Here is a 72,089-nt window from a genome sequence, read left to right on the forward strand (position 1 = left end):
GAACCTGGCATGGTGAAGACAAGGTAGGAAGATCATCAGGGGCTTAGTGTTAGGTTTATTTAAGGGGGGTTTGGGTTAGATTAGGGGTATGTGGGTGGTGGGTTGTAATGTTGGGGGGGGGGTATTGTATGTTTTTTTTTACAGGCAAAAGAGCTGAAATTCTTGGGGCATGCCCCGCAAAGGGCCCTGTTCAGGGCTGGTAAGGTAAAAGAGCTTGTAATTTTTGTATTTTAGAATAGGGTAGGGAATTTATTATTTTGGGGGTCTTTGTTATTTTATTAGGGGGCTTAGAGTAGGTGTAATTAGTTTAAAATTGTTGTAATATTTTTCTTATGTTTGTAAATATTTTTTTATTTTCTGTAACTTAGTTCTTTTTTATTTTTTGTACTTTAGATAGTTTATTTAATTGTATTTATTTGTAGCAATTGTGTTTAATTAATTTATTGATAGTGTAGTGTTAGGTTAATTGTAGGTAATTGTAGGTAGTTTATTTAATTATTTTATTGATAGTGTAGTGTTAGGTGTATTTGTAACTTAGGTTAGGATTTATTTTACAGGTAAATTTGTAATTATTTTAACTAGGTAACTATTAAATAGTTCTTAACTATTTAATAGCTATTGTACCTGGTTAAAATAAATACAAAGTTACCTGTAAAATAAATATTAATCCTAAAATAGCTATAATATAAATGTAATTTATATTGTAGCTATATTAGGATTTATTTTACAGGTAAGTATTTAGCTTTAAATAGGAATCATTTATTTAATAAGAGTTAATTTATTTCGTTAGATAAAAATTATATTTAACTTAGGGGGGTGTTAGTGTTAGGGTTAGACTTAGCTTTAGGGGTTAATACATTTATTAGAATAGCGGTGAGCTCCGGTCGGCAGATTAGGGGTTAATAATTGAAGGTAGGTGTCGGCGATGTTAGGGAGGGCAGATTAGGGGTTAATACTATTTATGATAGGGTTAGTGAGGCGGATTAGGGGTTAATAACTTTATTATAGTAGCGCTCAGGTCCGGTCGGCAGATTAGGGGTTAATAAGTGTAGGTAGGTGTCGGCGACGTTGTGGGGGGCAGATTAGGGGTTAATAAATATAACATAGGGGTCGGCGATGTTAGGGCAGCAGATTAGGGGTACATAGGGATAACGTAGGTGGCGGCGGTTTACGGAGCGGCAGATTAGGGGTTAAAAGTGTAATGCAGGGGTCAGCGATAGCGGGGGCGGCAGATTAGGGGTTAATAAGTGTAAGGCTAGGGGTGTTTAGACTCGGGGTACATGTTAGAGTGTTAGGTGCAGACGTAGGAAGTGTTTCCCCATAGGAAACAATGGGGCTGCGTTAGGAGCTGAACGCTGCTTTTTTGCAGGTGTTAGGTTTTTTTTCAGCTCAAACAGTCCCATTGTTTCCTATGGGAGAATCGTGCACGAGCACGTTTTTGAGGCCGGCCGCGTCCGTAAGCAACTCTGGTATCGAGAGTTGTATTTGCGGTAAAAATGCTCTACGCTCCTTTTTTGGAGCCTAACGCAGCATTTGTTTGAACTCTCGATACCAGAGTTAAATTTATGGTGCGGCCAGAAAAAAGCCCGCGGAGCGTTAACAGCCCTTTTACCGCCAAACTCCAAATCTAGCCGGTAGAGATTAATGAGACCTTTCCGGAAGTCACCAATCTACCATTTAACCTTTAAATTATTGTTTATTCAGTTCAGGGCCCTTCCTTTCAGCCACTGCATGCTGTTGTCATCATTAAGTTGGCATCTTCCTTTACAAAAATATAATCATAACTCTATATTTTGTTTTCTAAATCTCCTTTTTTTTTACAAAACTGTAGTTTACCTAATTACTTGTCAGGTCAATGTAAACAAGTGCTGAGTGTCTGTTTGGGTGTTTGTGTCTGAGTGTGTTTGTTTGCGTGTCTGCTAGAGTGTCTATATGTGAATCCTTATGTGTGAGTGTGTTTCAGTGTATGAGTGTCTCTGTGTGTTTGTATTTTACTACCTTTACAACATTGAACAGTTTAAATTGACACTTAAGAATAAAGTGCATATACGTTTTAGTCACTTGGTCAAAAATTGCACATGTCATCAGAGGGGGGGGGGGCCTGGTCAATGGTTAAGTCAGGGGCCCCAAAATTTATTGTGGCAGCACTGCAAACATGCCCATTATTTCCACCATGATCATAATCAAATTACATTTAGATTGTTTCACACATAGAAAACATAGCTCTTTCTGATTTCCAAACACACATATGGGGCTCCATTTATCATGTGCTGGTCAGATGAGGTTTCCTATCATGAACCTCCTCCCTCCAGACTTGCATGGCTTTCAATCATCCCAATCGGATCTGATCAGGATGTTTGAAAACTGCCACACTTTAGGTGACAGAGTGGTTAAGTGGCAGCGGTCTTAGGGTCACTGGTCCAAACCTGAAATACTGGGGCACCAAAGCTGTATTTTCAGTTTAATAAATGAAGTCATTGAACTGTAACCCCATGAACCTTTTTCAATTTTATTCCTTGGACTTTTTCAACCCCATAATGATGAACTAATGACAAGAGGTTTGTGTAGCCATAAATCACCTGTAGAGCATTACTTCTCCTGAACCTACCTAGGTATGATTTCCAACAAAGGATATCGAGAGAGCAGAGTAAATATGATATTTGAAGTAAATTGAAATTAAAACTACATGCTAAATCTGACCCATGAAAATATATTTTCAACTTTTATGTAGAATCTGAGTAAATACATGTGAGTTTTCCTGTTGATAAAATATGGAATATTAATGATTCATGTCTTCAAGTATTTATCAATGTAATCCCTGGAAATTGATGAATTAGTAGCATTTAACATTGATTGTTTTGTACTATAGCTAAGGGCTATGAATGGATTACTATGTATGAATTGTATTTAAAGTATTGATTACATATAAATTGCTCTTTTTACATTTATATAATAGGCTGCACTTAAATCAGTATTTATTAATAGGACTATTAAATATAGGCATGAATTTAACTCTTGTGAAACAGAATCAGTAAGACTAGAGGAGTTTCTTTTCTAACAACATATTTTGGATCTTTATGATGTATATTAGTTAAGTAATAGTGAATGGATTTAAGACCAATGCAAGGACTTACAGGAATCCTGTTGCTGCTTCTAGAATATGCTAAATCATGATGGAAAAGAGATTTTGATATGAAATATCATTGTTTTGTTAAAATTCTTTCTTTCATCAGATGGTGAGAGTCCACAAGCTATCACGTGTGTAAATATTTCCCTCCTGTCCTGTCCACTAGAAGGAGAATAAAGACCCCAAAAAACAGAGCTTTAACTCCCTCCCACTTCCCATAATCCTCAATCATTTTATTTTACCTCCTTGATGAGGAGTTAGATTAAAGGGAAGTGCAAGATCTAATACAATTCTCCATGCAATTACCTGTCATTTAAACAATTAATCATGCTTGCACTGCCTAGGATAGGCTCATCTACTGGAAGCAAGTTGCTGCAGCTGAGGTAAGCACAGTGGATGGAGATTATGAGAGGTGTAGGTACCTGCACCTTCATAGCTCACCCGCTATTAGTATGAACATGTTCACATGCTTCACATAGTCTGGGGACATATATATATATATATATATATATATATATACCCTACACCAGGGGTGGGCAGACTTTTGTAAGTCAAGGGCTACCTCTAATTTTATTCCAAGTGATGTGGTCACCTAACTAAAAAAAAAAAACACCAGTCGCTGGCTGAAAATTTTTATTTTTGCAACAAATAGAACCTGCTGGCTGGAAATTGTATTTTTGCCACAAATAGGACCTGCTGGCTGAAAATGTTATTTTTGCCTCAAATAATACAGCTCTAAAAATCAGCCGTGCTCTCTTTAATAATAAATACAGCCGCGCTCTTTACTTACTGTGAGAGCTCTCTCTTTACGTCACGCTGGGACCATCAAGCAACCTTATCTGTGTACTGCACCTGCATATGGATAAGTGGTCTCACAATCAAGACGGCTCGAGTCTAGGGCTAGAGGAGTAGTCAAGCCTGGAACACATGGGAAACCCAGAACTCAGGTACAACGATGACAATGAACTATTCTCAGCTAGTGATGTCGCAAACCTAAAATTTTCGGTTCGCGAACGGCGGACTCAAACTTCCGGTATTGTTCTCGAACCCGCAAACCGCCATTGAATTCAATAGGCAGGCGAATTTTAAAACCTACAAGGACTCTTTCTGGCCACAATAGTGATGGAAAAATTGTTTCAAGGGTACTAACACCTGGACTGTGGCATGCTGGAGGGGGATCCCTGGCAAAACTCCCATGGAAAATTACATAGTTTATGTAGAGTCTGCTTTTAACCCATAATGGGCCTAAATCAACTAACATTCCCAAATTGTTTGCAATAACGTGCTTTAAAACATCAGTTATGATGTCGTATCTATCAGGTAGTGTAAGGGTTACGGCCGCATCACAGTGCCAGAGCAAACTCCAAGTGTTACGCCTTCAATCAACCGCAAACAGTCCACTTGCACAACCACGTGATAGATAGATAGATTTGATAGATAGATACATAGATAACATAGCTCAATCGATGCAATATACATATGATCGATACACTGTACATAGCTCAATAGATGCAATATACATTCGATCGATACAAATTACATCGATCAATAGATGCAATATACATTTGATAGATACGAATGTTATCGAATCAAAGATGCAATATACATTTTATAGATACGAATGACATCAACCAAAATATATAATATACATTTTATAGATACGAATTACATCGATCAATAGATGCAATCTACATTTGATCGATACATTTGATAGTTCCATCGATTAGATATATAAATAAATGGATTTGAAATATATATAATTTCCCTGACAGAGTATAAAAATAAGACATGTGGTCTGTGACCCATGGTGTGTTAAGTAGTACTATTATTAGCAGTTTACTACTACCTGTTACTTCACCTATCGGGGGAGGTCTATATGGCCTGCATTTTTGGAACAGGGAGATGGAAGAAGATGATTGGTCTGTCCTCCTACTTCAAATTTGTCCTAAACACAAGTGGCTGTCACAAAACAGTCCGACCATGAGATAGATAGATAGATTTGATAGATAGATATACATAGATTGATAGTTAGATAGAATCGATAGAAGAGAAATAGATAGATTTGTTAGATATATAATTACCCTGATAAAGTCTAATAATTTAACATGCGGTCTTGGACCCAACTAGGTTGTGTTAAGTAGTACTATTCTTCGCACTTTCAGCGCTGAAACTCCCCCTATTGGTGGAGGTCTATATGGCGGTTATGATTACCCTGGCAAGACGGCCTTGCACAAAAGGCTGGCAGGCAGGAGGTAAATGCAATTCAAGGACACTAGGAGACTGAATACTGACAGTCAAAACAGTGATGATTGACAATTTTTGCAATACTGTTAAAAGAAATATGATTGCTGGCAATAATTGGCTAGGTGGGCCTGGCACACAGCAGGCTGCAAGGCAGGAGGAAAGTGCAATTCAATGGCACGAGCAAACTGAGGATTCAGAACAACTATTACCAAAAATTTTAATTTTTAAAGGGACACTGAACCCAAATTTTGTCTTTTGTAATTCAGAAAGAGCATGCAATTTTAAGCAACTTTCTAATTTACTCCTATTTTCAATTTTTCTTTGTTCTCTTGCTATCATTATTTGAAAAAGAAGGCATCTAAGCTTTTTTGGTTTCAGTACTCTGGACAGCACTTTTTTTATTGGTGGATGAATTTATCCACCAATCAGCAAGGACAACCCAGGTTGTTCACCAAAAATGGGCCGGCATCTAAACTTACATTCTTGCATTTCAAATAAAGATACCAAGAGAATGAAGAAAATTTGATAATAGGAGTAAATTAGTAAATTGCTTAAAATTTCATGCTCAATCTGAATCACGAAAGAAAATTTAATTATTAAGAATACTGTGACAACAAATATGATTGGTGTAAATATTTTGAAAGTAGGCCTGGCACACAGGCTTGGAAGGCAGTAGAAAAGTGCAATTCAATGGCACGAGCAAACTGAGGATTAAGATCAACAATCAAATTTTTTTTAATTTTAATTAGTAACTATACTGTCTGTGACAACAATTATGATTGGTGTAAATAGTTGGCTAGACGGCCTGTCACAAAAGGCTGGCAGGCAGGAGGTAAATGCAATTCAATGGCACTAGGAGACTGAATATTTGCAGTCAAAAAAATTATGATTTTTATTTTTTTATATACTGTTACAAGAATTATGATTGGTGCCACTAATTGGCTAGTTGGGCCTGGCACACAGGCTGGCAGATATGAGTCATGGATGGTAGGTAGGGCAGCAATTTAACACAGTAGGCTGTGTAAGTGACAAAAACACAGGCCTGATAGAAAATTAAGTTAGATTACACTAGCAAAATATTTTAAAATGTTAGATTTTAATATTAAAATTATGTTAAGAAGTGCAATGCACATATGAGTGGTCGCACTGGCTGGCTGCTACGTAGGGCAGCAATTAACAACAGTTTGCTGTATAAGTCAGATAGACAGTTAGACACAGGCCTGATAGAAAATAAAATTAGATTACACTAGCATAATGATTTAAAGACTTTTTTTGGCAATTTAAAGAAAAAGGTTAAGCACATACATATGAGTCGTGGCTGATAGCCTTGGAATGGCAGCTATTAAAAACAGTAGGCTCTGTAAGTCAGATACACACACGCCTGATAGAAAATACTATTAGATTACACTAGAAAAATGATTTATTTTTTTATTTTTTGGGGGGTGAAATTAAAAAAAGGTTAAACACAAATGAGTCGTGGCTCATAGACTAGGGAGGGCAGCAAGTAAACACAGTAGGCTCTGTATGTCAGCAAAACACACAGGCCTGATAGAAAATTATATTAGATTACACTATCAAACAAATTTAAACTTTTTTTTTTATATTTAAATTAAGGTGAAGAAGATATGAGTGCTGTGTGGCTGCCTGGCACAGACCAATTACCCAAAAGACTGAAAAAAATGAGGTATATTAATGCTGAGTGAGCCTGACAGACACAGGCCTGATAGTAAATGTAATTAGATTACACTAGCAAAATATATATATATTTTTTTTTAAATTTAAAATAATGCTATAAACGGATATTAACACTGGTGGCGGGCACAGAGCAATGAACCAGAGTATATGCTGTGTGACACAGGCCTGATAGAAAATGAAAAAAAATTACACTAGCAAAATAATTAAAATTTTTGGTTATTTAAATTTAAACTAATGGTGTTAGGGAGATATCAGTGGTGTCAGTAGTCACAGCATATGCTGTGAGCCTTAAACACACAGCCTGAAAGCCAGGCAAATGCTAATAAAAAAAAAAGAAAAAAAGAAAAAAAACGGCACGAAACATAGCCCTAAAAAGGGCTTTTTGGGGTGCTGTGCTTGCAGCAGAGATGAGGGGAGTCCTTCTGGATTGTAGTGGACACTAAATACACTAGCCTAGCTATGTTTTTCCTATTAATGTTAGGAGCAAAAACACAACACGTCCTCTCATTAAGAAAGCAAGGTCATTATGAGTCTAAAATGGCGGATTCCGAGTAGCTGGGAGGGTCTATGAGGGAGTGTCTGATGTTGATTGGCTCTAATGTGTCAGACGGCTGTGACATAAAGGGTCAAGGTTTCCTCACTGATGACACATAGGGGCGGATCGAACATCACCATGTGTTCACCCACAAACGCGAACAAGCTATGTTCGCTGTGAACCGTTCGCGGGCGAACAGTTCGGGACATCACTATTCTCAGCCAATCATAGACAGACTCATTCTACAAAGTAATTTTATTGGCTGGATGCCATGTCAGGTTGATTAGGAGGCAGATCCTGTTGGCTGCTCTCCATCTGTCCGCTGCTAGCTGAAGACTACTGCAAATAGTTGAGACATTGATAGTGGCAGGACCTGCAGGCTCTGTACCACCTTACACAGCAACCAGAGACTGGTATAGCAGCAACAGCACTGACCTGCACAATTTGGTGACAACAAATTCTGGGGACAGAAAGCTGCAGAAACTAGCACAAAGTACAGCTAATATTAGTGTGTCAGAGAAAGTATCAGAGAGCAGCATCAAAGCCTGGTACAGAGTAAGAAAAAGAACCTGAGGGGGAGTAACAGACCCTGGGAAAAAACAACAACACCAGACCATTCACCCAGCAGAGCCTTGTGACAAGTAACGGAGGACAGAACTAGAAAGTGGCAGCAGAATATCAGACAGAGCAAGACCTGGAACTGCCAAACCCAGGGAAACCGAGCAGCATCTCAGCCTAGATGTGTGAGAAATGTTTCTCTTATTATGCATATTTTGGAAATCTTCCAGGCTGTCATCTCAAAATTCCCTTGCGGTCCACTGGTAGACCGCGATCTACCACTTGCCCACCCTGCCCTACACCTTAACTTGCAGTTTATAGCATGTTCTCAGTGTGTATATAGGTTCTAAGGACTGGTGGAGGTGGTAAGACACGCTTGGATAGATTACAAATTAAAATCATTTAAAAAAAATAATGCACAAAAAAGTTTTAAGGGCTCTGAGATAGGAGATCTTGGGTGTTATAAAAAAAAGGCAGGCAAATGGAACATTGAGACACATACATATACATTGCTAAAGATGTATTTGTATGCATATATACACATATACATATGTGTACATATATATTAATGTATTTATATGTGTTTATATGTATTTACAGTTATATATACACATATAAACACATTAATATATATGTACACATATATATATATATATATATATATATATATATATATATATATATATGTGTGCATTAGAGACCTTTGCCATTAAGCAGATAAAAACATGATAAAACATTTTTATGCAATATTCATAATTAATAAAGATTTTAACTATATATTTACTGTCAATATTTCATATTTTATAATGCGAATATGCTATGTTTGCGTGATGGGTGTTTTTTTATTCAACAATTTTTTTTCTCCATTGACTTCTATGGGGAATGCGAAAATGCAATGGCGTTGCACGATTTCGGGTGTTAGTTTCTTTTTTTACTTTTTTTCTCTATTGATCTCTATGGGGTAATGCATGCACACAAAAACTTGTTTTTTTTGCGCTATTCGGGTTCACGCTAGTGCAAAATACGTTTTTATGGATCTTGTAATACAAACACAACCCGACAAGCACAAAAATTAAAATCTTTTTTTGATATGAAAAATATATTTTTGAATAATGGAATTTTGGAATTTTGTTGCTGGGTTAAAAGTTTAATTTTACATGTTTATAGCATATGCCAGTGTGTGTTTATTTTTGTTTTGTTTTTTACTTCTATGTTCTAACTTTTAAAAAGGAGTTGTGTTAAAATGTCTCACATACTTTATTTGCATTAAATGGATTTGTGACTTATTTAGGACTAGATTACAAGTGGAATGGTAACATTAGCGCAGAAGCAATCTATCAATATCATGACCATGCTAAGTTACGATCATATTAGTTAAAATTAAATGTGATCACTCTAATGCAATCACATTTTAGGCTCAAGCTTTTTTATGTTACGTCTAAGGTCGTCTAAAGAGTTTGGAATGAGAAAAAAGCTGCACCAAAAAAAAAAAAAAAAAACTAATAACATTACACAATCCACCCTACATTATTAATCCCTAATCTGCCATAACCCCCATTGCTATTAACCTCTAAACTGTCATTAGCCCATCGCTATAAACCCCCTACTCTAGTAACCGCTAATCCACCACAACACCCTACTATTTAAACCCTGCTACTCTATTAACCCTGCTACACTACTGACCCCTAAATCACCACTACCCAATCACAATAAAACCTACTATATTAACCCCTGAACTGCCACTTCCCCACCACAATAGCCCCTACTCTACTATCCCCTAAACTGTCCCCTAAATTACAAAAAAAAAAAAAAAAAAAAACAGTAAAAGTTATATCCTCAAAAAAACCTAATTTAAAAATAGCCCAGAAAAGAGCATAAGTGAGTTTAGCTCTTCTGCTAAAAAAACTATCCTAAAAAACCCCAACCTATAAAATGCCATGTAAAGGGCATAAGTGATATTAAAGTGCCTTAAAAGATGTTGAGATCTGTGCATATCCTAAAAGGGCTAATTAAGTAAAAATAGTTTGCATACATTTAAAAAAAAAAATTGTTGGCAAATAATTTAAAATAATTTTCAAATATAAGCAAAATTACTTACATAGCCATGCTGTCTGAAGTAGTCTGATCCACCCCCCTTATCAGTGTTTAGCATCAGAAACACAGACATTGTATTTCAAATGAGTTCACAGCAGCTTATTTGCTTCTAGGCATGCTCCAGCAGATAGGTGTTAAAGTCTTGCATTCTTCCAAATCAAAGGTGGATATATATGTAGCCATAAAAGGAATTGTGTGGGGGGAGTTAGAGCTTGTCTTTATCCCAACTTATTTTATGTCCCAAAAAACTAATTCTGTACTCAGCATCTTGAATCTGGCTTCTTTGGGGGGCAGCAGCAGTCCACTTCTTTTCTTCCACCCGATCCGATCATGTGATGACTGCAACACACTGCAGATTAAATGCAAGATTTCACCTTATATAGCAGTGCCCTTGCATTTCTATTGGATGTTTTTTTAATTCTACTTTAAATCAGCCAATAAAAAAGCTTTTATTCTATTGGCTGATTTCAATTAGAAATAAAAAATAAGCCAATAAAAATGCAAGGGTGCCCCTATGTAAGGGAGAACCTTGCATTCAATTTTTAGTGTGCTGTGGTGAAAGCATGAAGATGGATTGTGTGGAAGAAAAGAAGAGGACCACCCAAGAGTATCCATGAGCATTGACGGGGAACCAAGAGGACCTCTGATGGCAAGGATCTGCTGCTGCCCCCCAAAGGAGATGGATTCAAGATTGTGAGTATAAAATTTGGGGGTTAGTCTTAGTAGGGGGTTAGGTTTAGTATAGTTTTTTTGTTTTGTTTTTAGCAAAGAAACTAAATTCACAATTCAGCTAAGGATTTTTTTTTTATCAAAAAAGCTAAATCCCTTTTGTCCTTTTCAGGGCATTTTTTTAGAGTACTTTAGTTTTAGGATAGGGCTTTTACTGGTTGTCGTTTTTTTTTTGTTATTATCTTTTTTTTACTGGTAGTAATAGGTAGGTTAGGGGTTTTGGGGGGTTAGCGGGTTAATAGAGCAGGGGGTTATTGAGGTGGAGCAGTAGCCGTTTAGGAGTTAAGTAGAGTAGGGGTTCATTGCATTTAAGGGTAGTAGCAATTTAGGGGTTAAGTAGAGAAGGGGGTTTATTGCTACGGGTGTAGTGGTGGTTTAAGGGTTAATAGTGTAGGGAGCGTTTTGAAATGGGGGTAGAAGTGGTTTAGGGGTTAATAGTGTAGCAGGTTTAAAGAGTAGGAGGATGTGGCAGTTTAGGGGTTATTAGAGTAGGGAGTTTATTGCTATGGGGATAACACGCGAGTATAGATATTTCTTTTAGTTTTTGTTAACATCGCTGCTTCATTGAATTTAATGGTGTGAACGTGATATCCTCTGGTTAGGATTTGTGCGAGTTCAACATTTTTACTTTAAACTTGTAATACCAGCGCTATCTGATGCATGCAAAAAGTTAAACTCTACCAAATTTAATGCTCGAGCAGGAGGTTAAATAGCTCTTCACTCTTAATATAGCCCTTAGTGGGTGTGTGATGTAGTCAAACTGTGATTGGTGGACGCTCCCTTTAAAAAGTGTTAAGGTCTAGTTTTATATTATCTATGCCTAAGCACTTGCAATAAGCGTCAAATGTGTAAGATTCTACACCTCCATGGTATTACATTTTTTAAGGATTCTTTTAAAGTTATGTTTTTTATGGAGTTGTCCAGATGTTCTGCTTTTTATCCTTCTGGTATATCTGTATATAACTTTCTATCGCCTAGATTACGAGTTTTGCAATATAGAGGGTGCACAACGAATGCAACAAACGTTGCGTTATTTCACCCTCCATAGAGCTGCTATTACAAGTTTCTGAAAAGCTATGGCGATAAGCTCCATACCGCACAAAATCCAAGGGCTGCTTTGGCGTGCTTGTACACACTTTCCCCATAGACATCAATGGGAAGAATTGATGTTAATGGGGGAAAAAAAGTTACATTTAAACCTAACACCCTAACATAACCCAAATTCTAAACACCCCTAATCTGCTGCCCCAACATCGCTGATACCAAAATAAAGGTATTAACCCCTAATCTGCTGCTCCCGACATCGCAGCCACTAATAAAAGTTATTAATCCCTATTCCGCCACACCCTGACATCGCCGCCGCTGATAAAAGTTATTAACCCCTAAACCTCTGGCCTATCAAATCACGGCCACTAAATAAACCTATTTACCCCTAAACGGCCAGCCCTCACATCACAAAAAACTAAATTAAACTATTAACCCCCAAACCTAACAACCCCCTAAATTTATATTAAAATTACAATATCCCTATCTTGAAATAAATAAAGACTTACCTGGGAAATTAAAAAAACCTAAGTTTAAACTAACAACCTAACATAACTATTATACTAAACTATTATACTAAAATTAAATAACTACCAATTAAAAAAACTAAATTACACATTAAAAAAAACTAACACTACTAAAAAAATTTAAGTCTAAAATTACAAAAAATACGAAATTACAAAAAATAACAAACACTAAATTACGAAAAATAACAAACAAAATTATCCAAAATAAAAACAATTACACCTTATCTAATAGCCCTATAAAAATAAAAAAGCCCACCCCCAAAATAAAAACACCCCCTAGTCTACAATAAACTACCAATATCCCTTAAAAGGGCCTTTTGTAGGGCATTGCCCTAAAGAAATCAGCTCTTTTACCTTGAAAAAAATACAAAGACCCCCCAACAGTAAAACCCACCACCCAACCAACCCCCCAAAATAAAAAAAACTAACTCTAACAAAAACCTAAGCTACCCATTGCCCTGAAAAAAAGGCATTTGTATGGGCATTGCCATTAAAAGGGCATTTAGCTCTTTTACATTGCTCTGAAAAGGGCCTTCCGCTCTTTTAAAATAGCCCAAATCCTAATCTAAAAAAAACCCTGCCCAAAAATGTTAAAAAACCTAACACTAACCCCCGAAGATCCAGTCATAGTTTCTGAAGTCCGGACATCAATCCTCAGCCAGGCGGCAAGAAGTGTTCATCCAGGTGGAGAGAAGTCTTCAAACAGGCGGCAAGAAGTCTTCATCCAGGCGGCATCTTCTATCTTCATCCCGGCGGCGTCTTCTAAATTGATCCTGGTGGTGCGGAGCAAATCCATCCTTGAAGATATCCAGCATGGAACATTCTCGTCATACGGTCACCACCGTACACTGGATCTTCAATGTAAGGGAGCCTGTTCAAAATGGCGTCCCTTGTATTCCTATTGGCTGATTTGATTCTTGAAATTCAAATCAGCCAATAGGATGAAAGCTACTGAAATCCTATTGGCTGTTCAAATCAGCCATTAGGATGAGAGCTACTGAAATCTTATTGACTGTTCTGAATAGCCAATAGAATTTCAGTAGCTCTCACCCTATTGCCTGATTTAAATTTCAAGAATCAAATCAGCCAATAGGAATGCAAGGGACGCCATTTTGAAAAGTCTCCCTTGCATTGAAGATCGGGTGTATGACTGTGACCGTATGAAGAGGAGGCTCCGTCCAGGATGTCTTCAAGGATGGATCCACTCCACCGCACCGGCAGGATGAACATAGAAGACGCTGCCAGGATGAAGATAGAAGATGCCCCTGGATGAAGATAGAAGATGCCGTCTGGATGAAGACTTCTCGCCGCCTGGAAGAAGACTTATCACCGCCTGGATGAGGATGGATGTACGGACTTCAGAACTGTGAGTGGATCTTCAGGGGCTAGTGTTAAGTTATTTTTAACTTTTTTTGGGTGTTTTTTTTTTTTTTTAGATTAGGGTTTGGGATTTTTTAAAAGAGTTGAATGCCCTTTTCAGGGCAATGGGTAGTTTAGGTTTTTGTTAGAGTCAGTTTTTTTTTATTTTGGGGGGTTGGTTGGGTGGTGAGTTTTACTGTTGGGGGTCTTTGTATTTTTTCAAGGTAAGAGAGCTGATTTCTTTAGGGCAATGCCCTACAAAAGGCCCTTTTAAGGGCTATTGGTAGTTTATTATAGGCTAGGGGGTGTTTTTATTTTGGGGGGGCTTTTTATTTTTATAGGGCTATTAGATTAGTTGTAATTGTTTTTATTTTTGATAACTGTGTTTGTTATTTTTCATAATTTAGTGTTTGTTATTTTTTGTAATTTAGTATTTTTTATTTTTTGAAATTTTAGACTAAAATTGTTTTAGTAGTGTTAGGTTTTTTTAATGTGTAATTTAGTTTTTTTATTGGTAGTTATTTTAGTTTTAGTATAATAGGTTTGTATAATAGTTATAGTAGGTTCATTTTTAGTTTAAACATAGTTTTCACAGGTAAGTTTTTATTTATATTAAGATAGGGATATAGTAATTTTAATTTAAAGTTAAGGGGTTAAAGGGTTTAGGGGTTAATAGTTTAATTTAGTAGGGGCCATGTGGGGGGCTGGTGATTTAGGGGTTAATATGTTTAGTTAGTGGTGACAGTGTCGGGGAGCGGTGGAATAGGGGTTAATAACTTTATTATAGTGGTGGGGATGTGGGTGGGAGTCAGATTAGGGGTTAATTAATATGTTTTAAATAGTGTTTGGGATGTGAGAGGGCCTCGGTTTAGGGGTCAATAGGTAGTTTATGGTTGTTAGTGCACTTTGTAACAGTTTAGTTGTAAGTTTTGTGAAACATTTTTGTTACACAAAATCCATAACTTCTGATCTCAGAAGGCAATATGGATCGTGTCGGTATAGGCTGTAATGCAAGCATTTTAGCCTCACTGTACAACCTGTAATACCGACTCTATGGAAATCTCATGCAAAAACGTCATTTTTTTGAGTGCGGGATTGACGTTGCGTTACAGGCTAAAATGCTTGAGGTACAGCTATACCGACAAGACTCGTTATGGCTGCCTTACTGTTTTTACTCTGAAATGGACATTTTTTCAGCATTAAAACCATAATGCAAAACTCGTAATCTAGCTGTTTGTAAAGTACTGCCTGCAATACTTGTATTATTTATTTTGTGGAAATAGGATCACTGTTTTTCCATAGCATGCAGATTCCTCCCTGGTACCTAAAGGCTTAATAACCATCATGCTAACAATTACTTTTTTATTTTTTTCAGATAAAACACAGTGCTGCTCATACTTAAATATTCAGGGGGGGGGGTATGTTCTTCTAACAGCTGCGTACAATAAATAATACATGAAATATTATTACACAGATGCAAGAGTAAATACTGATAAACAATCTGAGCACATGGATTAAATATGAAACAGATGCTTTCAGATTTAAAAGTAATACCTTGATGACAATAGTGATGAACAGGGAACCTTAGGGACATGAGTTAGCCATAGCAGGTGTCTGTTGCAAAATATGACATGATGTTTTGAATTCAATTATATCTGTAAAATAAATAAATAATTAAATCAATAAATTAGAAAATATCTAAGATAGAATGTCAAAACAGACTGTTTAGTTGAAACAGTACTTACAGGAACTCAAGTGAATTAAAATAGTTATGTAGCAGAAGCACTGACTGTCACATGCTGTCTACGGGCGACTAATAATAAATAGATCATACTAATAGCTTTTTAAACTTGCAAAACGTACTCACAAATTTTTGCAGACCTCTTTTGCTTTTTGTGAGAAAACAAGGAGATAATTAGCTCTGAGATCTGTACCTTTATGCTTTTTCTTTAAAACCCTAATTTAAAAAAAAAAAAAAAAATGTTTAATTAGAATGAAAAAAACTGAAAAAATAAAAGCAAGGCTCAGATACTAAATGAAGGAATGCTTCATAAACATTTTGCTTCTTTGCAGAAGCCCCTTTTTTTTACACAACAGTTATGCAACTTTGGGGCGTTCAGTGTGTTTGGCTTAAAAAAGTCCTGTGATGTATAACTTCTGTCATTATAATCCATAAACACTTTGTAGTGTTAGAAAATAATGTGACACAATAATTTAAACATGCAGTCTTGGACATATTACATAATGTTGTTTTGCAGTCCTGCTATGCAACTATATATTATTATTGTTTATTTCTAAACCACCAGCATATGGAATTTGACTGGACCTTGAAGCAGTAATAAACAAAGGTTTGGAAAACAGTCAAACTTTCCAGTCATGCATAGAAGATTATGTCATGAGTTTTAGGTATTTAGACTTGCTCCAGATTTAGAAGTAGCTCTTTGGATATGACAGCTTCGGATTGGTGTAATCTTCTTACTCAGTATTAGCTGGATATCATGATTTGTTTAATTATTTCAACTACTTTATTATGTGCCGATGAATGCTAGCACTAACACATTTGATCTATTTTTCTGTTTCACAAAAATAAAATAATTGAGGGGTAGCATTAATGTCAACAGACAAATGAATACATGGGACAAAAATATTGATTAAGGCAGTAAAATGGCTTCTGCAGTCAAGAAAGGCTTCAAATTTACACTATTCAATAGCAATCCAGCAATATACTTATCAGTTGATTGATTCATGTGTTAGCCAATAATTACGTAAGCTTCACCTTTGTTCTTGACCAATCCAGACCCTATTTTAAAAAGTATAAAACAAATGTAAAAATTATTAAAAAAAAACATAATTGTGCTGCTTCTAGGTTGTAGCAGTAGCACTAGATTCAATATTAACTTTATTAAAGTTAGTATATAATAATATATAAAGTTGCTCCTCTGCTGCCCTGAAATTGTTCCCCATAGGAAATATCGAGTGAATGAAATTTCATTAACAAATTACAAATGACCCAAAAAATTTGTCCAACTCGATCGCATATATGGCGCCGCATAAAAGTGCGGTGCGTATATTTTCCCCGTCGCTCGCTGTTAAAATCAAGCAATATGTACCTTTCAAACGCAACCCCCACCGCAATAACTAATAAATGTATTAACCCATAATCCACCAACCCTTATATTGCAAAGTATCTATTAAAGTTATTAACATCTAAACCGCCATGCCCCCACAACGCATTCTACCTATTTAAACTATTAACCTATAATCCACCATGACCCCACATCACATTCTACCTATTAAAACTATTAACCCCTAATTCGCCATGCCCCCACATCACATTCTACCTATTAAAACTTTTAACCCCTAATCCACCATGCCATCACATAACATTCTACCTATTAAAACTATTAACCCCTAATCTGCCATGCTCCTACATCGCATTCTACCTTTTTAAACTATTAACCCCTAATCTGCCATGCCCCCACAATGCAAATAACTAATCACTAAGCCCCCTTACCTTACACCCCCTAAATTAACCCCATTACATAAATTAAAAAATCCTAACTTACAATTAAAATAAAAAATCCTAATTTACAATTAAAATAATAAATCCTAAATTACAATTAAAATAAAAAATCCTAACATTAATTAAAAAATCAAGCCTAAAATTAAATAACAATAATTCAATCTAAAATTACAAAAATAAAAAGTCTAAAATTACAGAAAAAAATAAACCAAATTATCCAAAATAAACAACAGAAAATAAAAAGCCCTCCAAAATAAAAACACCCCCTTATCTAAGACTATTTATTATTATTATTATTATTATTATTATTATTATTATTATTTATTCTTTATTTATAAAGCGCCAAAAGATTCTGCAGCGCTTAAAAGGGCCTTTTGTAGGACATTGCCCTAAAGCAATCAGCTCTTTTACCTAAAAATAAAAATTAACCACTAAAATAAACCCACCAACGCCCCCCAAAATAATAAAACCTAACACTAAAAAAACATAGCTACCTATTGCCCTTAAAAGGGCATTTGTGTGGGCATTGCACTTAAAAGGGGATTTAGCTCTTTTGTGTCCATTAAAATAACAAAGTCCTAATCTAAAAAAAAAAACATCCAAAAAAATAAAAATAAAACCTAAGTCTAACCCCCAAATAGGTACTCACCATTTCAAAAGTCTGGTGGAGAAGGTCTTCTTTCAGGCAGCAATATTTTCATCCAGCGCGGGGACCTCTTCTACCTTCATCCAGGAACAAGGCGACATGGAACAGGACCAGCGACCGCAGAGCTATCCAGCGTGGAGCATCCTCTTCGTACGATCACCGTCGCACACTAAAGATTGAATGCAAGGTACCAATTTAAAAATGGCGTACCTTGCATTCCTATTGGCTGTTTTAATTTTTCAAATTCAAATCAGCTAATAGGATGAGAGTTACTGAAATCGTATTTGCTGATTTGACCCAGAGTCATGCTACAAAGATGACAGTAACTACAGCTGGAGTCTAGGGCTGCTCTAGAAAACTGAGATTTTGCATACCTGTGTTGGAGATGGATTAAAAGGGTTGAGCTGAATTTAGTTTACAGAACCTGCAGACTTCGTATAATGTTGTGAACTGTGTAGCCCTAAGGATAGTGTTTTGATGTGGTAAGTGACCCTGAGGCTGATTTGGTGTGAATACTTATAGGGGAAATGTTAAAAGATTTCTGCTTGGGGGCAGAGCTAACCGCTGGTCTGAGAGGACGTGTGTGAGAGGAGCACCAGCCTAAAAAGTGCTTTAAATACCATTAAAGTACCTAAATATCAGCACTAACTTTAATTTGTGATTAGATTTTGGTCACCCGTTACATGGTTAAGCTGTTGGGAACCTCTGGGACTCTCATTAGCAATTCCAGAGTCCAGAAGCCTACTGCAGTATATCTACAGTACTGTCGGAGCAGGAGAGACACCAGAAGAGGCTTAACAGTGACTCTGTTCTCTGGAGGGTTGGGGCTCCGCTCCGGAGAACTTCCCTGCTACTTCCATGAAAGATCCCTGCTAAACTGATCTGGAGAGACACTGGGAGACGTGAGCTGTAGATACAGGCCCAAGACAGACACCGGCCGAGCCGAGGCACAGCATCTAATCTCCCAGCACTTCACGGACCTTCCCTGAGGACTCAGGCCCTCTTTGACTGCTAGCTGCTTGATCCCCTCTGCTACAGGACGCGGCCCTGCTACCCGCGTGCCGGTTCTCACTTACCAAGCTCTGGAGGGTCGGGGATCCGCTCCGGAGCAGTTACCAGAGAAGGAGCAAGAGGCGGTGTGGAGAGGTGCAGAGCACCGAAGACTGAGTCTACACGGCCGGAGCTGCTGTGTACCAGACCAACATTGAGTCTTCAGAGGTGCCTTGAGCACTCTGTTAGAGGACCGGAGGGCCCAGTGTAACTGCCAAGGGCAATCAGAGCCTGAGAGGAGCGGTTGGAGCTTCCCTGTTGTGGCGTGAATGGCGGCCATTTTGCGGCCCACGTGGGAGCCGCTTTAACTGCGGCATACACCTTTCTTCCAAGGACCAAGGTGACACTTGTTCCGAACTTTGGGACATGCAGCCTCCTAGACGATCAGGTATTGCCCAACAAACAGACAGAGTTGCCACATCAGGTGAGACTGTTGCCCCTTAACTTTAACCCACACCATTTCTGATCTAACAGCCCACTTGCAATACCCCCCCTGGGCCATAAGACAGGTGTGTAGACGGAGGGCTCATATCAGGGTACAAGCCACAAATACTGCTCCTGGGGATCGCCTTCCCTCTCTTAATTAAAGGTCTGTTCAATTTAGAGGCCCATACAGGACGGGGCTCTTGGGAAATTTTTCTTTTACTTGCCCTGAAACCACGTGGGAATCATTACAGTATATTGTGGCCGGGTGGATTACCGATTTCTTGTGTGTGTCTGAAACTCACTACAAGCCCTGTGCTGTGTTGGCCGCACCCTTTTCTCCTTCGGCCAGGAGCCTAGATAGTGAACTTACTCCAGCTGAGGAGGGATCTCTAATCATCTGCCCTCGACAAATTGGTGAGTCTGCACCCTCCATACATTCCACTTTGTAGCCCTGCTGGGCCCTCTGATTGTTGTGCAAACCCCCTTAGACTTTATTCTAGCTCTCTGATGCCACAGTGCAGGACTATGTTATAAAGTTTTGACACTGAGCCCTGACAGGGCCTGCACAGATTGACCTTTTAAACTAGCAGGCCTGGGATCCTGATTAAAGCCTGAGCACAGACACTTTAAAATTTTCTATAGAGGAGTTTAGCCTAGCTGCTGCGTCAGCATATGTGTCTCTGTGGTTGATACCCGGAGTGGAGTGTCCTTTTCTTTGCATGTGTGCTTCCTGATAACATCTTTTTTTTTTCTTGCAGGTTTCTCTCTGTATAACACCACTCATAGTACCATATATACTATAGTTGTTTTAAGGGTTCCTCTATGTCATTGCAATCCTGTATTGTTTAACCTGCCATACTTTTATTGTTTAGGTTCTGTGTCTACTCCATATTATTAGACCCCACGCTTTTACCATATTATGGGGTTCTCTCCCATTCCACGCCTACTAGATACTAGACACCTCACCTGTTAGGCCCTTTTGGTGAGGGCAGCTGTGCCAATTATGTAGCTTTTTCCTTTTTGAGGTTTTACATTGTTTCACTGTCTCTTTGTACCTTTAATCTTTATGGAGAGCACTCCGCATACTGACCTCACATAGGATTATAGTAGTACATTATTGAAAGCAAGATACTAAATAATTTACTATAGACAATATCAGAGACCAGTTTAATCTCAATTAGTTCCTCCAGTACAACACTCATAAGGTTTACTAACTGTTCATTCATACCTCACTAAGCTGTGTTTTATAAAGTCTCCTCTCACCTCCCCGCTCCTGCCCAGCTTGTTTGGGTTGGTCACTTCCCACTCCCTTTTCCCCTTCCTTCGGGTTGTATCCTCTACCTCCCCGAGGTGAGGGGAAGGCACCCAGACAACCCAGACAACCCTAGCTTCACTGCACTCCTCACCCTTAGCTGGGCCACCCGACAGGTCCTCGCCATCCACACAAGTTCTACAGGAGCCTACTGCTCCATTAGGAGGGCAGAAATGGTTCATTGCATCTAACATGTGATAGAGATTGTTAAAGTGACATACAGCCCCGCTCCACAGAGGTCAGGATAATATCTGTCATGTACTTGTGATTTACTGACTTTCTTTTTCAGCAGAGTTAATCATAATTTAAGTTGCTGAGAGAGCTTGGGTCCCTTGCCTTGCGGGTTTTCACTAATACTTTACCTCCGCAACATGCTGCACTCAGGTAGAAAGCTCCCCAAATCATTGTTGAAATCTATGACCACTTTACGCAGCAGCCCAAAGGTTCAAGCATGGAATCCCAAAGGGATATAAGTGATCCTGATTCTCAAGACGAGGAATCTCATTCATTCATTCTGTGTCTGCTTCGCAGCATTTTATCACTGAAACAACACTAAAGAAGATGTTAGCCTCGCAGACTAAATTCATCACACAAGAAATACAGCGTAGTTCTGCTGAACTCAAAAAAGACATAGAAATAGGAGAAAGGGTGGATTCCCTGGAATGGAAGCAGGATGATATTGTGGTTGATCAGTCTAACCTACTTACATATTCAGAAACTCTAGCTGACCAAATATCTCAGTTAGAACTTAAGTTAGCAGACGTCAAGGACAGATCCAGGCACAATATTAGATTTCGTGGAGTTCCTGAGTCGGTGGCTCCAGCTGAGCTACTGGAGTTTCTGATGGACTTGTTTCTTGACCTGATAGGAAGGCTTGACCAGCACCATGGAATGTGCACATAGGGCATTGCGCCCTAGAACTGAGGCTTCTGATAAGCCGCAAGATGTAATAGTTTGCTTCCACAGTTTCCTATACAAGGACAGACTATTGTAAGCAGCCTTCAAGAAGCCATCTCTCAGTGAGAGATTTAAAGATATACAACTCCTTCCCGATCTCTCGGCTCACACCCTAACAAACCTTTGTGGCTGCAACCTTGGCACAGGGCCTTTCTCTTCTAATGACCTGGGGTCCCATACCCGAGCCCCCCCACAGAGAGATCCTCCTCATCCTAAGCTGCGAGCTTCTGCACCTGAGTGGTCTGTTAAAGAACAGAGAGTTAAAAGGGCAAGGATACCCCAGCCCACGGACGCTGACTGATACAAGTGACCTGCTCTTCTTTTGCAACTTGAAGACCTGTCTCTCTCTGCAGCGCCTATACAGGCCTAAAATTGCACTATATATTCTGTTCATATATGTTCTGAATGTTTCCCTAATTAAGTTAAGGGTCACTAATTGGTTTGAGTGGACTACACTTCTATATGTTTCTTGTAGGCGTGCTCTATCTGTTACACATTTGCAGGTCTAAATTTGCACTGGATGTTTTGTTTATGTGCTTCTTCTCAATTGTTTTGCCGAATAAGTTCAGATAAACTGTTATTTATTAATATTTAAGTATGTGTAGTTTATGGAGCGGGGCTGATGATGTTCTCAGCCCTATACACCTTGGTTTCTCACCTCATAGCCTCCGCCCTACTTAGAAGTCTGTGTTAGGACTCTTTGAGGTGGATTATTTCCACTACAATCTAGGGTTCTTTATTAGAGCCCGCCCTACCCTTCCACTCTCTCCCTCAAATTCCCTATCCCTTCCTTTTAACACTATTACCTACTACCCCCTATGCCCTCTATTAGGTTATTAACACACAATGTTAGGGGTCTCAACTCCCCTCATAAGCGCAGCCTCTTATTAAGATCCCTGAAGCATCACAATCCCGATGTTGTATTCCTCCAAGAGATCCACTGGTTAGACTTGTTTCCAAGACCTATACGCACAATGAAACGGACTCTTTTACCAAAAAAGATAGAGGAGTGGCGATCCTTCTACACAAGAGACTTGCCTTCGAGTCAATTAAAATTATTAAAGATACTCAGGCCAGATATATTATTTTAATTTGCAAATTAAATCATGTCACCTACACCTTAGCCTCCATATATCTCCCAAATTCCAACCAACCAAGATACCTTAAGCATATCCTCCACGTCCTTGAGTGGGTACAACAAGGTAGAGTTCTTATAGCAGGTGACTTCAACATGGTCTGGGAACGCACAATTGATAGAAAAACTACTTCTAGGACTATAGCGTCTTCTCCAGCCAAACAATTATCTAGTAGATTACATCATCTAATGTCCTGCTCAGGTTTGTATGACATCTGGAGAGCTATCCACCCACTAGATTTTTACTATACACACTTTTCTCACCCACATAGACTGTACTCCAGACTAGACTACATCTTCTCCTCTGCGGATTCTCTAGACCTAGTCACACAAGCTAGAATTTCCCTCTGCACTTGGTCTGACTATGACTTAGTGCAGGTTGATATTAACTCTGCTAACAGCACCCGATTGAGGTCCAATTGGCATCTACCCCATCACATCCTTGAGGATGTACCCTTCAGGGAAGACCTTGGAAGGGATATTACCCATTATATACAGGCAAACGATAATGCCACAGTTAGAGATGACACTTTATGGGGTGCCGCCAAAGCCACATTTAGAGGAATCCTGATCACCAAACAAGCATATCTCCGAAAGCAAGCTGGCCTGACCCTCTCGCAAGCCCACATCAAACTGAGACTCTTAGAAGAGCAAAATAGAGGTACAATTCATGCAGACATTACGTCTCAAATCACTGCGGTCAAGAACCATATTTCTCAACTTGAGCTCCGCAGAACTCAGGTCAACCTCACTAAGCTGAAACACATGTTTTACTACAAAGGTGACAAAGCTGATTCATTGCTAGCCAATAAGATCAGAAACAGAATGGGGGCCTCACGAATCCACTGCATATGAACCTCAGACTCTCACCTCCAAATCCCATCTCACATTGGGGAGACGTTTGCTGACTATTATACTAAGCTGTATAACATAGCCGCATTTGAATCTCCTAGGTCTACACCTGAAGAGGTCCTACGAACCTACCTAGAGACTTTGTCACTTCCCACACTATCCCTTGAGCAATGCGACCTTTTAAGCTCCCTTTTTTTGCTCACGGAAGTTACGACAGTCATTAAAAATGCAAAATTGTCACAAGATTTTGTAAGTGTATAGATTTGACAGGGAGAAGTCGTGTAGTTTTTGCACCCCAGGATAGAGGTCACACAATCTTAATTTAATTCTTTTTTTTTTTCTTCTTCTTTGCACTTTTTTTTGCACACACTTTTTCTTTTTTTTTTTTTTTTTTTTGCATTTGTGGGTTTATGTATACATGTACATAGACACACATATTATTCACCATTTATCGTAATTTTTATTCACGACACTTAATGGAAAGATATATGACTAACATGAAACAAAGATCCCCAATTATGCCCGTCAAGAGAGATAAGAGAGGCAACAAGCCAATAAACGATGCAGTAGCGGACAGTCTGGTGGAGACGTCCATGATGGCCACCGCCAACTCAGATATACAGATTACGAATAATCAGTTAGCAGAACTGATTGTACCACAACTTGAATCACTGAAAAAGGATTTGATAGGGTTGACGGTGGAAATCAGGCAGTTTTCCAACAGGATGACCGAGGCAGAGACCCGAATATCAGAGTTAGAAGATTTATATACTGAGCAGGAAGCAAGCAATCAAAAACTTACAGATACCATTAAATCTCTGCAAAATAAAGTGGACGATCTTGAAGACAGATCGCGTCGAAACAATGTGAGAGTTGTGGGCCTGCCAGAAAATAGCGAATTTAGTGATTTGATACAGTTTGCCTCCACCATGTTGCCCAGGCTATTAGGTATGGAAATACAGGGAGATAAACTGGTGGTAGAAAGAGCACATAGGGTGCAATCAGGCCGGAGACAGATAATAAAAAACGCCCCAGAATGATAGTCATCAGATATCTGTGTTTCCAAGACAAAATTAGGGTCATGCAGCAATACCGAAAGATTAAGTCACTCACCATTGAAGGTACACAAATATTACTATTTCAGGACTTCTCCACCGACACGACGGTTAGGAGAAGAGAAATGTCACCATATTGCTCGGCCCTTATCAAAGCAGGTATAAAGGCCAGCCTAAGGTATCCCGCAAGAATAGTCATAGAAGAGAAAGAAGGGCAAAATCTGTTAAATACCCCAGATGAGGCCAAGACATACTGTAAAACAAAAAATATTAAGGTGTAACTAGGTAAATCTATCTGTACATTTAAGATTAAGTTGGTAACGAGGTATGTAATGAGTGACAGTGAAGCAAAACTGTTAGGTTGCATAGATACAATTAGCTTCGATAGTGATTGGTTGCAGGTTTATGTGTTATATGTTGTGGTTATTTCCCCTTTTTTTTTTTTTTTTTTTTCTTCCTCTTCTTTTTTTTTTTTTTCTCCTTTCTCTCTCTCTTCTTTCTTCTTCTTCTCTCCCTCCCTCTACCCCCTGGCACCCCTCCAGAGGTGGGCAAGCCCAAGTAGTAATACAGACACAACATCTAGATGAGTAGAAATTTAAATTTTATTTCTTGGAATGTTGGAGGTGTAACATCTCCAGCAAAGCGTAAAGGCATTTTAAAATCGATTAAGAAATTAGATCCAGATATAATACTTCTACAAGAACTACATTTGAAGGAAGATGAGATAGCGAAACTCAGAGCGAATTGGATGAACGAAATATTAGCCACACCATGTACACATAGGAAGCGGGGAATCGCAATTATATTCAGCAAAAGGATTACATATAAAATAATTAGTAAAGAAGTTGATACACTCGGCAGATTTTTAATTGTTCAAATTGAAATATCGCACAAAATATGGACAATTTGTAACGTCTATGGGCCTAACGAATTTGACAGGGAATTTTGGGGTAATATTAAGCAGAAATTAATCCCTTATCTAGGGCAGAATATAATATTAGCAGGTGATTTCAATATGGTGTTACATCCGGAAATAGACAGGTTCCGACAAAAGAGCTCCTCAAAACACAAAAAGGAGGCAAAATTTTTTAGAGAATTTTGCACAGCATTAAAAATAAAAGATATCTGGAGAATGCAACACCCAGATATGCGAGAATATTCCTGTGAATTGAAATTACATAGGAACTTTTCTAGAATCGACCTCTTTTTAATAGAGGAGCATTTATTGAAGATAGATATTACTTCCCAAATACATGACTTCACGTTATCAGATCATGCAATTGTTAGTATTAACTTTAAATTGAACGCTCAGGAAGGGACGAACGCGAATACATTTAGCTTCCCTGGATATATGATAAATAACATCCACTTCTGTAACTGGTTAAAAGGGAGATGGAGAGATTATCAAAATTTAAATAATACATACAGACATAAGATAGAGATATTCTGGGAAGCAGGCAAAGCGGTCCTGAGAGGTGATATAAAGAACTATATGGTAAAATTGAAGAGGAAACAGCTAGCTAGAGAGTCCCAATTAACCAACCAGCTGCGAAACACATATAGAAACTATATAAATAACCCCTGCAATAATACATGGAATAAGTATACACAGGCCAAAGCAGAGCGAGAGGCTTTTCTAAACAACAAATGGGCATTGGAAGATATTAAATCCAGAAGCTATTTCCAGGGGTTTCAAGGAATCTCTGCTAAACATCTGGTCAAAATTAGAAAATTTAGGAAAAACAGGAATATGATCTCTTTAATAAAAGATAAAACTAAGATCTATACAAAAGCCTCAGATATTAGAGACGCGTTTTTTAAGTATTATCAGACCATATATTCTCAGGGAAAAATAGATAAGATGGCAAAACATACTTTTTGGAAGAAAGTTAAATTACCGAATATCACTAAAGAGGCATTGGATAAACTAAATTCAGAAATAACCACAGCAGATATAGTTACGGCCATAGAAAAGACTAAAGTAGGGAAAGCCCCAGGCCCGGACGGACTCTCTGCAGAATGTTATAAAATATTGAAATCAGAACTGGCAGAAACGCTAAGCAGTTTATTCAATAATTATTATATACAGCATGACAAGCAATCATTGTATTTTACTGATTCAATAATTTCGTTAATATATAAGAAAGGGAAACCCCCAGAGGATATGGGCTCATACAGACCCATATCCCTTCTTAACCAAGATTATAAAATACTCATGGCCATCATAGCCAATAGACTCAAAAAGGTAATTGGAGATTTAATTAGTCCAGACCAGACAGGTTTTATGCCTGCCAGGAATCCAGCAAAAAACATGCGTAGAGTCCTCACATTACTTGATTATTATTATAATAAAATTCACAGAACAGGTGCACACTCTCTATCAGATTTGGCCTTGATAACAATAGACGCAGAGAAGGCGTTTGATTCCATAATATGGGATCACATGCTTACTTCTCTTGCTCATTTTGGATTCCAGGGTAACTTTGTGGATACAATCAAACTAATATATAAGGATCCCAGGTCACAACTGCTAGTTAATGGGGAACTTTCGCCATATATAACACTGCAGAGAGGAACTAGGCAGGGGTGCCCACTATCTCCCCTACTTTTCAACATCGCGCTGGAACCACTGGCTGTGCTTCTTAGGGAAGAAATGGAGGGTATTATGTTGGGTAAGCAGAATATAGTTATATCATTATACGCAGACGACATCATGCTTTTCATTAAAAACTCTAGCATAAATATTCCAAAAAGTATGGAGATAATTATGCAGTTCAGTAAGTTCACTGGATATAAGATCAATGCCCAGAAGTCTGAGATCTTATGGATCAACAAAAACAGATATAGCTATAATCTTCACCCTTTTAGGGAGGTGGATAAGATAAATTATCTTGGGATATTTTTAGGAAGAGATCCAGGGGACTGGTATGGCCTTAACTATACCAAGATGTTTGCTAACCTAGAGGCTGAATTCCAAAAGTGGAATATACTTTATCTCTCTCTCTCAGGAAAAATTATGTTGATTAAGGCAATCCTGTTCCCTAGGATTTTATTTCTATTACAAAATCTACCCCTGGTTATTCTCAAAAGAGATATAGTTTTATATAATCGTGCATGTGCATCATTTATTTGGGGCAAAAAGAAACCACGCTTGTCAATTGAGAAACTGTCTATACCTAAAAAGTATGGTGGTATGGCGCTACCAAATCTAAGATATTATAATTGGGTTACGTTGGCTAAATATGCTGTAGACTGGTTGACGGAAGCACAGTATGTCACATATTATGACATTGAGTCTGAGTTAATTGCACCTTTTAGTTTAAAATCAGTTCTGCATCATGTATATGCCAAACTACCTTCTAATATTAAACAATTAATCACATTTTCAAACATTATATTAGCCTGGCAGAAATACTGTAGGAAGATGGGAGAAGACTTTCAGAAATCCCGATTTTTACCTATTATCGGGACCCCAGCATTTACCCCAGGTATCTATAATGCGGTATTTAAAGAATGGCATACTAAAGGTATAATATACTTTTCGCAGCTTCTTAGATCAGACAATAATACAATTCAATTGTATAGTGTGATAGCAGATAAACACAATCTACCTGCAAATAATTTTTTTGCTTATCTACAGGCTAGAAGCTTTATAACATCATTAGCATGTTCAGGCACACAAGATTGGAACCTACATGAGATAGAATCAGGCCTCAAACTACATAAAGCTGGGGTTAGATCAGTCACTTTTTGGTATGAGGCCTTGTACTCTAAATTGGGGGAAAATCATCTATCCAGAATTAAAGAGACCTTTCATAGATATTTCACTAATTTACAAGAATCAGATATAAAGAAAAGTATAAGTCTATGCGAGGCAACTACAACTAAGATAGGTTGGAGGGAAGCTCATATGAAATTATTAAATAATTTTTATCTAACGCCAGAAAGAATGAATAAATGGGTATGTAATGAATCGAGACTTGGATGCTTTAAATGTTGTGCTGATAAGGCAGATATGTTGCACTGCCTATGGTCATGCCCTAAAATTAAACAATTCTGGGGGAAAATTAATTTCTGGTTGAATAGGCATTTGCAGCAAAACTGCGAACTTACGCCCAGAAAGATATTCTTTTTGTGCCATGATCAGACATGTCCCGGGGATCAACAATTGATCAATATAGCCATCTTAGCGGCGCGTATGTTAGTGGTTAAGAAATGGAAGTTAGTAAGTGCTCCGGGAATAGCCGAATTCGTAAGTGCAATTAGATTGCAAATGAGGATAGAACTATATGATAAAAATTTATTAGCAGAGAAATATCTTAAAAGATATTTTGCGAAATGGTTAAGATTAATTCAAAAATGGCCTTTGGCAGCACAAAAACAATTCATTGCCCCTCTAACAAGTTCCACAGCGTTCCTGTCACTGATTGTGGGAGAGATCCTTCCACAACAGTGGATTGAGAATTAAATCGAGGAAGTAGATTATTGTTAGAAGGGCAGAGAGGGGGTTCCAGGGGAGTAGTAGTAGGGGTTTGGAACGCAGTATTTTTCAACATAATTTTTTTTTTTTTTTTTCTCTCTTCTTATCTGTTTTGTCCTCTTTCTTGGTTTTGGTCATTTGTTTTTCTTTTTCCCCATAAAAAATTACGGAGAAAATTTGTGAAGTACGAGAAGACAGAATATGACTGTAGACAAAAAGACTATTTCTTTTCTGTCATGTTTAATTTCATAAGAGATGATATTTTATTTGTTACATTTATAATCATGTATAAGGATGAATATTATGTTTTTCATGTATGAAAGTATGTACTTCACCAATAAAATATTTAAAAAAAAAAAAAAAAAAATGCAAAATTGTTTAAATAACCTGGTCCAGATGGATACCCGGTTCATTTTTATAAAATGTTTGCTCGTGAGCTCTCCCCCTTATTACTTAAGTTTTTTAATCTAGCCAGAAGGGAAGGCCGCTTTCAAAAATAATTTTTTGAAGCCAATATAGTTACCATCTTAAGACCCAACTCTTTGCACCAGCTACAGGCCCATCTCTCTGATAAATACTGACATAAAGTTTTACTCTAAAATGTATGCCAACAGACTCGCTCAGTTTTTACCCTCCCTAATCGACTCAGACCAGGTGGGTTTTGTGCCCCAGAGGGAGGGCCCGGATAACACGAGACGGCTACTTAATATCCTGACTCTCTCCTCTCGACTACGGAAACCGCTTTCGGTCATCTCTCTTGATGCGCAAAAGGCCTTCGAAAGCATCAGATGGCAATATCTCTGGGCGGTTCTTGAGCGTTTTCGTCTTCCTCGTGATTTTATTGGGGCAATCAGGGCCCTTTACGCGACTCCCACCGCTTTTGTGAGCGGATTGGGCTTTCGTTCTCCTGCCTTTGCCACAGCAAACGGCACCAGACAGGGCTGCCCACTATCGCCGCTGTTGTTTGCCTTGTCAATCGAGCCTTTAGCAGAACAAATTAGGACTGATCCTCAGATACAGGGTATAACCTTGTTTGGTACTACACACAAAATCACGCTTTTTGCGGATGATGTCACACTCTTTGCGACCCAACCCATACAGAATATTCCTAGACTCTTGGACATACTTGCCTCTTTTGGTGCCCACTCCTACTACAAATTAAACCTGTCACACAAGGTTTCACTGGCGAGCAGTTGGCCTTCATGAAAAAAAGTTTTAATTTCACCTGGACCTAGGTTTTAGACTATCAAGTTGCTTTTCCCAGATTATAAAGGATAACTATATTCCCCTTCTCACATCGCTCCGCACCCTGAGAAGGGATTGGAGCATGCAGCATGTGTCCTGGCTTGGAAGAATTGCTGCCTTAAAAATGTCCTTTCTCCCAAGACTTACCTATCTTTTTTGATGCCTCCCTATCAAGATCCCTAAATCCCTCCTGCTCCAATTCCAGAGTGGGTTCACAAAATTTATTTGGCAGAATAAACCTCCCAGGGTGGCACACAAATTACTCCAACTCCCTAAAACTTCTGGAGGTGTAGCATCTCCGTCGGTTTCCAGATACTACGGTGGTGCTATGCTAACCCATGTGTCCCAATGGGGAGTTAAACTATCCCATTCTAAGTGGAGAGTGATTGAGCAAGCCTCCTTACCTCATCAAGTTAGTCTACGCGACTTAATTTGGACTCTGCCGCATTGTCGCAGAGAACTAGAACTAATAAACCCAGTTGTTGCTGGATGTCTCAACTTTTGGGACAAGATTAGACACCACCCACACATTGCTCCACATCCCTCCCCTGTCACCTCTATAGCAGGTCTCCTTTCGGGCCTTCAGGACTCTCACCCCAATAAATAAATTCAAATGGGGGTTAATCGGGTGTCAGACTTGTGGTCCGCATCCACTCGAAACTCCTTCAAACAGCTTCCCCAAATCAGTGGAGACACTCAAATACCTCAATACTTGCCCTATGAATTTTATAGAATCAAGAGTTTTTTAAATAGTTGGGGATTTAAGCCAAACCATGCTCGCCCGCTGACCCTATGGGAGACCATTTGGGATCAGGTCGCCAGGCTGTGCAGTGCCTACTAGGCTGGCGAAGATGTTCCCGAGTGCGTCCCCTGAGTGTTGGAGGAAATGTGGTCATAGAGGTACAGCATTTCATATGTGGTGGGAGTGCCCTGTGATTCAACCTTTGTGGCAGCAATGTTCCCTTTCACGTATGGGTGTTCCCCTCCCTAAGTTTCCAGCTGTAGCCCTTCTGCATTTACACCTTCATGCTCTTCCTAAACATCACTCATAAATCTGTATATACCTTTTTATGACTGTCAAACACTCCATAGCCTATTCGTGGAAAAAAGAGCTTTCCCCTAGTTGGTCCGCAGTTTGTAACACAATGGCATACTTATATACGGAGAAGGACATCTTTTATAAACTAAACAACTCTGACCTGTTTGAACTGGTCTGGGCAGACTGGAAAGAACAATATAATACTGACTGGAAACCAAACATAACTGCTCAGGACACTTGACTACTGAATCCACCTCTTCCCCTTAGTAAGCGACTTACATGTAGAGATGCTTCTCTAGACTTACATCACTCCCTCACTCTCTGTATTCTCCCCCCTCCCCATTCCCCCCCTAACTCTCCTGCCTCCCCTCCCTCCACTCTAAACATATAAGTGAATTTAAGGGGGTACTTAAAAATCCCCCTCGTATTACCAAACCATCTTTGAACTCCATTCTTTTCATTCTATCATACTGAGTTTACGACATATAAGTGAGATCTAGAAGGGATTATTGTTTATTTGAGTACCTCCTCCTTTTGCCCCTACCCTCACTATCCTGACATAAGATATATATGAGGAGATTGGCCATGATACATAAGACTAATTATTGATCATTTTATTTACATATTTGTTTTGCACGTGTATACTTGGTCAAAGATATTACATTATTGTCAGCATACCTGTTGTAACTCACTTGAATTGAAACTGTCTTTTAATCATTGTATTCTGCATCTTTTGACCTTAATTAAAATATTTGAAAAAAAATAAAAAAAAACTATTTCTGCTTATATAAACCTGTGCTTGGTTATCCTATCATTATTGTTTCTGACCTGCCCTCCTGGATCTGACCCTAGCGAGTACCTTGGTTCACATCACTTACTTCACTCTAGTATGTACTTTGAATTGTGTACTGACTCCCAGAACAGAACTTTGAACTTATTTTGCCTGCCAACTTTTCATGTGACATCTGGCTTTTGTCTCTCATTCTGGTATTGGACCCTGTATTGATTATTGACAAATCTTCTGGCTATAACAAGGCTGCTGATGTCTACTTCTGTCTTCTCCATGACCACATCAGCCTATTCTTGACAACTGTCTGTAACACATCTCCTGCTTAATCAATTTAAATTATTTTTTACCTTAGAGAATATCATCAATAAAACAAAGCTATTATACAATATTTTAGTATGGCATTGTCAAAAAATATACAATCTATCTACCACCATTTAAAAACGTGTAAATTTAGCAGAAAGGTTGGATCCCTTGGCAATTTTATTTAATGTAACTGTTTTGCAACATATTGCTAATCCTGATGCCATAATTGATGATGCTAATGCTATCATCATAAAAAAAATCCTTAAACTGAAAGCAACATAGATTTGCTTCATTTATTTAAAGGGATAGAAAAGTCATAGTTTATTTTTGCAATAGATTCTTCTATTAGCAAAAATGTTTATTGTTTTTAAGCGGTACTCACACATATACTCACACATATGCAACTTGTGATTAGCAGGTCCAGAATATGAACAAAAAGCAGCCCTGGAATATATTGAAGACTAGCCCTATTTTCAGTTGAGTCTGTAGAATGCACATGCCAAGTAGATTACTGTGATACTTCCCCCAATATATTTTCAGATCTAAATATTATTGGTTTGCAATAAAATAAAATGCCAGAACGATGTTATTTATGCACCCTACAACTCAATTCCATGCATTAGATAATAAATTGAATAATTATTCATAGTGGGAACTTATTTTACCTGCCAACTTTTCATGTGACATCTGGCTTTTGTCTCTCATTCTGGTATTGGACCCTGTATTGATTATTGACAAATCTTCTGGCTATAACAAGGCTGCTGATGTCTACTTCTGTCTTCTCCATGACCACATCAGCCTATTCTTGACAACTGTCTGTAACACATCTCCTGCTTAATCAATTTAAATTATTTTTTACCTTAGAGAATATCATCAATAAAACAAAGCTATTATACAATATTTTAGTATGGCATTGTCAAAAAATATACAATCTATCTACCACCATTTAAAAACGTGTAAATTTAGCAGAAAGGTTGGATCCCTTGGCAATTTTATTTAATGTAACTGTTTTGCAACATATTGCTAATCCTGATGCCATAATTGATGATGCTAATGCTATCATCATAAAAAAAATCCTTAAACTGAAAGCAACATAGATTTGCTTCATTTATTTAAAGGGATAGAAAAGTCATAGTTTATTTTTGCAATAGATTCTTCTATTAGCAAAAATGTTTATTGTTTTTAAGCGGTACTCACACATATACTCACACATATGCAACTTGTGATTAGCAGGTCCAGAATATGAACAAAAAGCAGCCCTGGAATATATTGAAGACTAGCCCTATTTTCAGTTGAGTCTGTAGAATGCACATGCCAAGTAGATTACTGTGATACTTCCCCCAATATATTTTCAGATCTAAATATTATTGGTTTGCAATAAAATAAAATGCCAGAACGATGTTATTTATGCACCCTACAACTCAATTCCATGCATTAGATAATAAATTGAATAATTATTCATAGTGGGATCTAGAGAAAACCATTAAAAACAGTGTATCACAGGGGCGGAGCTAGCTGCCAGAGCAAGTAGACGTGTTTTTGAAGAGCTCCTGAGGCTAACTAGAAAATAATAGACTTATTCACAGGTTAATCTATAAGTTACTGCATAAAAACTTGTTCTTTGAGATCCCTACAACAGAGAATATTGTTGGGAACGGATAAAGAAGTCCTCCGGGTAAATATTACTGCTATGTCTGAATGAAGCAGGCCAGATGCAGAGCCGGGCGACAGTTTCCTCTACCATTGAAAGCTGGTCTGCGGATGCCCCCATCCCCTCTCCTGAACCCCTGATCAACCCAGACATACTACCCTGAGCTGTGCAATTAGAATACTGGCCATAAACACCTGTACACAAACAGAAACTCAGGATAATCGCCATTTTGCTACCGGATGCAGGCAACCAAGATGGCGACTACCGCATGGGCAGTGAAAATTCTGGGGCTCCTCGATGCACACTTCCTTGAGCTGAAACAAATGATCACCACAACCTTGGAAAAAATATCCGCTAGGAGATTGCCCAGTTGCCCATATGAGAAGCAGCAAGCTGCTTTGGTAGGAGGCACAATGGATGCTGTGGAGCTTGGGGTTAGCATCAGTAGCGGTACAGGCCCTGATGGAGCGGAACATGCTGGCTCTATTAAACACGGTACTACTATGAAGGACGGGGCACTGTCCATACTTCAAAAAGAGGGGAACCAGAAAAATGCACAAATTGACTCTGCAGTTTACAACACCAGCTTGGTCTGGCCCTGTGACTCTCACGCAGCTTTGCCTATGGATGGCTCATACATACCACCTCAGAGCTGGGCATTGTTCCCGCAAGAAGCTATAGGAGATCTGGAATTGCCCCTTCAGCTCCATTGGATTAAGGGGGCCTATTCCGTCACAGTCTTCTACCGGAACCAAATTCTGGTGAGACAGATTGACCTGAGCCTACTTACCAAGGATCCACACGCAGCCTTTGAAAATCTGAGCAAGGAACCTCCGACCCTTTATGTCTGCAGAGGAGTAAACTGGATTTTCCCGACTCTCGCTAGATTAGGTGTGGGGTAAATAGCACAGATGTCCAGCGGAGGATTGCCACTAAGAATTTATACATCTTGACTTACACCCTCCACAGAAACTTAAAAAGAAACTTACACTTCTCGACTATAGACAACTGTTATAATAAGTATATATACAAGTTTATGTTAGGTAACCTTTGTTACTCTGTTCAAGTGGTTTAATCGTTTCTCACAACATATTTAATATATTACACACTTCGTAGCTCTATATATATATTTGCAAATAACCATGTGGCTCCACATATAGGTCCCACATAACGAGGGCATATCCCTATGATATCCTGGGAACAATGTTGCTCCACATGTCATCTAACAGACTTCCTGAATTGCATTGCATAGTTCACACTTTTAGGTTTCTCCTATCATACTTGAATATGCTTCTGTGGCTGATATTGACAGATTTGACAATAGCTATCTTATATATATGTCACTGCTTAACATGCTGTATTATTGTATGTTGCTACTTATTAACCCTGGGAAGTTCACAACTCCTTTAGATTATAAGATATATATTATATGTATTCACATATTTATATTAGGGGACTGGAATGAAGCACAGGTTACCTCTAAAGTTTCATGCAATCCAAAAGCATTATAACACCAGACCTTTGTTTACATTTAGGTCATATAGCTTATTTTTATAATACAAAAGTGGGTTTTATTAATTATACTCTAGACAGATAGACCCTAGTTAATGTGTTGGATTACATCTACCTAGTTTATGCCAAATTGTTTCATGTTTGTGGGGTGCTGTTGGTGGCCGAAGCGTGTCCAGTGGATGTGTTTCAAGATACAGGCAAAATTTATTTTCGGATTAATTATGAGGGTATCTAATATTGGTTCAGGTTTTGGTAGCATATAGCTGCAGATCTTATAAACTTAATTATGGAGTTTACATTTTAATTTTAATCACCTCCACTTAAGGTAACGATACCTCTCTGAAGCGATACTTAAAACAACATCTTAACTTATGTTAGTCATACCTAACACCAACTAGCACCTTGAAACCATGTTTCCCTTTCATCAAAAAAGTCCCTAAGTGAGATAACATCTTGGGGCTTGTGGGTGACCTATGATATCTAGCCACTAGTGTATTTTCTTCATATGTATTTCTATAAGCTCAAGATATTTTCACTAAGTAGAAGAGGATTCAGTACCAGAGATGACAACCCCTATGTTTGATTTACATATACTGATATGTTGATATGATCCTACATTTTATTGAAATTGTTGGCTCATCTAGGCTCCTAATTTTTCGTCATTTTCCATACCAAATTTTTTATCTTATGTGTAGATTAAAAGGGGATCGTTCATATCTTTATACAGTATATCCTTTAAAGCTAGGTTTAATATATGAAAAAGGTAGAAGCATGGCTCCATTACATTTATTTCACATACAAACTCCCCCCATATTTTCTCCCAGTATATTATATGGGATTATTAAACAGCAGCTTTTTGTCTGTTATAAACTTTAATGTCTTATATGCATATCATAAATCACTTTACATTAAGTATATTAAGTCAGCAGGCCCGGAAGTAAAGTGACCGTATACAGTGAGGCAAAAAAGTGTTTAGTCAGCCATCAATTTTGCAAGTTCTCCCACTTAAGAAGATGAGAGAGGCCTGTAACTTTCATCATAGGTATACCTCAACTATGAGAGACAAAATGTGGAATCAAATCCAGACAATCACATTGTCTGATTTGGAAATAATTTATTTGCATATTATGGTGGAAAATAAGTATTTGGTCACCTACAAACAAGCAAGATTTCTGGCTCTCACATACCTGTATCTTCTTCTTTAAGAGGCTCCTCTGTCCTCCACTCATAACCTGTATTAATGGCACCTGTTTGAACTTGTTATCAGTATAAAAGACACCTGTCCACAACCTCAAACAGTCACACTCCAAACTCCACTATGGTGAAGACCAAAGAGCTGTCGAAGGACACCAGAAACAAAATTGTAGACCTGCACCAGGCAAGCAGTTTGATGTGAAGAAATCAACTGTGGGAGCAATAATTAGAAAATTGAAGACATACAAGACCACTGATAATCTCCCTCGATCTGGGGCTCCACTTAAGATCTAACCCCGTGGGGTCAAAATGATTACAAGAACGATGAGCAAACATCCCAGAACCACACGGGGGGACCTAGTGAATGACCTGCAGAGAGCTGGGACCAACGTAACAAAGGCTACTATCAGTAACACACTAAGCCGCCAGAGTCTCAGATCCTGCAGTGCCAGACGTGTCCCCCTGCTTATGCCAGTACATGTCCGGGCCCGTCTGAAGTATGCTAGAGAGCATTTGGATGATCCAGAAGTGGATTGGGAGAATGTCATATGGTCAGATAAAACCAAAGTAGAACTGTTTGGCAGAAACACAACTCGTCATGTTTGGAGGAGAGAGAATGCTGAGTTGCAACCAAAGAACACCATACCTACTGTGAAGCATGGGGGTGGCAACATCATGATTTGGGGCTGTTTCTCTGCAAAGGGAACAGGACGACTGATCCATGTACATGAAAGAATGAATGGGGCAATGTATTGTGAGATTTTGAGTGCAAACCTCCTTCCATCAGCAAGGGCATTGAAGATGAAACGTGGCTGGGTTTTTCAGCATGACAATGATCCCAAACACACCGCCTGGGCAACGAAGGAGTGGCTTCGTAAGAAGCATTTCAAGGTCCTGGAGTGCCTAGCCAGTCTCCAGATCTCAACCCCATAGAAAACCTTTGGAGAGAGTTGAAAGTCTGTGTTGCCCAGTGACAGCCCCAAAACATCACTGCTCTAGAGGAAATCTGCATGCAGGAATGGGCCAACATACCAGCAACAGTGTGTGACAACCTTGTGAAGACTTACAGAAATTGTTTGACCTCTGTCAATGCCAACAAAGGATATATAACAAAGTATTGAGATGAACTTTTGATATTGACCAAATACTTATTTTCCACCATAATTTGCAAATAAATTCTTTCCAAATCAGACAATGTGATTGTCTGGATTTGTTTCCACATTTTGTCTCTCATAGTTGAGGTATACCAATGATGAAAATTACAGGCCTCTCTCATCTTCTTAAGCGGGAGAACTTGCACAATTGGTGGCTGACTAAATACTTTTTTGCCCCACTGTATAACTTAAGTTCTTTCACCTTCAGTAATCTAAGATATATTACATGGGTTCAAGAGTAGCCCATACACTACTTGGGAGGTTAATAAAATTATATACCATTCTAGTTTACCTCCATTGAAACTAGTTAATATGTGCGGGCCCGAGAGTGGCCTAATATTAGTATTGGAGGTCTCTATAGATATATAAAAGGAGGTTTCAGATCTACTTGCCTGGAATTTTTAGGTTTATATGTTATTATATGAATATGTTTGCAGTGTTGTACCTGTATTGTTATACTTGATGACCATAGTCTCACCTAAATGTAACTGTTTTGTATATTTTCTCATCATGGTACAAAAATTGTTCTAATATCTGTCTTTATTGTATAGTGGCAACTAATCGCCTAGATTACGAGTCCTGCGTTAGCCTTAAAAAGCAGCATTGAGGGGTCCCAGCGCTGCTTTTTAACGCCCGCTGGTATTACGAGTCTGGCAGGTACAGGTGTACCGCTCACCTTTTTTCCGCGACTCGAGCATAACGCAAATCCACTTACGTAAATTGCGTATCCTATCTTTTCCATGGGATTTGCCTAACGCCGCTATTACGAGTCTTGGAAAAAGTGAGAAGTACACCCTCTCCTGTCAAGACTCCTACCCCATTTAAAAGTCAGTAGTTAAGAGTTTTATGGGCTAACGCCGTAACATAAAACTCATAACTAAAGTGCTAAAAGGTACACTAACACCCATAAACTAACTATTAACCCCAAAACCGAGGCCCTCCCACATCGCAAACACTATAATAAAATTATTTAACCCCTAATCTGCCGACCGGACATCGCCGCCACTGTAATAAATATATTAACCCCTAAACCACCGCACTCCCGACTCACAAACACTAGTTAAATTTTATTAACCCCTAATCTGCCGTCCCTAACATCGCCGACACCTACCTACATTTATTAACCCCTAATCTGCCGCGCCCAACGTCACCGCTACCATATTACATTTATTAACCTCTAAACCTAAGTCTAAACCTAAGTCTAACACCCCCCTAACTTAAATATAATTTAAATAAAACTAAATAAAATTACTAAAATTAACTAAATTATTCCTATTTAAAACTAAATACTTACCTGTAAAATAAACCATAAGCTAGCTACAATATAACTAATAGTTACATTTGTATCTATCTTAGGGTTTATTTTTATTCTACAGGCAAGTTTGTATTTATTTTAACTAGGTACAATAGTTATTAAATAGTTATTAACTATTTAATAACTTCCTAGTTAAAATAAGTACAAATTTACCTGTAAAATAAACCCTAACCTAAATAACAATTACACCTAACACTACACTATCATTAAACTAATTCCCTAAACTAACTACAATTAAATACAATTAAATTAAATAACCTAAACTATGACAAAAAACAAACACTAAATTACAGAAAATAAAAAATAATTACATTTTTTTTAAACTAATTACACCTAATCTAATCCCCATAATAAAATAAAAAAGCCCCCCAAAATAATAAAATTCCCTACCCTATACAAAATTAAAAATAGCCTTTAAAAGGGCTTTTTGCGGGGCATAGTCCCAAAGTAATCAGCTCTTTTACCTGTAAAAAAAATACAATCCCCCCCAACATTAAAACCCACCACCCACACACCCAATCCTACTCTAAAACCCACCCAATCCCCCCTTAATAAAACCTAACACTAACCCCTTGAAGATCACCCTACCTTGAGACGTCTTCACCCAGCTGGCTCAAAGTCCTCCAAGAAGCCGGACAGAAGTGGTCCTCCAGACGGCAGAAGTCTTCATCCGATCGGGGCAGGAGATGTCCTCCAAACGGCAGAAGTCTTCATCCAGACGGCATCTTCTATCTTCATCCTTCCGGCGCAGAGCAGGTCCATCTTCAATCCAGCCGACGCGGAGCATCCTCTTCCATCGACGTCCTAACGAAGAATGAAGGTTCCTTTAAATGACGTCATCCAAGATGGCGTCCCTTCAATTCTGATTGGCTGATAGAATTCTATCAGCCAATCGGAATTAAGGTAGGAAAAATCCTATTGGCTGATGCAATCAGCCAAAAGAATTGAGCTTGCATTCTATTGGCTGATTGGAACAGCCAATAGAATGCGAGCTCAATCCTATTGGCTGATTGGATCAGCCAAAAGGATTGAACTTCAATTCTATTGGCTGATTGCATCAGCTAATAGGATTTTTCCTACCTTAATTCTGATTGGCTGATAGAATTCTATCAGCCAATCGGAATTGAAGGGATGCCATCTTGGATGACGTAATTTAAAGGAACCTTCATTCTTCGTTACGATGTCGATGGAAGAGGATGCTCCGCGTCGGCTGGATTGAAGATGGACCCGCTCTGCGCTGGAAGGATGAAGATAGAAGATGCCACCTGGATGAAGACTTCTGCCGTCTGGAGGAACTCTTCTGCCCTGATCGGATGAAAACTTCTGCCGTCTGGAGGACCACTTCTGCCCGGCTTCTTGGAGGACTTTGGCCCGGCTGGGTGAAGACGTCTCAAGGTAGGGTGATGTTAGGTTTTATTAAGGGGGATTGGGTGGGTTTTAGAGTAGGGTTGGGTGTGTAGGTGGTGGGTTTTAATGTTGGGGGGGATTGTATTTTTTTACAGGTAAAATATCTGATTACTTTGGGGCAATGCCCCGCAAAAAGCCCTTTTAAGGGCTATTTGTAATTTAGTATAGGGTAGGGAATTTTATTATTTTATTAGGGGATTAGATTAGGTGTAATTAGTTTAAAAGTTTTTTAATTATTTTTTCATTTTCTGTAATTTAGTGTTTTTTTCATACTTTAGTTTATTTAATGTTATTGTATTTAATTGTAGGTAGTTTAAGTAATTAATTTAATGATAGTATAATTGTAATTTAGGTTAGGATTTATTTTACATGTAAATTTGTACTTATTTTAACTAGGAAGTTATTAAATAGTTAATAACTATTTAATAACTATTGTACCTAGTTAAAATAAATACAAACTTGCATGTACAGTAAAATAAAAATAAACCCTAAGATAGATACAATGTAACTATTAGTTAAATTATAGCTAGCTTATGGTTTATTTTATAGGTAAGTATTTAGTTTTAAATAGGAATAATTTAGTTAATGACAGTAAATTTATTTAGATGTATTTAAATTATATTTAAGTTAGAGGGGTGTTAGGGTTAGGGTTAGACTTAGGTTTAGGGGTTAATAACTTTATTATAGAGGCGGCAACGTTGGCGGCGGCAGATTCGGGGTTAATAAATTTAATATAGTTGTGGTGACATTGGGGGCGGCAGATTAGGGGTTAACTATAATGTAGGTGTCGGCGATGTTGGGGGTGACAGATTAGGGGTTCATAGGTATAATGTAGGTGGCGGCGATGTCCAGAGCGGCAAATTAGGGGTTAATAAGGTTATGCAGGTGGCAGCGATGTCGGGAGCGGCAGATTAGGGGTTAATAAGTATTAGATTAGCGGTGTTTAGACTCGGGGTTCATGTTAGGGTGTTAGGTGCAGACGTAAAATGTATTTTCCCATAGGAAAAAATAGGGCTGCGCTAAGAGCTGAACGCTGCTTTTTTGCAGGTGTTAGGTTTTTTTTCAGCCGAATCTGCCCCATTGTTTCCTATGGGGACATCGTGCACGAGCACGTTACACCAGCTTACCACTGACATAAGCAACGCTGGTATTGAGGTGAGATGTGGAGTTAAATTTTGCTCAACGCTCACTTTTTAGAGGCTAACGCCGGGTTAGGAAAAATCTGTAATACCAGCGTTGTCTTAAGTGAGCGGTGAGAAAAAAAGGAGCATTAGCACTGCAAGCCTTACCGACAAAAACTTGTAATCTAGCCGCAAATTTGTTATGCAATTTTTGCTAAAACCTCAATAAAATAAAAATATTTAAAAAAAAAACAGTGTATCACACTGACTTAAGAGAAAATACTTTGTAATCTTAATACGTATAGCTCAGAGGAGAAAAAAAAGAGAGGTGCATTGCCTCATTAGCCCCACTAGTCCCTTAAGGCTAGTTAACGAGTGGGTCACTTACAGTTGTGCGCAGGTAATTTTTTGGTATTATAAATTGAAAGTTAATGCTATTGAATTTAAAGAGCATCAGGTTAGCGTAACCTCAGAGCTCTGGTTAACTGTTACGCTTGAATAAAAAATTGCACAAAAAACATTAAAAATACACATATACAAAGTACATAGTACCACTATCTAATAAAAAAATATTTAAAAAACAAAATTGCAATAAAAGTAATAAGGGCTCAAAGATATGAGGTCTCAGGTGTTGGGAAAAAAAAGCTGCAAAGGGCTTTAACATAGTGATACATACATATACATGTCTAAAGATCTATATGTATGTATATATATATATATATATATATATATATATATATATATATATATATATATATATATATATATATATATATATATATATGTGTGTGTACAGGTGTATTTATGTATTTATATGTGTATATATGTATTTACAGACATATATACATATATAAACATATATAGAAACAGTAGTGTGTATGCACTCTCACCATCCGTGCTAACTGCCAGGATGCTGTGATGGAGTAGATAAACTGAAGTAAAAATAAGCACTCACTGGTCTGCTTTCATAAGTGACAAAAGATATTTATTCAAATTGTGACGTTTCGGGACCTACAGCGTCCCTTCCGCTGTCAGTCCGAAACGTCACAATTTGAATAAATATCTTTTGTCACTGATGCCAGAAGACCAGTGAGTGCTTATTTTTACTTCAGTTTATATAAACATATACATATGTATACATATGCAAATATATACTGTATATATACAGTGAGTACATTGGATCCCTTTGCAGTTAAGTAGCTGACAATATGTAAATAATTGCTATGCACTATTCATATTTAATAAAATGTTTAACTATGTCTGTACCTTAAATTGTACCAAAACCCATCAGCTATATGTAGTAATATGTATTTATGAATACATAGAACATATTCTGCTATGTGACGAGCATTGGAATATGAAAATGTGGCAGACTTGTTGGGTGTTATTTTTACTGCTCACGCTTCATTGAAGTCTATGGGAGAATATTGCGATATTGTAACTTCAGCTTTTTGTGTGCGTCAAGTTAGCATGTAAGCAAAAACTTTTTACTTGTAATAAGTATGGTATCCGTACAAAAAGCTGAAATCGAAAAGGGACAGTATACTCCAGAATTGGTATTGTTTAAATAGATAGATAATCCCTTTATTACCCATTCCCCAGTTTTGTATAACCAACACTAATAGATTAATATACTTTTTACCTCTGTGATTACCTGGTATATAAGCCTCTGCAGATTTCCCCCTTATCTTAGTTCTTTTGACAGACTTTCATTTTAGCCAATAAGTGTTGACTTCTAGGTAACATGTGAACTAAAACCCTCTAGCTGTGAAAAACTGTCAAAATGCATTAAGATAAGAGGCGGCCTTCAAGGAATTAGAATTTAGCATATGAGCCTACCTAGGTTTAGCTTTCAACTAAGAATACCAGAAGAAAAAATCAAATTTGATGATAAAAGTAAATTTGAAAGTTGTTTAAAATGACATGCCCTATCTGAATCATGAAAGTTTAATTCTGACTAGACTGTCCCTTTAAATTATAGCCAGCCAGCCCCAGTTGATGCAGCCTACCGGGAAATTTTCTGGTGTCCTGGTCGGCCAATCTGGCCTTGGTGACTAAAGGATTCGAATTGAAATACCAAGCATGCTCAGAGAGCTGGCAATGGTGTGTGTAACATCAATGAAGACTTTATTTGAGTAATACAAGCCACTGCTGACTCTCTGAGAAGGTGTGGTGTTTGAATGATGGTACAAGAAGCAGTTACTGAATATGTGCATATGCCAATTAAAAACAATAATAACGTTTGCTAGAAGCATTTTTGTTGATGGAAGCTTAAAATTTAAATACGCATTTCAGGTTTGACTTTTATATCCATTTAATTTGTACTGAGATTTGTTTTTCATAAAAATTTTAAATCACAAAAATATTATATGCAGTGCAGCAAATATTGAAATTCATCAATAAACAGACAAGTTCAGTAGTTTAATAAAATAATCCCTTACTGACAAGGATTAGCTATATGTTTTACATACAATTTGGATCATGACCCTCCACTAATTTTAGGCCATCTCATTCTTATAATTAGTCAGTGAAACCCAAATAATCAGATAAGTTAAAAAACACACAATTTTATATTTAGTGCACAAATTATATGCACCAAGGATCAGAGTCCCACTTCAGGTTAACTGAGGGCTTGGAACAACTCACCAGGGCCGCAGTTCATGCCTTACTTCTAAGGTCCGGAGTGACAATAACTGTGGTTACTATCCTGTGCCGCAAACAAAGTCGGGACTATGCCTCTCTCACTTCCAATCTCGCGGCTCACAGGACCTCTCCGATAGGCTCCACAAGCTTCTCCTAGTGCTCTCGTAACTCGTCCGTCACCTGAAAAGTGACCACACCTCCAAACTATGAAGGGAAAATATCCACTCCAAACACAGCACCAGCCTCTGGGTCGGATATGCTAGAACTGAAGATACTTAGAAAGGGAATCCGATACCGGTATGAAAAGGTAAAACCAGTCCTTTATTAGATGTGAAAGTTAAAATGCACACACCAAACAATTGTATGAAAGGTCATCACGGGCGCAGCACTAACAGGCTTATACGTTTTGGATGAATATCCGTAGAAACAGTCTGTAGTGCTGACCCTCAGACCTGCTTAAAAGACATATAAACAAATATGATAGGTTAAAACAAATATACCGCCTCCATGAAATTAACCAATCATAGTTGGTAAAACGTACCCACCCCCCATAGGTGTTCACTGCACGTAATATATAGGATATAACAAACTGCATAAAAAACTGCATAAAAAATACTGCACAAAAAATACACTTTCACAAGATTCAAACCCACATAAGAATAGATATATGCAGGACAAACAGGAATAGCTTATTAAATACATGTATATACACATCCCATACAGAGATACACTCTTATAATTTATACACTATACAATTCTTAATTAGATACATAAAGAGCCACTTGAGGTAAACAGGAATATGTTGGACAATAACATGTTGCAATACCGAAATGCTAAACACGGTGCAATTACTGAAATTATTTTAATACAAAACACAATTCAAAATTCAAAATAGATGGGGGGGGCGGAGCCAGCCAGCAAACTGAAAGGAAGTTATTAGTTAGAGCTCCAGGAAAAAGATATAGAAATACACATTTTTAACTAAGTTTTAGCAGCCAAAGAACGGAATATTCAGTTTTGGGTGCTACCAAATTCGGCTAAGCAGCAGTGGGGCAAATCTTGGGTGCTTTTGCGCAATTTTTGAATGACCCGGCCTCCAGGACCGGACTGAAATTGGGAAACACTGCGGCTGCGGCCTACCCCGGGCTGGAGGACATACAACAAAGAGATAACATCATTGGGAACCAGGTCCCTGCCGCCCAATCAGATAAGACACGCCAGGTAGTCCCGAGGATTAGCTACAACAAGCTACCGAAGATAAACTAAAGGTGCTCTGCAGTCGTGGCTGGGGGGCGCGTTGGGCCCTTTCGAGAGCTGAGATGAAGATGGAGGATTACCGCATGGCCATCCTGACTCTCTTTGAAAATTACGGCCACCAGCTGATGAGCCGACTCGATCGGCTGATACAAGTCAGCAGAGCTCGAGGTCCGGATCGAGCTGAGGTCAGGCGTTTTGAGCAAGAGGCTGGGGCTCCTGATTTAGTGGTGTTCCTTCCCCGGAGACTTCCGACAGACATCTTTCCTCGGGAATTACCTACCACCTAGAAGCTGGCGCAGCACACAGCGGGGGTAATTACCTACCGTGTGTCTCTGTCCAGGGAGGTGAGACTAGCTCTCAAGTGAGGGAGGTGACCCGGGACTGCCCGATGAAAATAACGGCTGTGAGGGCAATAGATGCTAGGGCTCCTGACCAGTTAATTGTGTGGCCCGGGTCTGTTCTTGTTCAGGCAGCAAATTAACGAGACAGTGGATCCCATGCCCTACACTATCCTGGTACCCTGCAGAACATTTGCTTCTCTAAGTCATTATGCGCACAGGGTATTCCGGATCATGGGGACTGCTGTGAGACCATACCTCAACAGAATAAGACTCGCAAGAAGACGGGTGTAGGGTGACTCTTCATTCCCACTATGGGGCTATATGCAACTACTTTGGTAACACTGTTATACCCCTACACAACCTACATAGTGACTCTTTATTCCTTTCCCTCTCCTGCTTCATGACGGCACTGGTGCCTGAGAACTTACTAACCCTTATTTGGGAGACCAGCCACAACTAAACTCCTTTTGATGACCCTATGTGAGGAACTCAGGCTCCCTAAGATGAACACAAAAGCTGGAGTTGGGTGACATTCTTACTACAGCAGAGGTGTAGCCGTAGAATCTATATTTATGAAGCCTATTATCTGAGAGCATGTGGATACTGGGACTGGACCTCCTTGATGTTTCTTCTATGAACAGTGCTGCTGGGGATTTGTTTGTAATAGCCCTTTAGTTAACTGTTTGGTTCATTAGCCACATTTGTGTTCATTAATAAGTTCCCCAATATTTTGTCATAGTATTTTTTTTTTTGTCTCTACTCCTTCCTATGGCTTTTCCTGGTAACAGCTATCGGCTTTTACCTAAGTGGGTAACTTCTACCATAAGGGTGTGAGTTTATGCAGCGTATTTTGCCCTCTACTGTTTAATACCCAGTGTTTATAGCTCCTCTATAACCATAATGCTGCGGGAGGGGCAGTTGCTCTGTTACTTACTTATTTAACTTATCTGTTATTTGATATTATAATCTATAGATCAGAACTATGTCTATGGTTAATTTAATAATGTTCTCTATTCTATGTAAGCGAGCATATTGGGCCTCTACTGAGACTCAGTCACTATCTCTTTCATATGCTACTGTCAGAGGCTCATAGTCTAGCATTACAGAACTACTCTGGACAGGTCCAACAGAGGATTACTCTGCCTAAAATTCCCCTGATGCCCCTTTTATAGAATATCTTGAGTCGAACCAGTAATCAAGTTAAATATAACGCATAGATAACCATATGCTGGACTTAATGCCCCTAGAGTCTGTCGTATGTGACATTCTAGCCCTCCTGACTACACATAATACGAAATGAGAATGTCCCCTCAGCATTAATGTAGTCCCCTCCAGAAAATATGTATCCCCATGTCTTGTGAGAGAACGCATTTACGGTATGAGTAATTTAAGCTGTACTATTTCTTCAATGAGGGGAATGTTATTATCAGGTTTGGGTCTGCCCTCCCCCCACATATACATGTGTGGTAAGGGATAAATAGTTTATCCTCCATACTCCATTTTAGCAGAGTTATGTAGTCTCTGCCCTGTCCGTAGAGCCTTTGCCTTAGCTTGTACTTATAGATATTAAAAGATGGCTCTCCGGATCTTAATAATGATAGTTCCATTATGACTATTCCTGTGTGTCTTAATATCTGCAGTTTGCCTATACCTAAAATGTTTAATTTTTAATATGACTATTATCCTATATATATATATTCACTATGATTTGAGAATTGATGTTGTGATGATTAAGGTTCAAGTGCGACTACTGCATGTGTTTTCTATGTACTACCTCTATAGTTTCTCAGTCTCTTTGAATTATACCCGCCACAGCAATAGTACTGTGAACAGTCCTAGTTTCACCTATTCCAGTACTCAGACTAACTTATGAAACCCACATAGGACCAACGTATGTTGCTATATTGTTTATAGTTCACACATGTCACTGTGTTCACTGTGCAATGTCTAATCCTCTTTTAGATGATCAGGCGGGATCTGTTTGAGCCTACAGTCTTTTCGACTCTCCATAAGATTTTCCTGTGTCCATTAGATGTTTTACGCTTTATAGTTTAAGAATTTCTATCCTGTATATCTTGGGCGATTACACCTATGCAACATTTGGTTTCTATTTTATATGACTCATAATGAGAACTTTTGAATCTGAGAACTCTGTCTTCTGAGGAGTACCAGTTGCCAGATCCCATGAGTGGATCTATTTTACATTGTTGACGTTTGAATGTTCTATTAGTTAACAAAACAAATTAGGCATCACTAAGGTCAATACCATGTTCCCATTACTGTTCTGTGTATGCATGTTTGAAATAAGGAATTATTGTCATGTACTATTATCTGAGATATTGTCCTTTATACTGTGATTGTATTTCTGACTTCTTTTATTGCCTCAATAAAAATATTATAAAAAAATAAAAAAATAAAAAAAAAATTCAAAATAGACCAATATTCTCTTTTGGAGCTACCGAATAGTACAAAAAATTGATGGAATTACTATTAATCATCAAATAGTGACATGGTATTAGAATAAATGTTCGCCATAGTCAAATATAGCAAATAAGTAAAACGCTTTCAAAAATAGAAGTAGAAGTATTAAGCTTTAAGTAGCACTATCAGTGCACTATTCACATTGGTTCGATGCACCATACTAAACAATCTATACATACATAGATGAACCAGCATTAATAGTAGAGACTATATTTATATTTATATTAAATTTACTCCTAATGATTGATGATATCATACCTGGAATTCAAACCATTAGGTAAACGCGTACTCAAGATGAAAATCCAGTAGGCCTCCCTTCTTGCTAGAATAAGATCTATGTCACCCCCTTTCTCAGGTTTATTGATCTTTTCAATAGCATACCAAGTAAAATACCTCAAATCATTATTGTGTAAAGTTCCAAAATGTTGTACAATCGGTGTTGATGCCCTCTTGACCTTAAAGGAAGTGAGTTGTTCCCTAATTCTTGTATTGAGGTCCCTTGAGGTGAGTCCTACATACTGCACCCGACATTGAGTACATTCTATTAAATAGATAGCATACTCTGTAGAGCAATTCATGCAGGCACCTATGTTGTAATTTGTGTTTGTAACCACACTCACAAAATTCTTGGTCACATTGACATAATCACAAGTTTTACATTTACGGTGCCCACACTTATACATGCTCGTGTACTTAAGCCATGATCCACTAGGGTCCTTTTAACTTTTTAATAATGTAGGAGCTAGAATGTTGCCCAAAGTGGGACTCTTCCTATAGGAACATCTAAGGTCATTGTTAACTGTATCCACCAATTTGTCTTCAGCAGAAAGAATGGAAAAAATGTTTGCGCACAATTGCGCATATCTGGGGGGACTGAGCACTATGTGTAGTTACAAACGTGACACCCTTAAACCCTTTATTTTATGCTGATTTCAAAGTGAGGAGATCATCTCTTTAGACCTTACTGACTGCTTCCTTAGCTTTCTTCACTGCTGATATAGGATATTTCCTATCTCTAAGTCTTTTATCCAAGTTCTGTGATTCAATAAGAAAATTGGAAGAATTAGTGCAATTCCTTTTGAGTCTAGTAAATTCCCCCTTTGCAATGGCAAAGGGTACATGCCTAGGATGACAGCTAGTACCCAACAGCAAAGAGTTACCGGAAATGGGTTTCCTGTAGATGGTAGACTCAATGGCACCTTCATTAGTACCCATAAGTTTCAAGTCAACATAGTTAATACACTCATGGTTCCATTTAAAAGTGAATCTGAGGCCTACATTATTCTGATTTAGGTAATCAATGAAAATGGGGATATTTGTCTCCTCTCCTGTCCAAATAAATAAAAGATTGTCTATATACCTTTTAAACAAAATATTGTGTTCCCTGTAGGGGTTACTATCTCCAAAGATGTGGTAAAATTCTCACCAGCCAAGAAATAAGTTGGCGAAAGAGGGGGGCAAACTTCGCCCCCATGGTGGTACCACATCTCTGTAGATAGTAAACATCCTCAAACTTAAAAAAAATATCAGTAAGTAAAAAATGAACTACCTTAAGAATAAAATTCTTAAACACTCTGCTGTAATCAGTGAAATAATCAAGAAAAAAGGTTATGACCTCTATTCCCTTGGAATGGGGAATACTGGAATAAAGGGAAACAACGTCTACTGTTAGCCATATTGAGGAATTGGACCATTGTAATTTATCGAGTACATTAAGAATATGCTTCGTATCCCTCACACATGAAAATAATGAGACCACGAGTGGCTGCAAGATACTATCCAGTCACTCCGACAAATTACCCAAGAGGGAGTCTACTCCACTCACAATAGGTCAACCTTGTACATTCAGTAGGGACTTATGTGTTTTGGGTAGATGGTGAAACAAGGGAGTTTTGGGATATTCCACAAATAAAAAGTCGACCGTAGTCTGGTCCAAACACCCTTGTTCCAAACCTTCATCCAAAAGATATACCTATTTAATTTGCTATGAATAAAATATTTGTACTCATACAAGTTTACATTTTAGGTACTTTTTAAATGCATCAAAACAATTTATATATCTTTCTTTTTTAGGAAATTAAATCAATATAATAAATTAATTGAACTGGATTGCTTAAAACTAGAAAATAGTTATTTATCTTCTATAAATGTTACATATTTGGGACATTTCAAAATGGTTTATTTAGAAATAAAAGATGCATACCAGTAGAATATTAACATACTGTAAAATGCTGTACTAGCAGATGCATAACAAATGTGAAGCTACTTTAGTGACAGTGAAAAAGAAAATGTTGTTAACACAAATTGTGTGTCTTATTTCTTTAGCTAACTGACATTCACAGCTTCCTAAAATATTTAGTATAGCTCATTACAATCTCTTAATTAATCTATAGATCTTTAAAAAATGTAGATACACACACACACAAATGGAGCGCAAAAATGCTAGAGCTATTTTGCATTCCCATCAATCAAAGGCAAGTCCAAAGTTATTTTTTATTGCTCGAGTAATAGTCTACTGCTCATTAATATTTGCATTGAAGATAGCATGTGGCAATTATTCCCTCACAAAAAGACTTCTATTGGGGTGCAAAGTAAAATTTATGCTGTATTACATTTCAGAGCTAAGTTGATGGAGCTAAAAGAAAATATCGGCTTAGGTAGTGGATTTTTAGTTTGTTTCTGTGCTATACTATTGCTATACTATTGTTTCATTTATTCAATAAAACGTAAACATAAAACACTTAGGGCTAGATTACGAGTGGAGTGGTACTTTGCTTTCTCGCTTGTGCGTTAACTCCGCTAGATGGAGGCTTTTTGTGTGTGTCCATTAGAGCGCATATTACAAGTTGAAAGTAAAAAGTGTTTGTAAGATTGCTATCCTGATGTGCGCAAAAAGACGAAGTATGAATATTGTGACTGTATTAATGTATTCCCCCATAGACTTGGACAATGAAGCGCAAAAGGTCAAAAAAACTTAACACCCTTACGCATACGCAAACATGATTGCATTTTCTCAAATAACTAACCCAACATGAAATATTAATACTTTACATTCTAATGTTCTTCATATAGCAAAATATGTACTATTTATTCGTAAATACAAATTTCTATATATATATCTGAAAGTATTTTAGTACAATATATATATGTATACCTATACCTATACCATAGTATATGTATGTATCTTAATGTTAAAGCCATTTGCATGCCTTTTTTTCTAACACCTGTAATCTAGCCCATTTGTAATCTAGTCCACTTGTAATCAATCCAATTATATTTTATGATAATTGAATGGAGTACTCATGATTCTGATAATTGCAATTTAAGGTTCTCATTACAACATACCATCTTTTGCTGGCTGCCTGGTTCCCATTGTGCATTAAAGGTGGCAGCTCACGCAATTGTTAAGGAGGCATTCAAAGTAGGGTTTATAATTTTAGGTAAATGTCCTGCTCTTTCTTCAATGCCATCTCCAATGACACCAAATCTAAATAATTTAGATTTCCCGATAGGCTTTTCATGGACCCCAGTATCTGCTGCTCACAATCTGCATAATTTACTCCGAATTGTATTTTAACAGATTTGTCAAAATTACTGCATGGACCTCAGATGGACAAGATATGTAAAAGCCAACTTTTTAATTGGTTTAAATATTGCCAACTGAAACAATTGTTCTGCACACATAAAGAGAGAACTTTATAATGAAAAACTTTGCTGCTAGGAGATCCCAATAAGACATGTTATTTTACTCCTTTACTTTCTCCTCATAACTCATTCTTCAATAAATCTCCCTGCTTCCTGGTGAAGAGTACCACCATTTGCCCTATTATACAGAGAGTGGTATACCATATTCCAATCTCCTAGAGACGAAATACAATTTTCTGCTACTGTGGTACATTACAACTCAAAGATTAAAATTCCTATTTTCAGGAGCATTTAAAGGTTGCTTGAAGACAGGATCCCTATAAATGTTATAGTTGATGTGTCCAATTATCATAAACTTCTGGTAGGAGGTTTGCAACTATAAATACTTTACTCCACAGCAATCTAAAGCCTGACCCTTTAGTCTTTTTATTAAATGCCATTCCCAAAATTCACTTTGAACTATCACTCTACTCTTCTGCAACCAGCAAATAGTACAGAGACTCTAGAAAAAAAATAACCCCTTTCCTACCTTACCCATGCCCCAGACACAATTACAGCTCAATCTACAGCTAGTGACATATTTCACCACAGATAAACTTTTAGTATGACGTTATATTTTGTGTGAATCTGGGCCTATTAACAGTGGTAATGGTCATGCTACCCCTTGAATGAGCTGCTTTAGCTTTCTTTCTGACACTTCAAAATGATTACAGACAAAAAAACTGTTGAACATCACTCTGTTGTTTTTATTGACTTTTTAGATTGATTTATTTTCCTTTTACAAAATAAATCCTTCAGTTGCTCTATGCAGGTTTCTATAACATACCACAAGTATCTGTGATTACTGAATGTTAAGTGCACAGATAAATATTATTATATTTTTTAAAACATATCTGTATCGTATACAAATATTTATTTGCCAAGTCCATCGTTATACCTTTTCTTCCTTTTGTCTGTTAATTCCACCCCTGTATACTCAGTATTTGACCTTCACCTTTTTATTACTGATGATCCCGTAGATGGCTATGTACATTATTGAGCATTTGCCGTTGAATGCTTTCCCTCTTCATGCTCGTTAATAGTGTCATAATGTTTTCAAATCTTTATGAATTGATCATTCTTGGAGGTTTTTTGTTTTTGTTTTTATAAAACATTTTTTTTCTTCAATTGAGAACATTACAGGTTAGGATGTGACCATTTCAGATTCATACAAGGTTCTCTACAAAGCAGAAATATTGTATAAACAATATAAAAGTCCATTATGTGTTCTACATTGCGTGAAATACATCTCTCGCTAGTTCAATTTAGGTCAACTCAGGCTGATAAATGAGAAACAGTTGGTTATATACATTTTTTACCGCCTTTCTCCTTCCATCCCGTCTCCTACACTCCCCCCCAAATCCCTCCAATAACGCCCAGATGTAAAGAGCTGAGGATGATATGAGTGTTGTACTAAGATAACTACTAGTGAAAGGAAGGCCAGAGGAAGGGGTCTCCAGTCCCATAGACCTCCGCAACTATCCCCTAAAGTTTGTGTTTCCTGTTTCCTGTGAGCTGAGATTATAGGAGCTGGATTATTGTTTGCTTGTATGTGTCCCAGTAGAATCTAATGTTATAGTACATACCTAGTTTGCCCATTCTAAAATAATTGTATTATTCCAGGTCCAAGACTTCCCCCTTGTAGTTATACCACATTATGGAGGTTGGTATGGTTTGTGATTTCCAGTGCTTTGCTATGAGGGATCTAGCAATGTTTAAGGCAAGCTGTATAAGTTTGAGACACAGGGCATTTAGGTGGTATATTTAGTAGGGTGAGTTGCGATTGTAATGTGAGGTTAGAGGTTGGGCCTAATAGGATATTGATGATGTTTTCTATTGTGTTCCAGAATGGCTTTAATTTGGGACAGGTCCACCAGATGTGTACCAAACAACCCTTCTCGCTGCAGTCTCTCCAGCACCTATCTGAGCTTGTCAGGAATATACTTTTTAAGTGTGTTTATAGTTAATTTCTAGGAATCTGCTTGATGTTGAGGACCTCCTGGTTTTCTCAAATATATGTTGCCACTCCTTGGCATCCAGTTCTATGTCTAATTCAGCATGCCATCTAGCTACATTGGAAGGGGTGTATGGTTTAGGGCCTCCTCTAAGATCTTTTTAGCTCCTGTCAGGGTATGATGCATTGGTGTCTCAATGAGGCATAGTTGTTTGAAGGGTGTGAGTGACCTAGTAAATGGTTGGCATTGGGGTGAAGTGGCAATGAAGTGTTGCAGTTGGCTGTATTTTACCATTTGTTATATGTTACCCCATGACTTCTGAGAGTTCTGTCCTTTGTTTCAATTTCCATTATTAAGTAAACTTATAAATGGTACAGTATATCCCAGCTTCCAGAATCCCACCTTGGCGCTTCGGCTCCCATAGCCCCCAAGAAGCTCTGCCTTTCTGGGAATTGAGGTCAGAGGGGATCCCTCTGTGGATAGTATGGAGTTCCCCTTTATGAGGTTGTCCCATATTTGAAATACATTTAGGTATAGAGGGAATTTTACTATCCAAGGTGGCCTATTAATTCTCGGAAGCCAACATAATGCCCCAGGTGATGGGGATCTTAAGATATGTGAATCAAGTGCGACCCAGGCCTTTAGTTTATTAATTGAGAATTCTATACATTGAATCAACAAATTATTTTCTTTCTGTTTGCATGACCTAACTATAATGTTTAATAAAAAAATAAAATAATAAAAAATAAGATTTTTGTTGTGCTGCTGGCTTGTAGCACTAGCACTAGCTACTGTTTTCACTTTATTAATATATAAGCTACAGTCCAGCTGCTTCTGTCTCTGCTCTGAAGATGTTCTTCATACAAAATAGCCAAAAATTTGAACTGTGTTAACTTTGTCAATTCAAAATAATAGCAAAACGTGTAAATTAATTAGTTGTACATTTTAGCTTGGCCATTATAGATATACAGTACATGTGTGTAGGTTTTCTAACTTATATGCATTGCACTGTAAACTGTTTGTTATTATACATTTTTCTGACTTTGATTGTTAGAAATAAAATGTGCTGTTTAATTTGGTGATGGTTAACAATATGAAATATTAATATTCTGAAGAAAAAAAAAATGGCTACAGCTGTTCCTGTTTATAATAGTGAGCTTTTAAACAATTCTCATGTGGTAAAATGTGTTTTGGAAAAATGTGTAATGCCTACCCTATACTAAAGTTTTATGGCCAGATTATAAATGGAGAATAAAATATTGCTTTAGGTGAAGCGATATTTGTGCTCCACTGTGTAATAGCAGTGAACGCTAATGATTATATGTAGGTATATACATATATATATATATATATATATATATATATATATATATATATATAAATAGGACATATTCTGCTATGAGATCAAAAATGCTTCTGTTTTAAATTAAAACACACCCATGTACAGTATATTTAATTTTTTACCTTTCTACCAATTTAAAATAATAAGCGCTCTCTTACATTCTGGTCAGATAGTGGGCTTTGATCATTACTTAATTTTCTTTTTAAATATACTCTGGGCTAGATTACAAGTGGAGCATTTTTGGGAGGGTTTTGCGATCCCGAAAACTCCGCTAGAGTTAAGCTTTATGCGGTATTCAGGTTGTGTTCCTATTACAAGTTCCCCAAAAAAATATTTTGCTCTAGCGTTAACCCAAATAGCTTGAAACACCTAACTTTAAGGGACAGTCTAGTCAAAATTAAACTTTCATGATTAAGATAGGGAATGCAATTTTAATAAACTTTCCAATTCACTTTTATCATCAAATTTACTTTTTTCCCTTTGTATTCTTTGTTGAAAGCTAAACCTAGGTAGGCTCATATGCTAATTTCTAAAACCTTGAAGGCCACCCCTTATTTCAATGTATTTGGCAGTTTTTCACAGCTAGAGGGCATAATTACATGTGTTTCATATAGATAACACTGTGACCCCCACCCTGGATTTACAAGTGAGAGGGCACTGATTGGCTAAATACATTTCTGACAAAAGAACTGAAATATGGGGGCAGTCTGCAAAGGCTTAGTTAAAAGGTAATTACAGAGTTAAAAAGTGTATTAATATAACAGTGTTTTTTATGCAAAATAGGTGAATAGGTAGTAAAGGGATTATCTATATTTTTAAACAATAACAATTCTGGAGTAGACTGTCCCTTTAAGTTTTTGTGTGCGCGTGTATGTATTCCCTCATAGAAATCAATGGAGAAAAAAAAAGAGAAAGAAAACTAGCACCCAAAATCGCACAAACACTATTGCATTTTCGTATTCTCCATAGAAGTCAATAGAGAACAAAAATTGTTGAAAAAAAAACCTAACACCCTTCGCGCTCCTTCATTCATGCAACCTATCATGTGACTGAAGGGTCTGTCAATCACCGAGAGCGAGTGAGCTCTCGATGATTCTCCCTCGCCACCTCAGAGGTGACCGATGCTTCTTACATTGCGGGAAGCAGGCTCGCATATGCAAACCTGCCCCGCAAGGGCTCCAGAGCAGCTTTTGCTGCTTCATACATGGAGCCTAGAGAGTTTAATAAATGGAGTACATTTAGCAGAAGGCGTAGTTACTCAGGGATCAGTTCTGCAGCATATTTTTTTAACATATTTACCAGATATATCAGCAAAGGGCTACAAGGAAAAATAAGTCTGTTTGAAGATGATACAGTAAGTAAAGCCAGTAGAATGATTGTTTATATTTATAGAGGTACTTGCAAAAGAAATAGTAGGGTTCTTGTGCCACTTTCCAGATCACTTGTTAGGCCTCATATTGAGTATTGTGCGCAGTTCTGGAGGCCATATCTCCAGAAGGATATAAACAAACTGGAATCTGTGCAAAGGAGGGCTACTACAATGGTACATGGTCTAAAAAATAAAATGTACCAGGAAAGGCTCAATTACCTAAATATGTATAGCTTAGAGGAAAGAAAGGGAAGAGATGATATGATAGTAACTTTCAAGTATATTATGGAGCTTAGTAAAGCTGAGTCGGTGAGTATTTTTCATTAGAAAAAAAATTCATGAACAAGGGGTCATGGTCATGATTTCAAGCTAAAGAATAGTAGATTCAGGAGTAATTTGAAGAAACACTTCTTCACAGAAAGGGTGATTGATTCATGGAATAAACTTCCACAAGAGGTGGTAATGACAAACAATACAGGAGACTTTAAGAATGACTGGGATAAGCATAAGGCTGTCCTACAAACTAGATAAGTTTATACTTTTAGGAAATATCAGCCAAACTTGCGGGGTTTATGGCTCTTATCTGCTGTCAAAATCTATGTTTCTATCTGTGTGGGATAAAGAGATAATAGATCTCCCATTAGTAAACATTTAAATATAGAAAGAATTTGCAGGATTTATTTTTGCTTTTAGTGATACCTTTGCCCCAACATTAAAATGAAAATTTGTAAATCTAAGTCACTGGCAAATAAACATTTGCTGATAAAAAATGCTTACATTTTACTCTGACAAAAGCTGTGAATGTTTATGTATATTTCACACCTAACACAATTGTGTATTGTTATAAATTATTTTAGCTTTCAGTGGTTTATGAAATTTTTCAAAATTATTTGTTCAGGAAAACAATTGCCTCTGAGTTTATTATTCCAATAACAAAAATGTATTATTTCTACAAAAGCAATTATAATGATCCATTAACTATGAAAGCAGCTAAAGGCAATTCAGCATCTTTTAAAATAGAAAATCTAAAAAATGTATCTCATTGACTTTTCCATATTTGCTAGGTGAATTTATTTGCAAGCTATTTATACAGAATGAAAATAATCACCACATCTGGTACAATCTGGCACATAAAAATATTGGCTCACAATGTACTATCAAAAACAAACTACATATTACCAAAGCATTGTTATACATTTTGCTTTATTTTGTCTATACATTGTTTCATTTTGCTTGTCTATTCATCTTTATTAATCATCTAAACACAATCAGTCATTAGTTTGCTTCATTGTAGGGTTTGTATAAAGCCACCTGCCATAATACTCAGTAGTATGTTTATTTTATTGCGGTTCACACTTCACATTATGGGCTCCATTTATGAAACTGCGAGTGCAGCTTTGGAGCACAAACTTTTAAGGCTTGCCCTAGTTTTGAGACTGTTGCCACTTAACCTCAGATATGATCAAATAAAATTGGAATGATTGACAAGCCCTGAAATTGTTTAATTGATTCAGCAAGAGAAAGGGACATGGCTGCCAGAGGGACAGGTTCCCTGGAAGTGAACTTTGTCCACCCAGCATTTGTTAAATGGGGACCCATGACTGCTTTGCAACTCATGCTATAATTTTAATTTAAAGAAAATGCTCTTATATTCTTGCACTATGTGTTCTAAAATCTGCTTATTACCAAAACCGGTAATTTGAAAATTAATAACATTATCAAACTGATGATTTTAAAAACTAATGAAAGATATTAATCTTAAAGTATAACTAAAGTCAAAATTAAAGTTTCATAATTCATATTAAGCATGCAATTTAAAATAAAATAAAGACTTTCCAATATACCTCTATTATCAAAATGTGCAAAAAAAAAAAAAGAATATACACACTTTCTGAGGCATCCACTGATCATGTGGAAAAGTGCACAGTATATACGTATAAACATTTTGGTATTGACTGATAGCTATCACATAATACATGGGCAGGGAAAATTAGATTAACTTTCAAATTTGCCAGAAAATAATCTACAGCTAATTTCAAATTCAAAGAAAGTGCTATTGCATTGTCATTTTATTGTGCATGTGTCAATTATTCAATCCCACTCTTTTTATTGGTCCTTTAATTGATTTTGTAGCAGTTTTTCTCTCACTCAGAAGGACATACAAAATGTAATATTTTTTTTATTATCATCTCACTGTGCAGTTGTATATACTAACATAGTGCAGCTGTTATATTTGACTTTTTATATTGCTTTTAAAATGTGTATATCCTGTGAATGCAATATAATATATATTATTATTTTTATAACAGAAATGGCAGTTATTATGAACCCAAAAATAAAGTAGGCATTTTCATAAAGTATACAACAAACATCACCACCTACAGTATATTTGACATGAAAATAAGTACAAAAGGAAACATTTGATCTACTATTGAAATTTATTAAGAAGATTCAAAGAGCTTTGATGTTAATAAAAAGAAAAGTGTGTACTATAGACTAGTTTAAAAAGTTCTCAAAGGCAAGTAAGTATAGTAGATTTATCCTCAACAAGATGTAATAATAGGACTGTCAGGGATTTCATTGTTCCTTCCACAGATTTTTACCTTTTTTTTAACTGTATTATAATATTTAGATTAATATATATACTCCTTGTGTATCTGATCTCACAATTTCAATGTTTCTTCAACCAGGGTGCAAAGTCAAAATATCAATAGAAGTTCAAAGCAGGGACTGCACTCACTGGATTCAGATAAATAAAATGTTATTTATTCAGTGGTAACGTTTCGGGGCTCGCAGACCCCTTCCTCGGACCAGACAGTAGAAAAATGATAACAGTGCAACTTAAATATGCTAAGTCCCACCCCCAATTTATTTAAAAATTGTGCCAAAACCTTGTCGCCATGACAACCCAACAACAGTTGCCTGGTTACAAGTGTATACAAATAAAAATGTGAATTCCTAAACATATAGTGCTGTGTGCATATATACAAAAAATGGAAATTCCATTCAACATACCATTATCAGCAATTGTCATCACCACATGTCACATATGATTATCAATCTTTATCTGTATTTATATAAATCAGGTTATATTCCCCAATGGGTATCAAGAAGTTCAATAAATGTTTTTAATAAAGTCATATCTTCTCTGAATATTCCAATATCAATTAACATAAAATTACAAGGACAAAGAATAATCATCTCTACTTGCTACACACTGCCATTATTACAAGGATATGTTTTCTAAAGGTACTAGTGCAATACAAATTCTAAAACAAACTTATTTGTGTAAATATCTGTTAAACAACTGGTTTTAAAAAAAAAAAAAAATCTGGGGGCGGAGTCAGCATGCTACAGAAACAGACGTGTTTTTACTCTGCTCTGCTGTTTTATGAACAAGTATCAGCAAAAACACACTAAAACCATTTCCTAAATGTACCTTTCCACCAATCAAGTTTTTACCTATCTGCAGGTGGTGGCATCGATGGTTTTAGCAAAGTTAAGTGCCACATTAACGACACAGAAGGTTCCGGAGATGTGAGGGCCTATGAGCGATACTGAGCGCTACCGGACCAGTAAGCCAAATAAGAATCCCGAGTAGCAGCAGCAACCTGTACACTACTGGCATGCTTTACACCCTTCAATATGGAGGAAATAAATGCAACTGTCCATAAACTACTATTAGAGCTGGATCAACAGATGTCTAAAGTGTTCAAAGACCTCAGGTCGACAGTGAAGGGTGCTCATGTGGCGGCATCTATTAAAGCCAAAGAACAGCTGAGGGAAACTTGTATTGAAGCAAAGACATCCACGAGAGAAGATGAACCTACCTCTATCTGGAGGAGCACACCAGCGAGTTTCTTGCCCCTCGCTTCAGTCCTAGCCATGGAGAATGTGGTCGACACTAAACGAGAGGTAGATAGCATTACAATACAAACAGCCAGAAATACCGGGGGCACTGAGTCACGTGGCCATTGTGCTACAGGTTTGCCGGCTGTGACAGGGTCCGAGCAGCGATCGAGAGGCTATGCAGGATTCCACAATCAAGACCAAGGTATTTCTTACCACGTTACTCTTAAACTTACCATTGGAGATGATTGGGCAGCCTGGGGATCAGAGACAAAGCGACGCTTCAATGAACCTTTTGAGAGCATACAGCCGATGCGATAGTTTAACCTACATGCTGGTCTATACAGCTGATTTCATTCACTGGAGATATGATATACAGGCTTTCCCTAGGTTCATGAACATAAAACACTATGGTATTGACTATGCTGAATATCCCTACTGCTGTTCCCCTAACGTAGTTGGAGTTGGTTAAAGCGGCAGGAATCTCTGAAGTGTGTGAGAGACAGTGTATTTGGGACTCTCCTCTACTAAACTTACAACTATAGATACCTACCAACACTTCTATGTATGGGTTTCTAATGATAACACTGTTGTTCTTCAAGGTTATGACTGCTTGATTTGTATGTTGACTGTTAACAGAGTTTTGTCTTTGATTACTCCCCATGCCTAACTAATCTAGTGTTACATAATGTTTACAATTTGGTGTACTACCATCACGACCACATTATAATCACACACACCTTTGTTAGCATCCTTAATCCCATCGTTATATAAACTAAGTTTGCTACCCCTTTAATCTATTATAGGGTCCGAAATAATCCATATGGTCAAGGTATCTTGGTTGTGCATTATACTAATTAGTCTGCAGCTGTTCACATAACCTTACAATTTAGTCTCTACTTAGGGTCACTAACCCTGATAATATAGCAGTATCCTTATATGTTGCTATCATTGATCCCATATTATTTCACAACTTGGAAGCATCTACTTGTAATGCTTCATAAGTACACTACTGTTGCTCTCTACTCTAAGCTAAAAACTTTTATTTCCTTTCTGTAGTTTAGTGGTGTATGGGCTATAGGCATGTTTTTTGTACTGAAGGCACACCATACTTGGGGTAGGCTATAGTCTACTATTAACATTAAGTGTATCACTAGGGATTGCTTCCTTATTACTATAACATATTTGCCCTTGGGTATAGGGCCCATACCTAGGGGGCGAAATCAATCTTTATAAATATCCCATGTTATTGGTGTGTCTATGCTATACAATTGTATGCCCGTATAACATGGATCTGTCTAATACTGCATAGCCTTTAAATTAAGTTTGTATGGGCACTGCAATATATTTAAAAGGGACCCTTATGTGACACAGCTGGGAACTTGAGGCCGATTACACTAACTTACATGTACAAATACTAGACCTCCTGGACTCACATGGTCCCCTATATTGCCTGGAGGCCTATTATATCATTAGCACTTTGTCCATATATATAATGCGGTTTTGCTCTAATCTGCACCCCTCCCCCCCCCTTATTTCAATTTTAAGCAGTGTTTACCCGCTGTTAAATATATTATTCCAAGGGTGTGAATATTTTCTTCTGACACCTAGTTAGCTATTCCATAATAACATATTTACACTGGTTATTTAAAGAGCGGCTTTGGTCCGCTATTCCAAACTATTTCCTGATACAAATCTAGAGATTTATGCTTTTATAAACTTTAATGTTTAATTTTCCTAAATGTATCACTTTAATATGTTAAATGGGCTAAAATATAAATTATAGAGAAAAACAACAATTACTGGCACTACGTGTAGTAACAATGGTAGGAAAAGTACTATGTATCCTGGTGCTATCCCAACATGGTACAATAGACTACTACTAACAAGAAAAAAAATGGGGCTGCTAGCACTCATCCTACCTAATTTAGATAAAATACTAAAGTTTATTATGTTAAACGTGTTAAATAAGATGACCATGAACTGTCTCAGTACTAAGATTATTAAAATTGAAATCCCCCATTTAAAAAACCTAAGCTTAATTACAACATGTAAGCCTGTGTATCCATTTCTGGTCAATCCATCTTTATTATATAAAGATACCTTGTACAACTCACACTCGTATTAACCCCTCCTGTTGTCATATAGGTTTAGGGTCAATACTTAGTACAGCACAGGTTTAAGATGCCATTAATATCATCCACTTAGACATGTGATGTCCGATTTATTTCAAGACTTATACAAATAATAGAGTTTTTGATTATCAGATAATCTTTGTGGAGAGTGCTAATGTGTTCCAGTGAGTAATCCCTATTAAATGGATAATTATAGGTATACCCAATAGTTATTATGTTCATTCATCCCATTGGGTATAAGGGAATTTTATATTAAAAATCCATTTTGTCTCCATCCTAAGCAGTCTCTGTTCTGTCTCACCCCCTCTGATACCTGGTCTTAAACGTTCAAGACCCCAACACCGAAAGCATTTAGAACTGTTGTGATGTGCCTGTAAAAAATGTTTAGCCACAGTAGTAATTTTTTTCTTTTTTTCCACATCTTTCCCAGCATTTTTAATATTGCTTAGGTGTTTGGTCATTCGAGTCCCCAGACTATGGGTCGTCATCCCTACATAGTATAAATTACAGTCGCAGGTTATACAGTAAATAACATTCATACTTTTACAATTGATAAAGTCTCTTATAGGCCAATTTTTTCCAAACCTATCGGTCACAACATTTTTCTTATTCATATATTGACACACACTGCATCCACCACAGGCTATAGAGCCCTGGTAGATTGGTGTTTTCTGTCAAAATGACTTCTGGTCAGTGCATCACCTATATTACTCGCTCGTCTATAGGTAAAGGAGGGTCTATCTGGGATTAATCGGCCAAGTACCTCGTCCGCTTTTAGGACATGCCAATGTTTATTTACACTGCGATTTATACAATCACTGGTTCTCGAATGCGTAGTAACGTATCTTATAGTATCATTGATATTTTTAATTCTGGGAGTGAGTAAATCTTTCCTATCCTTATTCAGGGCTTTATTATAGGCTCTGGCTAGAATATCCTCTGTTAAGGAGTCTGGTTCTTAGCTCTATTGCGGCTTTTTTGAAATTTTCCTCACTGCTGCAATTGCGTCTCAGGCGGAGATATTCCCCTACAGGTAGGCCCCTTATAGCAGATCTAAAAATTCAACTTTTTCAGTACTGATTGCAGAAGTGAGATATAGCCCAAACGGATTAACATTAAGGGCGTCAATAAATTTTTCCAATAGATTACGTGGGCCATTCCAGACAAAGAAAATTTTGTCTATATACCTGGACCAGTGGGAAATGTATTGAGTCAGGTGCTTCAAGGTTTCATGAAACACAACCGTCTCTTCCCACCAGCCCAGGTATAAATTCTGGTTTGTCGGGGCACACAAGGTGCCCATCGCGGTACCGCATACTTGAAGGTAAAACCTATCATCAAACACAAAGAAGTTGTGTGATAGTACAATTTCCAGTAACTTAATTATAAACTCTATATAAAATTCAATTATAAAGTTATTGTCCCATATTTAAATCTTGGGACAAGAAATGAGCAATCGCCTTACTACCCCAACATGTCTTTATTTTTTTAATTTTTTAACAATCTTTATTAATATCCAAAAATAAAAAAAACAAATACACAAAAAACAAAACAATAACTAACATATAAGACAAATTTCCCCAAAATAGCAACAGTTCTAGATCAAAAATAGCAAATTTCAGAATTAATCCTTTTTCCTCTCCCTGTCCTCCTGTCCTGCCCTATCTACTTTCATAAATACTAACTATCCATGTGATTCCCAAGAAAAAAAAAAAAAACACAACTCTCCCGCACTCCACTCCCTCCCCCCCCCCCCCCCCCCGGCACTCCAATCCCTCCCATCCTATCTCCTCAAGTTAACTTTAAATTAATAATTTGTTCTATATAGAGTACAACACCCCCACAAGCAAAATCCCTCCAGGTCCTGAGAAAGCAATTTCCTCTTACCCCGCTTAACTTAGACTCAAAAGCTGCCTTGATCATTGAGTCTAGCAGAAGATTTTTCACTTCCGTCATGGAGGGGATTTTAGAAGTGATCCAATGTTTGAAAATAAGTGTCCTAACAATTATTATTACTGTACGTATAAAATGTGCTGTTTTTCCCCAAGAATTATGGCCTACCAAGAAGAGAATGGAATCCCTTTCCAAGTAGACCCTCAGTTTCCCTATCGATGAAAGATAATACTCTAACCTCGCCCAAAACTCTTGAAAGGAACATTTAGGACAAACATTGGTCACTTTTTTATTCCATTTAGCCACCCTACGTGGGGTTAAATAATCCCTCTGAATTAACCTACATTGCGATTCTCTATAATAAGAAGCAGAAAAAAGTCTTTGAGTAAATTTAAGACTATTCATAAGTGATCTATCTAGGTCTTCTGAGTCAGTTATTTTATTCCACTGTTTAACTAGCTCCTGTACCGCACCCTTTTCTTCTATGGATAGAAGGAATCTATAGATAACTGACAGTAACCTTTTCTCTGGTAGTTTTGCATTAATAAGAGGATGGTCCTCCCATATTTGGGGAAAGATCTTAACAATACTAAGGATATAACTTTTTATTTGTAAGAAGTAAAAAATGTGGTTTCTCTGGATTCCTGGAATTTTTTTTGGAGATTTTCAAACGTATATAGTTTGTGATGTTTATAATCATAAAAATCACTAACAATCAAAGGGTTAGCTGGTGCCCATTTTTCATAAATATCTGTCATGTTACCCAACGGAAATTGAACATTACCTTTTATCTGTAGCCATTTAGAAATATTCTGCGCTAATCCCAAACGTTTAGATAACTTCCTCCAACACCACAATATATCCCTAAATAAAGGGTGATCAAAAATAGTCCTACTCAGTTCCCTGTTAGAAGCAAATAGGACAAAATTCAGGGAAAGGGAGGAACAAACCTGTCTTTCCAGAGACTCATCTAAGTATATAAATGACCGTTTTAGCCAATCTACCGGAAAACGCAAAATAGCAGCCTGGTTGTACCATTCTAAATTTGATAACGCTAATCCTCCTTTGCGATAAGGTTGGTATAACTTTGCTAACTTAATTCTTGCTTTCCTTCCACTCCAAAGATAATATCTTAGTGCTTGATTAAAGCGCCAGAGATCAATCTTCTTGATCAAAAATGGGAGCATCCTCAACGTACAGATAATTTTAGGAATAATAAACATCTTAAACAAGGCCACTTTACCAGTAAAGAGACTGGAATTGTCGCCCAGGATTTCATCTTCTCTTCAGTATCTCTCAAGGCTGTGTAAATATTCTCCCTATACCAGTTCGCCGAATTGGCGGAAATCTTCAACCCCAAATAACTCAGAGTTTTAGTTTCTATAAATTGATAAAGTTGGGGTTCTTCTGCATTATGTTTTAACCATAGAATTTTAGATTTTGCAAGATTTATCTTATAACCCGACACTTTACTATACTGATCCAAAAGATTCACAATCTCCTCAGTCTGCTTTTTTGGGTTAACTAAGTACAATAAAAGATCATCCGCAAATAAAGCAGTTTTGAATATCTCTTTTCCTATGCTGATTCCAGTCAGCAGATTCCTTAATCTAATAGCTAAAGGCTCAATTATCAGATCAAACAGTAGAGGCGACATGGGGCAACATGTCTTTATACTGGTGTAAAGCAATTCAACATCGCAAGTCACTAATAGGGTATTTGAATCAATCACAACATCTTGGACTTTGCTAAGGGTATGCATTGTATCCCGGGTGTATGACGGCAACTTTTCAACAACATTTCTAAGTCGGGCATCTATTTATTTACTTGCTTTTTCTGTTAGTGACCCAATCCCTGATACTATGGGCCTCCCCGGTGGTTTTATCAGGTTCTTATGCACTTTGGGTAGCAAGTAAAATGTAGCGACCCTTGGTTGTTTTACTGTCAGGAACTCAAACTTCTTGAGGTCTATAACCTCCTTTGTCAATGCCTCCCTGATTAGTTTGTTATACTTATCAAGAAACATGTCAGTGGGATTACCTAGTTGATTTTTATAGTTGTCAGTATGGCATAACTGTCGTTTAGCCTCTTCTATATATAGATCATTTGGCCAAATCACTATATTGCCCTCTTTATCACTTTTCTTTATCTGCACATCGTTCCACTTTCTTAGCTCTTTACTGAGGTTATACCCTCCATAGCTATTCCCAGTAGGTGTGTTAATAATGTCATTACATACTAGGTTCAGAAAGGTTAGAGCATTTGATGAAGTGCTATTGGGAGGTACAAAATGTGATTTCTTTTTAAGTATGTTTCTCCAACTATAATCTACTGTATCTGTGTTATCTCCACTGTTATCATCCAATAGAGAAATTAGATCATCTTACATCTATAGCACTCAAATTATTTTTTTCTTCTATGGATGGATCCTCTCCATTACAGAGATATTTCTTTAATAAGATTTTTCTAGTAAACAAATGTGCATCCTTAATAGCTTCAAATTTATTTAAAAAGTGAGACCTTTTTTCAGGACTTATGGGTGAGAATTTTTTCTGATAGATTTATTATGTTCAGTTCTGAGTGTTCTACTTCTTTTTCTGGGATTGCTTCTGATTGAAGCGTACCTGTCTCTTTGGTCTGAGCCTGTTTACTTCTGCCCCTTCGTGTTCTCCACCTAAAGGGACACTTTTATCTGCATTAGCTCTATGGGGTTGGATACTATTTTTAAGGATCGTTTTGGGTCTATTGTCAGTATCTGGGTCAGAATTATCAGCGTCTGTACTGTCTCCTTAGCTATCAGAGGCATCTGATTCAAACCCTGCAACTTTATTTTTACCCCATGAATAACAGTTTGTTTAGTATAATCATTAAGATCTCTATCTATTTTGCGCTCTTTTTTCTCTGAAATAAATTTAGCAAATTTTTCTACTTCACTCTTGGTTTTGTTATATGATTTTTGAAAATCCTCATTAATTTCAAATTCTTTCAGATCAGCGCACAATTTAGAGATTTCCTCATTTATAATAGTTAATTTGTCAAGCTCATGTTCAGTTAGGTACCCAATCAGTTTTAATGAGCACTCAGTCAGAGCACCTTCCCATTTCAGTTTGAATTCCGGTTTAAAATCACTGAAGGAAGGAAAAAGTTTTAACCTTAAGCCTTTAGAAATTATGGAATTGTCCTTATAAAAGTTATACATTCCTATATTCCACTGCTTTCTAATTGTTTTTTTCTTAATTTTTTTCAAGTCCTTCAGTGATTCATACCACTTAGCTGAACTATAATTATCATCAGTATTCTTATTCTTTAAATCCAAGGTTAGATTAGTAATGTCCTGAGTCCATTTAAGCATTTCTGCTCCTAGGTCAAATGTGGCCTATGTCATGACCGATAGGTTTGGAAAAAATTGGCCTATAAGAGACTTTATCAATTGTAAAAGTACGAATGTTATTTACTGTATAACCTGCGACTGTAATTTATACTATGTAGGGATGACGACCCGTAGTCTGGGGACTCGAATGACCGAACACCTAAGCAATATTAAAAACGCAGGGAAAGATGTGGAAAAAAGAAAAAAATTACTACTGTGGCTAAACATTTTTTACAGGCACATCACGGCAGTTCTAAATGCTTTAGGTGTTGGGGTCTTGAACGTTTAAGACCAGGTATCAGAGGGGGTGAGACAGAACAGAGACTGCTTAGGATGGAGACAAAATGGATTTTTAATTTAAATTCTGTTATACCCAATGGGATGAATGAACATATTAACTATTGGGTATACCTATAATTATCCATTAAATAGGGATTACTCACTGGAACACATTAGCACTCTCCACAAAGATTATCTGATAATCAAAAACTCTATTATTTGTATAAGTCTTGAAATAAATCGGACATCACATGTCTAAGTGGATGACATTAATGGCATCTTAAACCTGTGCTGTACTAAGTATTGACCCTAAACTTATATGACAACAGGAGGGGTTAATACGAATGTGAGTTGTACAAGGTATCTTTATATAATAAAGATGGATTGACCAGAAATGGATACACAGGCTTACATGTTGTTATTAAGCTTAGGTTTTTTAAATGGGGAATTTCAATTTTAATAATCATAGTACTGACACAGTTCATTGACATCTTATTTAACACATGTTTATTATATTCCAGGGGTAGTTTTAAATTAACACCTTGTAATATTTAAGTTGTTATTAGACATGACTGAGTAGACTGTGTGCATGTAATGTCAAAGATACTATGTTGTAGTATACAATAATTTAAATGAATCACAACTGCTGAGAGTATAGCAATTGTAGCAAGGTTTAAACTGGATAATAACATAAATTACTAAAAGAAGTAATGTCAGAATCCAAGTAAAAACTTAGCAATTTCTTATAAGGAAAAATAGCATTAGATATTTCTATAGCTGTCTCAAGTAAATGAATACAGGAGGAACAACAGAAAAACCGTGTCTATAACCAGAGAAAAAATAAACAGTGTTAACACATAAAAAATAGCTACTATGTCAATATAGACCTGACACATAATATATCATAAGTATATGAGTAAATTTGGGTAGGAGGTATTGTAGCAGAGATAGCAGCTTGTAATAAGGCATGTGGTTACTAATAGTACCTGGAGGGTAAACAAAAGATTTGGAAATCTGTAGAGAAATCTCACAGCTTGTAGCGGAGAAGCAGTTGCAGGTCTGGAGCCGACAGATTGGCTTGTGACATCACAGCTCCACGATGCAGGGCGGAAGAATCAGCTGTATGGAGCAAGCTGACAGCAACAGCTGAGCAAAGAGTCAATCCAATATCAAGAGAGGTAGGCTGGTTACAGCAGGAGGAGTTGGTGATTCCGGAAAGGTTGGTAATTAGTTGAATTCCCAAGAGGTAACAAAATACTAGAGCTCCATTTGAATCACACTATGGTTAGTGGAAAACAATAACAAGCAAAGTGGAGAGGGGGGAGGAGGCTTTAATAGCGTAGCAGGTGAACTGATCAGACAATTAAAGGCATAGTCTCAGTAAAAGTAACAGGGTTGTTGTTAGGCAATATGTAATCGTGACAGGTTGCTCCCCCAAATGAGCCACTCCTGTGGATCAGGGATGTGGACGATCCGGATTCCGCTGATGGAAGAGCGAGATGAGTCTGGGGGCAGAAATATTAACAGCGGGCTCCCAAGAGTCATGTTCTGAAGTGTAGCCTTTCCAACTTATCAGATACTGTAAGTTACCCCAAAACAGTCTAGAGTCGAGTATGGATTTAACCTCATATTCAACATTGGGATCAATGGAAACAAGAGGTATACATTGGCGTGAAGTGGGATCTCGTACAGATCGGTAGGGTTTCAGTAGGGAAACATGAAATGCAGGGTGTATTTTCAGAGTGCTGGGTAACTGAAAACGAACGACATTCTCATTTATGATTTTGATTATCTGAAAAGGACCAATGAATAATGGTGAAAGTTTCTTGCTAGGAGTATTGAGATGCAAGTTTTTGGTTGACAACCAAACTAGATCTCCAAGGGAGTAATGTGGTGGAGCCATCCTTCTTAGGTCGTAATAATGTTTCTGTTTGGTTTTTGCTTGTTCAATAGTGGTGCTGACTTTTGCAAAATTGGAAGTGATGGAACTTGATAGATCACCGATATATGGTAGCAAACTGATTTGGGGTAGTAGTTGAAATGTTGGATGGAATCCATAGTTAATGAAGAATGGAGTCTGGTTGGTTGTGGAATGTACTGTGTTGTTGAAGGTAAATTCAGCATAGGGCAGGTGTTGAGACCAAGTGTGTTGGTCGGAATGACAGTAAGGCCTTAGAAATTGTTCAATGCTTTGATTAGACCTTTCAGTCTGACCATTAGTCTGAGGGTGATAAGAGGTTGAAAGTCTTTTGTCAATACTGAAAATCTTGCAAAATTCCGTCCAGAGAGAACTAGTAAACTGAGAGCCACGGTCTGTTAAGATTCGTCGAGGGAGACCATGAAGTCTAAAGACGTGTAGTAGGAGCAAATGTATAGTTTCGGCAGCAGTAAGTAGCTTGTGGTAGGGTATCAGATGTATCATCTTACTGAAAAAGTCAACCACGACAAGGATAGTAGTGTTATTAGAGGATATTGGGTGATCAACAACCTAATCCAAGGCTATGTCTGCCCAAGGTCGTGTTGGAGTGGGTAAAGGCATGAGTAACCCATAGGGCCTATGTTTCGATCTTTTAGTGGTGGCGCAAACTGAACAGGTGTTAATGTACTTTGTTATGTTGGTATTCATATCAGGCCACCAATATTACCTTTTAATAAGCTCCTGTGCCTTATGGATTCCAGTGTGTCCAGCGAATAAGGATTTGTGAGCGGAATGTAATATCAAAGGGGGTACATATAACTTCTCATCAAAGTAATAAAGGGAATCCTGTTTCACTTGTAGCTGTTGAAGAGGCTTGGTTTGATCTTTATGTTGTTCTTCTCTTAAGTATGGAATGGAATCAATGAGAAACAATAGGTATTTGTTCTCGGGAATTACAGATTCTTTTGGAAGAGAGAGAACCAAAGTAGTAGGCAGGTGTAACAGAGCGTCTGCCTTCTTGTTCTTAGTAGCTGGTCTGTAAGTGATGAGGAAATCAAATCTGGAAAAATACAGATTCCAACGAACATGTCGTGCAGTGAGGGTTTTTGTACATTTTAGGAACTGTAAGTTCCTATGATCGGTATACACTATGGTCGGATATGTGACTCCCTCAAGGAGATGACGCCACTGTTCAAAGGCAACCTTGATAGCCAGTAACTCTTTATCACCCACAGGGTAGTGCAACTCAGGAACCGTCAAGCATCTTGAATAAAAAGCTACAGGGTGTAGAGGTTTCTTCAGGTGTTCTCTTTGTGAAACAACAGCTCCAATAGCGTAATCGGAGGCATCGACCTCCAATACGTATTGGAGTTGGTTATTTGGGTAGCGTAATATAGGTGCAGAGGTGAATTTTTGTTTTAGGAGATTGAATGCCTTTTGGGAGTCAGCAGTCCAGAGGAACTTAATGTTTGATTTTGTGAGGTTGGTAAGTGG

The sequence above is a fragment of the Bombina bombina genome, chromosome 2 (genome assembly GCF_027579735.1).
Source record: "Bombina bombina isolate aBomBom1 chromosome 2, aBomBom1.pri, whole genome shotgun sequence".
Lineage (NCBI taxonomy): Eukaryota > Metazoa > Chordata > Amphibia > Anura > Bombinatoridae > Bombina > Bombina bombina.